The sequence below is a fragment of the Telopea speciosissima genome, chromosome 5 (assembly GCF_018873765.1).
Source record: "Telopea speciosissima isolate NSW1024214 ecotype Mountain lineage chromosome 5, Tspe_v1, whole genome shotgun sequence".
NCBI lineage: Eukaryota > Viridiplantae > Streptophyta > Magnoliopsida > Proteales > Proteaceae > Telopea > Telopea speciosissima.
The window spans coordinates 28040108-28112196 of NC_057920.1; the positions used below are offsets into that span (position 1 = coordinate 28040108).

The window sequence follows — 72089 nt, forward strand, 5'->3', positions numbered from 1 at the left end:
GTTTGTGAATGTTAGAAACTGCTTTAGGATCCTTGGGGTTTGACGGATTGTTACCGTGTAATTCGGGTCACCTACCTAATCCTCCTAGGGGTGGTTTGGGGTGTGACACCCGGAGTCCACAAACCATGTATTAGTAGGTTCCTCCAATAAATTAGACTCATAAAGGACTAAGGTTTCAGAAATACATTCTTCCGGCTTCTTTTTTTGAGCAGCCAGAAAAGCTCGACATTCCTTTTTTCAATGCCTGTCCTTCTTGCAATAGAAACAAGTTCCCTTTTTCTTGTTCTTCTGAGTTTCCTTTGACACAATCTTAGGGGCTTTCCCCTTGTCAGTCTTCTTCTTCTTCTTCTTACCCTTAGGCTTAGAAGAAGAATGCTTCTCCTCTGTGGTCAAGACCTCCACTTTCTGCATTTTGGATGCAGCCTCTACTTCTTGCAACATATTGCCCAGCTCAGGAAGTTTGACAGAGATTTTATTCATGTATAATTAACAATAAACAATCCATAGATATCCTGAGTCAAAAAGTAGAAGATAACATCCGTCTTATAATTCAGCTTAAAAGACGTCCCAAAGTTCATCAGATCTTGGAACAAGTTTTGCATTTTCATCACATGATCTATAACTGGAGTTCCTTGGGCCATCTTCGTGCCTTGGAGAAGTGTCACTAGTTGATGATAGACATGTTTTTCTTCTCTCCCATACATCTCCTTCAATTCCTCCATCATATCCTTTGTCAAGTACAAATCCTTAACAGAATCAGCGATGGTCTTTTCCACAGAGTTCAATACGTGGAGTTTGGCCTTAGAATTATTCTAACGAAATAACTCATAGGTTGCTTTAGTAACAGGGTCTTCGTTTTGCGGGAATTCAGGTTCATCTTTCTTAATGACTAACACAGACCTTCTGCAGTCAGGAGTAATTTGATGTTCCTCCTCCAGTCAATGTAGTTTGGGTCGGTCAAAATATAGTCTTTTATGAGGGTAGCATAGTTGATTTGGGTCGACATAGTATAAAATCTACACAATGTACAAAAATAACGATTAGCATGATTGACAACCACTGAAAAATGGGGTAAGAACAATCAATGGTAAATCACACCCTACGCTTCCCTCTAGCTTATAGGGTATGAATTGAAACTTATCAATCCTTATGTTCCTGACTTAGCCTATCAGAGTTCATCATTTGCATGTTGATTAAGTGGACTATTCTATCCGTTACTTAGACTTCCTATGTGATTTAGCCACCTGAGTGTCATGCCCATTCATATCGGCTGACATACACTCAAGCCAAGTGTCTACCCTTAGTTTTGGAGGGAATTATGGTGTTTATGGGTTAATGCCTACTATTGCAGTACACGTACCACTGACCACATTCTCTACATATCACATATGAGATGGGTGTAAACAATTTCATCAACATATCCAAGTATTATCCTATCAACATCTACAAGAGTAGATCGATGAAATTTCTACACTCACCAACTAAGGGAGGTCATGAATATCCCACCAATCAGGGTTTCTCATATCACACTTGTTTTAAAATTGAGGAATTACGGGAACACATAAAATCACAACCATACATTCAATGTAAAAGCACATAAACACATCCATCCAAGGAAAATTAAATACCAATGGTTATGGGATAACATCTTTAATCAACATGAGTTCACATCTAATGTAAACTCACTTTGATTATAAAATGGATGATAGTAATCACAGCCTGATATGTTACTCTCACACATAGCAATAATCATGTGATAATGCAGATACAACTAACTATTACAGAAAAATAAATCCAAAACTGTAAACAACTTGGACACTCCAAGTGAGCAAGTCCCTCCTCCAATCTTCTCACCAATGAACCGTCAAGATCCTTGATTCACGATCAAAATCATGATCCCAATGATATCATGATCATCAAGCAGTTACAACAAATAGTATAAACTAATTTAAAATTATTACTACCCTTTAAATGTAAATAAAACTTAGGAAACCAGTCCACCAATTTGAACTGTCTTAGGGGGAATTATATGCCTTTACATGAGAGATGGAGAAGAATGGAAAAAAAATTAAAAAGCAAAAGATAAAAAAAGCCCTAAAGGCACATGGGATTACAGACAAAATCAGGGTCAGGGTCAAGACAGGGTCAATCAGGGCCAACCCGACCCTCCCTGACCCTATTAGGGTCAACCAGGGCCGGGTCGGGTCAGGAAAAACCCTGGCAGGGTCAGGACTCGGTTGAGGGTTTCTTGGCCCTGGCAGGGTCGGGTCGGGTCAGGGTTTAGGTTAAGGCCTCTAGGGTTGGGTTAGGGTTTAGGGTAGGCCTGGCCCAACCCGACCCATTGACACCCCTAATGCTTGCTGTCCCATCAAGGACAGCCAATGGAAAAAAAAAAGGGGACCATCCTCTTCCAAAAAAACCTTGAAACCATTTTGTTTTTATTTTTTATTTTTTGTAATAAATTTAAATTAAGAGCATCACATGTAATAATGGATACAAAAAAATAAAGCACCATTTGATAACAAGGCTCTGATGCCAGTGAAGGCGATCAACATAGATTCACAGAAACGTGGTAGGATCGATTTTATTAAGTGGAGAATGTTATTAAATTATCTAGAACAATAGGGGAATCGATTGTTACCTAGAGTTCCACAGATGCAAAACCTCTAACCTATGATAGTCCTTTCTTAGTTGTTCCACGCACTATGCAAAGCTTGGCTTTCCTACACGATCAAGCCAACTCCTCTACACACAAGGGTTCTCAAAACCCAAGCTTTCTCCAAGATCAAACACCAAGAGAGGGAGAGGAAGAGAGAACGGTTCTAGGAAGGGGAGTGCTCCACCGATTTTCCAAGGATGAGAGAGTGCTACTTGAATTTTGGTAATGAATATATGTGATTTGCCCTCTCACTCCCAAATTGGTAGCACACATGGGCAATGAATATTGAGTTTTCTATTGGGATTCGATCACCAACCCATCCAATCTTTCCCACCAACGAAAGATCCCTATTGCTAGAGGAATCCAATATAGGGTCCAATATCCAATATTGACTCAACATCTTTTTTTTTTCTAATAGTTTTACCTCTAAATCTCCTTCAAACTTGAAACGGTTGAAAGTGTGCGACTCAAATCACTCATCAAAACTTGGATTTTGTTTTCCCCTTTTGAATCCCAACTCAAATCATTATTTTAGGTATTGAATGAGGTACACAGAGATAGTTAAATCTTCAGTGATCTCCACATCTAGTGCTTCAATGATCCCCATAGTCGGGTCTTTACAGATCCCCATAATACAGATTATTGAAATGGTTGAAGGTGTGCGGCTCAAATCACTCATCAAGGCTTGGATTTCATTTTTCCATTTTGAATCCCAGCTCAAATCATCATTTTAGGTACTGGATGAGGCACACTGAGACAACCAAATCAATCCCCATGGTCAGGTCTTCATAAATCCCCATAGCTTTATCCTCACTGATCCCCATAATACAGATTATTGTATCCTCAACCTTATAAAGCTCAATGATAGGTCACACAGATAACAGACAAATTAAGCCATATAAAGAGAATAATAGATAAACAATGTTTACATTGTACAGAGTGTTATGAATGCCGGTTAATGTATGATCAAATATAGTATTACAAATTGATAAATATGATAGTAGCATGTCATAATATGATTTGAACAACATATCAGGATCATTTACATTGATTAGCAAGTTATGAACTGCATTTCTTTCTCACTGAGTTAGTTAGCTCACCCCAAATTATGATTATTTTATAGTGCATGCACATGTCTAGTGTCAGTGCACTGACTATATCCGAAGAGCTAGAGGGAAGGGTGTAAGCCACTCTAAGTAGATGAGCAAAGACATCGCTAGAGATCAGAGATAACATTTTGATGTTTTAAGATACAATGGAATGTAAATGTGTAAAGATTATGTATTGATGTAAATATCAGTAGTAACGGAGTTGTAATGGATAGATGATTATAGTATGATGGTTGATGCAAGATGTTTCCAGAATTTTATATAGAAGGTTTATAGCTTTCTGTTGTAATATTCTAATGTCTCCGATGCATTTATTGTCAAACCCTGCCCCTGGCTGACTGGAATTTTGATTACAGGATAGGAACCCCTGATCAGGCAACCAGGATCACTGTGGAGCATCACCCCAGTGACTTGGATTGATGAAGAAACCCCGTGTGGATCATCCTACATGCCTGTCAGTAGGTGGACAGCAGACCCCTGCAGATGTACAGCCCATTGCCTGATATATGGTTTGAATCCCAGGTAATCTCTCTCCTCCTTATAATGGTGGGACCCACCTTTGTAAAAGTGTGTAAAATCTCCTATGCGGCATGTGGGGATAATACCCTGACCAAGGGTCAAACCCCTGTGCAAGCCCACTGAATTCTAGCTTGCTGGAATTCTCTGGACGATGGCACTGGGCGATGCAGCAAGGCCCAATGACATCGCCTAGTGAGTGAAACAGTACATTTTTAATAATTTTTAATTATGGGGACCACCCAATATGAACATGGGCACCTTTCATGGATAGAGGGAAGTCTGAGGGACCACCTCATACCCTTGGTTCACTGTGGACCCCACCAGTGTGCCCAGAATCAGTTTAAAAAATGATTTTCAAAAGAGGCCTTCCCAGGCAAACAAGCCTCAGTGAGGGCTGGGCCTATAAATAGGAAGGTCTTGGGCTCATTTTAGAGCCCTTGACAGTTCTGAAATCCATGGGAGAGAAGAGAGGGAAGAAAGGAGAAAAAGGAGAAGAAGGAGAAGGAAGAAGGAAGAAGAAGGAAGGGGGAGGTACTGCCACCCATCACAACTGGAACCGAGCCCTCTCTCAGCCATCTCAGGTATAAACATGTATGCTTGTACCTGTTGTCCTCATCTCTTCTCTATGTTGGATGTATTTCTGCTCCCTGGGTAGCCGTGAACAGTTAGGGTTTGCCCAGATCAGCTCCAGATCTGCCATGCAAGCTTTGTGCATGGAAGATCTGTGATCTAGGTATAATTTTAGTGGGCTGATATGCTGTTTATGGGAACCAAAACTGACTGTGCATAGCTGCACTGCCAGATTGCCCTGTTGCTCTATGATTTGGAACCCTGGGTGCAAGCTAGGGCTGCACAGACCTAACCCTAGGTAATCATAGCCATGAAACCTTATTTTGCATCCATTTCCAGCCTTGCATGTGGTTGGAATCGAATTCCAAGTTTGGAGAAAACCCTATGACACTATTCACTGGGCTGTCTGGGCAGCCATTGGTAGCCTGATGGTGGGCCCAGTGGGGGATCCATTAGGATCAAATTGAAGGTCATCCCAGGGGCTACCTAACCCCCCTAACATGCAGAGGATCAAGTCTGACCTCAGCCCTGTGGGGCCAACCTTGGGAACTTAGCCCAAATGTTGATTGCATCCTCTGGGCGATGCACTGGGCGAAGCAGACATCGCCCAGAGCCATCGCCCAGTGAATGGAAAATTGTTGGAATTGCTGATCTGGCTTTGGGAAACTCACCCTTTGGCTTTTGAAAACTGTGGGAGGTTGGGAAATGACCAAAAAGCCCTTCCCCACATCTGTTTATGATCAAGGAATACTTTGGAACCCTAGTGGGCCCCGCAAGTGAAGGAAACCCTGCTGTGCTTAGTCCTGCAACATAGGCAAGCTGTGGACAGCACTGTGGACCTTATCTGACCTAGGGTCAGGTACAACTATTGAAAATGACCATATTACCCTTGTGCCACAGAGACTGGATAATGCACCGGGATATGGGTCTAAGACCCAGTGCAAGGCCTAGTGATCCCAAATGAGTACCAATCAAGCACCGGATCAACCCAGTAAGCTTAGGTTAACCCTAGGAGTACCAGTGATAGGCTGAAAACTTAATATGACAACTTTTGATTTATATCTAGGAATTGATCCCGCGCTCGAGGTCAACAACCAGACTACTGTTGGAACTGAGTTTGCAACCGAGTATTTAGAACCAAACTCAAGTGAGTGATTAATACTATCATATGTGTTTGTGTAATTATGATGCTATGCCAGCTAATAAGAATTGAATTATATATGCTATGTTATTTACTTCTGTTCAAATTATTCAAATCACCGCATAATGACTGTCTGTTGATCAACACTGTGAATTCTTATATGATGATTGTGATTGTTAGACTAGATGCCATAGTCGGCTTGGAAATGAGGCCTATGGTAGCCCGTAGAATGGGATGCGGTTGACACCACCTGACTCATACAATGCCATATAGACATGGGGTTAGAGTTTCATCACCCGTGCTACACACCCTTGCCAATAGGGGTTTAGGTGTTGGATGCCTGTGAGGGTGACCATAAGTATATGAGAAAAGAAATGAAACGAAATGAAAGAACACCGAAATGGTGAATATGGGCTATAAACCAAAGAAAAGAAAAGAGGAAAGAAATGGATTACCCTACAGGTTAATCACAGAGGGTTGGTCGGGCTGACCTTGGTGACTGATGTGGGGACTGACTGGTCCTCTCCGACAACTCAATGGGTGTATCGCGGGCAGGGGTTAGAAGTCCGCACCAGGGATACATGTATTGGGGATTGTAGTTGCACTGACTTGACTTAGTTGTATTGTTAGGTGGCTAATAAATAATTTGGACTTGCATACCATGTAGGGACATATGAACCGTGAATTTTGATCGCATATGCATGCATGATTGATGTTATTTGCTCACGAGCTCAGTGGGGCTCACACTCTGTTATACATTGTTTTTCTTAGATGATTTTACAGATAGATGCCAGTGTGGCCTGGAGGGTTATCTTGAGGAGGAGAGTCCTAGTTGTTACGATGATGTTGGTGTGGACCCTGACGGAGGTCATACTGATCCTGTGTACTTTCTCGGTGGTCATTGATGAAGACCGTTGAGAAGTGCTTCTGATGCTTTTTGTTTTGGGGACTCCTTTTTATTTTTGCTAGGAGTTCATCCCCGTTCTGACTGTGGACCGATTGTAGGTTTTACTTTCTTTTCTTTTTGGGGTTGAGTATGCTCACCCTGTATATATAGGTGTATATAATAGTTTTAGCTTTGGTTCCGTCAGCTTTGTTTTCTACTTTGTAGGTGGATGGGAAATGTAACAAAATAATCTTATGTATATATTATCGTCATTTCCCCGTATCACTATGCTTCCTTTATTTATTGAAATTGTAGTTATTTGTAGTACTCTGATCTTACCCTTGGTAAAGTGAATGAATGTGGTTCTGCGAATGTAAGCACTGCTTCTAGATCAGTGGGATTTGGCGGATTGCCGTTATGCAATTCGGGTTACCTACCCAATCCTCCTAGGGGATGGTCTGGGGTGTAACAAAGCTTGGTATCAGAGCGTGAGGCTCTTCTTACATTTATGGAGTGCAGACTAGGACTAATAAGCTTGAAATAATAAAATATGTAATAATTAAAAGCTACAGGGAAGGTAGTTGCAATTAAATAAAAAATGCATAATTTCCATTCAATAAAAGATAACTGTGGCCAAGCCACTACATAGGTTTCACTGGTAAACTAAAAATTTAATGATTACATAGCTGGAAACAAAAAAAAGTACATAAGCATAATGGAAGGAAAATAGTCTAAAACACGTAGTATGGACTAGCAGGAGTTGATCAAGAACTACTTGGTGGGAGGTAATTCATCTGGAGGAGGCTGTCTGGCAAGATTTAACCCCGTAGAATCTGTCCCAAGAATCTAGTCGTTGCTCAACAGATCCCACTCTGCTTCCCAAGGAAGCAAAGCCCTGGTCCATCCGAGTCGCCATATCAGAGAGCTGGGTACCGAGGTTCTGGAAATGTGTCATCATCTGCGCCCAATCGGAAGGCCCTAGCACCTGAGAACTAGTAGCACCGATCGCCTCATAGGAAAGTAAGTTAGTAAACTGAGTGCTAAAGTCCTCGAAGTCACCCTGACCTATGCCCTGCTCCTCTGCATGTAAGCCTTGGGTGTCCCCCTCAATGTCCCCTAGCTCTACACCCTGAACATCCTCTCCCTGGTCATCTCCACCATACATCAGTCCTTGCTCATCTCCAGGCATCCCCATCTGTTCCTCACCCTCTGGTGGATCCTCTCCAAGCACTTTCATCTTCAGAATTAAAGTCTTGTCAATAGGCCTAGATCGGTCTTTCTCAGCGTACTCACCCTCCAATGGAACCCCAAAGTAACGGAAGACTAAAGTGAGGAACTTCCCATAAGGAAGGTTCCCATCAGCTGGGTTCCTAGCATGGTAAAGCATTACCTGAAGCAATAAATATGGGAGGTTTATAACTGGACCTCCTTTCCCAGCTCCCAAGAGACAGTATGTGATGTATGCCCTTAGCATGGATATGCTGCCCCTATTCCCACATTTGGGATAAATGTTGGAGGTTACACACCTACTAATGACCCGGGCACTGGGTTTGTAAGAAATTTCAGACCTAGGTGTGCTCTGTGACCCTGTCAATGCTTTGAAGATAGTCCTCCTGGTCTCCAAAGAAAACGTCTCTGAAATGTCCATCCGTGGTTGATAGTAAACCCTCTCTCCTGTGTCAGGCAAACCCAAAATCTTTGCCAATAGGGTAGTGGTCAGCTTAATATCTACTCCCTTCACCCTACTCTCCACTCCAAATTCCTGAGAACTAGAAGGCCTTAGGTTGCAGTAAAAGTACCAAACCAAGAAAGGATAGCATGGCTCGGTGGGTGCCAACATGGGGGTCCAACCCAAAATGTTGAACCTAGTATAGAGATTGTATTGGTGAAAGTCTTCTACCCGGACTACCCGACCATTCACAATCTTTAGAGATTCAAAAATTTTCCACTCCTTAGCATATTCGTACCTAGAGAAGAGGAAATGAACGAAGTAGGGTTCCTCCGGAGAACAATCATCACTAGGAGATGAAGGAGGTACTGTGGATGCCGAAGAATCCTCTGACTCAACCCGTAGCTGCTTCTGGGCTACCAATTTCCTAGCCGTACGGTGACTTGTAGACATTTTCTACAAAAGAGAAGAAAAGAATATAGTTAGGGCACGAGATTTGCTAAAACCCTAGCCAAAATACTAGGAAAGCAAAGGAAGAGCCAAAATAGGGAAAATAAGTAAAAAGTCTTACCTAGGCATGTGTTGATTCGCGAAGAACACAAGGAAGTGCGAGGATTTGGTGTGGAATGAGTCTCACTACCCTCCAAGTACTTTTTCTAGGTGTTTAGAGAGGTTTAGAAGAAGTTAGAAGTCAAATGGGGCCATCTCGGATATAAAAATTATGCCCCCGATTCTCTGGGTGATGGCACTGGGCGATGTGGCAACGCCCAGAGACATCGCCCAGTGTGTGCAATTTTGCTGTTTTGGGCTATTTACATACAAGGACTTGAGATTTGATCATATTACCCTTAATGAACATAAAAATATGAACTTTCTCAGATGGTTTAGGAAAATAAAATAAAATAATATATAAAAAATATATATATAATGATAATAAGTGATTTTACACTAATCAAGTACAATTTTCTTAAACCCAAAGGGGTGAAATTTCTCGATAAGGTTGAGTAAAACATATAGGGGCTTGAGAAGATTGTGTGGATGTATCTACAATAAATATTTAGAATATATATAGAGATAAACATATGTGTAGATGTACTTATGGGATATGGTGTGTATTACCTAATTACTACATGTTTGAATATTGTGATGTACAAACCGACTGGGGTATTGCCATGTAAATCAGACATAGTTACTTAGGTATGTTGTAATACATATGTACCATGGGTGGGAAGCATAGATCTTATCCAAATCGCAGACTAGGTCAACCAAGAATAGGCTGTCTAACCAATCGAAGTACTTAGATGATAGGGTACCTCAAGCCAACCCAAGAGTTAGTATTAGTGATCCCTAGTCATTTAAATTTCAGTAGATATGTACTTAATTCTTTTAATTAAGTATGACCTGATGCCTAGAACCATTTTCTGTGACAGGGCCTATTATCTTGACCGAGGCTGGAGACCCCAGCATCATGATCTATATTAGACATCTACGAGAGAGACTGAGACAGATACGATTAGTGGACCAAAAGAGCGAGAGTATTTTATGACCTTAGCTGAAGAGGTAAGAGCTGACATAGAATTTTAGCTCGCGATGGACTTTGTGATCGGGAAGAAGCTGGAGATGCTTACTTGTTAGACCAGGTAAATAATTAAAAGTCTTTTATTTAAAAAAAATTGAAATCTCTCATATAGTGCCATGCATAGTATATTGATACATAAAATGCATAAGAAAGTGAACATAATGCACTCAATAAGATACATCACATAATAAACCAAGACAATGTAATCTAACAATCCACCTTACTGGTGTGACTCATGGAACTCATTGGAACTATGGACTAGATTTGTACTTGCTCTAGTTAGGAAATAATTGTTGATCCATACGGATGATATTGGAATATTAAACATGCTCCTCTTTTCAGAGAAGCAACAATGGTTAACACCAGAAGAGGTTCTCGTGGTGGTCGTAAAGGAAAACAACCTCGAGTTGTACCGGAGGTTGAACTGCCTAAAGGAACTGAGGCTCAAAACTCTGAGGCATCGACTGCTTCATCAGAAGCACCAGCGGCTGTGCAAGCCACTACTGCTGCACCTCAGCCAAATGTAGCAGCTGGTAACGTGACTGCATTCTTGACCACTATGATGCGGACCATGCAACAACAACAAGAATTGCTTGGTCAGATGTCCACATAGTTTGCAACCATGGTGCACGAATGCGCTGCACCACCACCACCACCCAATCGACCTATACTATTAACACCACCCGTGCCTCAACATTTAGCAGAGAACTCTACCGCCAAGGTTATGGAAAGATTTAAGAAACTCCAACCGCCTGCATTTTCCAAAATAACTTTTGAAGCAATGCAGCTGGAACGATGGATCAGTGCCCTAGAGAAAGCATTTGAAGTACTTGAGTGCATGGACGCACAAAAGATTATATGTGCAGGATATCAGTTATAGAATGAAGCTGAAGCTTGGTGGAAAGCTACAAAGCCTAATTTGGAAGCCACTCACCCGAATCCCACGTGGGAGTAATTTAAAGAGGTTTTCTTCAAGAACTACTTTCCAGAGAGTTTTAGGGACAGGAAAGAAGCAGAATTCATCGCACTGGTACAAGGAACCAAATCAGTGTTAGATTATCAACAGCGATTGAGGACTTGTTCCATTTTGCTCCAGAGCACCTGAAAGGGAAAGTTAGTAAGGCGAAGAAATTTGAGAAAGGACTCAAGACTGAGATCAGATCAGTGTTGTCAATCATGGACAGTAGGGATTATGCTCAGATGGTCGATAAGGCGAAAACCATGGAAGATAGATTTAAGGAGAAAGAGAAAGAGAAAGCTGTGACGTCGTCTGTGGGCAAAAGGCCAAACAATTTCCAGACCTATGCCTGGCCAAATAAAGTTTACCGTAGAACCAATTCAGGCTTCATCTTAACTCCATATTGTAGGCCGAACGTGGGTTAGAACCCTTTCTGCCCCACATTCAACTGACCTGCTCAACCGGTGATGAGCCAAGCGACAACAGCAGCTTCGCCAGCCTGACCAGCAACAAGTCAAGTGAGCCAAGCCTCAACACCTGTTGCTCCACCCTTTAAGAGTTACCAGTGCAACAAGGAAGGGCATATGGCCAGAGATTGTAGAACGCGTGGGTACAGCAACAACTAGCTGAATTAGTCCTACGCTATGTCTTTCCAGCCACGGGATAATCGGACGTGAGGAAAGGTGTTTGTGATAACGAATGAAGAAGCTGAGGCGAATCCCAATGTATTAACAGGTAAATTACTAAATACCACTAACTTATAGGGACTAATTGGCTTACTATATGTAACCTAAAATTACCTTCAAACCCTAGGTACCCTGAATGTCTCGACCATACCCGCACGAGTACTATTTAACTCGGGCGCAACCCACTCTTTCGTCTCCTCGATCTTTGTTAGTAAGATGAAAGATCAACCAAGAGAGTCAGCATGCCAACAGGGAGTGTCGTGAACTTGAAGAAGGTCTACGACCCTTGTCAGATTGAAATTTATGGGAAGAAACTAACCGCATGATTGATAAAGATGGATATAAATGATTTTGACGTAATCCTAGGCATGGACTGGTTGTCAGCCTATGGTGCAAACGTCTTGTGTGCGGAGAAGAAGATAAGGTTCAACTTGAAGGATGGGTCAACTTTCACCTATCAAAGTGAACCCAAGAAGAAACCTAGGAGAATAACTTTGTCAACCCTCCAGGCATGAAAGTTGCTTGACGATGGATGCCAATGCTTTTTGGTTACAGTAATAGACATGGAGGCAAAGATAAAACCATTGGAGGAACTAGACGTCGTCAGAGAATTTTCGGATGTCTTTCTAGAAGATTTGAGGCAGCTACCGCCTAACCATGACATAGAATTCACAATCGATTCAATTCCTGGTACAACACCAGTATCCAAGGCACCATACCATATGGCACCAGTCGAACTGAAAGAGTTATAGGTTCAACTTCAAGACCTGTTGAAGAAAGGATTTATACGACCCAGTGTGTCACCTTGGGGAGCACTTGTGCTGTTTGTTAAGAAGAAAGATGGTAGTATGCGGCTGTGTATCGACTACCGCGAGTTGAATAAGCTGACTATCCAGAATCAATGTCCACTGCCACGTATCGATGACCTATTCAATCAGTTACAAGGAGCATGAGTTTTCTCCAAAATCGATCTTAGGTCGGGATACCATCAATTGAAGATCAAGAGTGGTGATATCCATAACACGGCGTTCCGAACTCGATACGGGCATTACGAATTTTTGGTTTTGTCGTGCGGGTTAACCAACGCCCTGGCAGCATTCATGGACATGACGAATAGAGTATTCCATGACGTGCTAGATAAATTCATCATAGTATTCATTGACGATATCCTGGTATACTCTAAGGATGAGGAAGAACATGCACAACACCTTACTTTCGTGTTGCAGCTATTGCGAGAACACCAGCTTCTTGCCAAATTCAGCAAATCTGAATTCGGCTTCACCAGATCGGATTCTTGGGACACATCGTCACCAAGGATGGCATTAAATTAAGACCCGGACAAGGTGAAAACAGTTCTTGAATGGGAAACTCTGAAGAGTGCCACTGATATACAAAGTTTCTTAGGACTGGCCAGATATTACCGATGATTTATTGAGAATTTCTCACGGATTTCGACACCTATAACAAAACTTACAAGGAAGGGAGCCAAATTTGAACGGAATGAAGCATGAGAGAAAAGTTTTCAAGAATTGAAGAATCGATTGATAACAGCTCCAGTCCTGACCATTCCGGATGGCACTGGAGGAATGGTGGTATACACCGACGCATCCAGAACAGGATTGGGTGGCGTCCTGATGCGAAGAGGTAAAGTGGTCTCCTACGCCTCCAGACAATTGAAGGAACACGAGAAGAACTACCACACTCATGACTTAGAATTGGCAGCGGTAGTCTTCGCATTGAAGATCTGCCAACATTATTTATACGATGAAAAGAGTGAAATCTTCAGCGACCACAACAGTCTGAAGTATTTCTTCACCTAGAATGAGCTGAACATGAGACAGAGACGGTGGTTGGAATTGGTGAAAGACTATGATTGTGAAATCCAGTACCACCCTGGTAAGGCCAACGTTGTTGCAGACGCATTAAGTAGAAAATCTCAGACTGCAACCCTCGCATCCTTAATTGTAAGTGAACAGTTAATAGAGGAAGCTCAGAAATTTGATTTGGAGCTCGTGATTGAAGGAACAGCTATGCAACTAGCAGCTCTGAACCTGCAGTCGTCGATACGAGAGGAAATAATTACGAAGCAACCATTGGATCCCGAACTGGCCAAAATAATTTGGGAAGTTCAACAAGGTGTCCATAGGGACCTAGATCTTTCCTTGGCCCATGATGGTGCATTGAAGTTTCGAGATAGACTGTGCATGGCTGATGACTTTGACGTCCAAGACCGAATTCTTAAAGAGGCGCACAACCCACCCTACACAATCCACCCCGGAAGTACAAAGATGTACAAAGATTTGAAGAAGTATTACTGGTGGATGGGAATGAAGGAGACCATAGCAATATACGTGTCCAAGTACCTCACCTGTCAACAGATAAAAGCAAAGAGACACTGACTGTATGGATTGTTGCAGCCACTTCCCATACCTGAGTGGAAGTGGGAAAGAATCACTATGAATTTCGTGACAAATCTGCCCAACACCAGGAAAGGCATGAATGCAATTTGGATGATTGTAGATGGACTAACAAAGGCGGCACACTTCATACCGATCAAGATAAGTTACCCAATGGAGAAGTTTGCCTGTATATGTATTGAAAACATAGTCCGGTTACACGGCGTGCCTATTAGTATTGTGTCTGACAGAGATCCTTGATTCACCTCAAGGTTTTGGAGAAGTTTGTAAAAGGCATTGGGATCTCAATTAAATCTTAGCACAGCTTTCCATCCGCAGGCGGACGGACAATCAGAAAGAACCATTCAGACTCTGGAGGACATGCTCCGAGCCTGTGTTCTGGAAATGAATGACAGTTGGGATGCTTACATACCTTTGGTGGAATTTGCATACAATAATAGCTATCACTCCACCATTGGCATGGCACCGTTCGAAGCATTGTATGGACGGAAATGTAGAACTCCGTTATATTGGGATGAAGTTGACGAATAGAAATATCTTGGACCTGAGATGGTACAAGCGACCTGTGATAAGGTGGATGTTATAAGAGAGAAAATCAAGGTAGCCCAGTCAAGACAGAAAAGTTATACGGATAACCGAAAGAAAGAGAGATTTTAGAGAGATGGGAAACCATAGTGGGATGAGAGAGAGATTTCAAGAGAGTTGAAGAAAGATGGGAACGTGGAGAGGTTTTAAGAAAGAGAAAAAGAGAATTTTAGAGGGCCATTGGGAGAGAGATAAGTCGAGGTAGTTAGAGGAGTGTTGGGAGAGACTTTAGGAAAAAGAGAGATAACTGTAGGAGATTTAAGGGAGGAGAGAGAAACGGGGGAGAGGAGATTGAAAGATAATGTGAGAGAGAGGTGGGGTTTTAGGAAGAGAGGTTTTCGGAGATTTGGGAAGATGGGGGAGAGAAAACGTGGATGAATGGGAGAGAGAAAAGAGAGATTTTAGGGAAAATAGGAGATGGAAAACGTGGGAGAGAGAAAAGAGAGATTTTAGGGAAAATAGGAGATGGAAAACGTGGGCAGCACATGGCTCCACCCCCTCTTCTCTTCTTTTTTAAACCAAATTCCCTTCTTCAAATCTCCGTTTTGCCCTTGCACATGAATTGGGCGGTCCATGGGAGTACATTATGGCACAGGCTTCTAGATTGAATCATTTCCGTTTATTTAACATCAAATACGTGCATATCCCTTGGAATCCTGCAATCATAGAAAACGACAAAGTGATATTAATTTAATCAAGAATATTAAATTAAAAACTTAAATTAAACAACACTTTTATGCATAAATGTGGCCCGATCATTTGAAGAAATGAACTCCTTCAGTTTTCACCTCCTTCTGAAAATACAATTTTGAAGGCATATAACCTACACCCAAGGCTGCAAAACACTATAAATCACTGAGATGAGGTGTCACATGCTGCCACATAAGCTTGGATGCTCCTATATCATCGCCAATATGTCACATCATTATCAAATTCTAAAATACCCTTGTGAGTTGTGTCAAAACTCTACTGACCTTTAAGACTGACAAAATCACCAAAATACCCCCTAGATGCTGACTGTCACCTATCTAGGCCATTTGTATACTGTAAAATTATAGAAACGCCCCTATAATGTTGTCCATGCCTGTAAATGATAGAATTGCACTTGGATGACTCCTAATCATTGTGGGACCTTTGTATACACTGCCAAACCCCAAAAATACAGTCACTGCCATTGTAAACACTATAGGAACTATTGGGAATGCTAATAACACTGTCCAGTCTCTACCTGCACTACCATAAGTCTGCCAATTCATCCAGAATGCTACATGTATTGTATTGATCATTGTAACTGCCTTGGACTGTCACTGTGCACTGTATCTAACATTGTGACGCACCAATATGCATTATGTTGACAACAACAACACATATGCATTATGTTAACAACAACAACACACATGTACTGTGTTGATAACAATGACAACCAACACATAGTCACTGCCATCTGCACTGTATATTCAACACATTATCATTATAGAAACAAAATTGTGATTCTTAGAGATGCTTTAGGTAATAGAGTCAATTCCCTTCGGATATAGCTCTATTGTTTGCTAATCATTTTAGAGGGGTCTATATTTTTCAACCCTCTAGACCCTCTCTTAGGACAATGACTCTCTCCACCCATATCCCAAAAAAATAAAATACAAATTCAAATTCTGTTGCCGTAGACCTATTGTTTTGTGTATTGTGTTTTACAAATTTATTGCAAAAATCTTAACAAATAAACTATAGGCCTCCCTTGACAAGTTTATTTCACTTTATCAAGCTGCTCTTATTAAGAGGAGACAAATCTCAGACAATATTATTAAGAGGAGACAAATCTCAGACAATATTATTATTCTTGTCAATGAGATCTTTCATTACATGAACCATAAGAAAGGGACGCAAGGCTATCTAGTTTTGAAACTTAAGGATAGTAGTTTTGATTATAATATTGATCCTGGCGGAGGACGTACCGAGGAATAAAATCTAAGAAGGGAGTAATGGCATTGGAGTGGGTTAGCAACTTCTCACCTAAGTGTCCCCCCAACATCTCAAGGGCCTATATTTATAGCCTAGGGTATTGCCAATGACGCTAGTAATATATCCCTCACATCTGAGAAGAGTTATGACGGTTGACTCATCAATGGCTAAAAAAATAGAGGTAGACTACTTTTGTTTTTTTTGGTAAAAGAGGTAGACTACTTCATTCTACCAATTCTTGGTTTGTAGGGGGCAAAAGGGGACTTGGATCTTGTATAGCTGTGGCGGAAGCTGCTCTGTGCAGCACCAAAAACCACCCTAAATACAGGGGGAGGGTGGTCATTTCACATGTGGGGCCCAGGTGGGACCCACCTGTGAAATGACTACCTTACCCCTGTTTTTTCTATCGTTTAGCGGTGCTGCACAGGTGCAGCTCCCGCCACAGCTGGATAAGATCCAATTCCGGCAAAAGGGGCCAAAACTTAATTAGTTGCTTTTACTATGTCTCTTGGAGGTCTTTGGTTTGGTCATTTACTAAGTTGGCAAAGGCCGGATAAGACCTATCCATGCATTGGAAGCCGCAGACTCAAGTGTCCTGGTTTTTCTCACAAAAAAAAAAGTGTCCTGGTTTCTACTACTACTATCCGGGGGATTAAAATCCTCTACAATTCCTTCATTTTGTGGTCCCTTGCAGTTCAGGCCTGAGAGCCGGACACATGGAGGATGCTTCACCAGTACCGTTGGATGTCATATCTTCTATGTGTCAAAACTCTCAGGCCTGAACTGCAAGGCACTGCAGAGGATTTTTTCCCTTACCTAGGTTAAAATGTGGAAAGATTCTCTTTGCATGTCGGTTTGAGCCAGTTCATTTCTGCTGACTTGGGCTGTCCTTAGGATGTAAGCTTGTCCCAAAATTATCCTGGGCCAACTCTAGGGCTGGTTCTGGAGTTGGAATGGGTTCAACCTACACATTTGAAGTCTATTTTTAGTGATTTATTTAAAATCTGATTTTAAGCATTTTAAACTGTGATGAAAATTTGAAAACAAATTTGGTCAAAACCATTAAATAATAGGGTTCCACTGGACCCAAAAAAACATATATATATTGGGAAATAATACTAAATTGAAACCTTTTCAAACCACTTTTAATACTTGAAATCATTCATCAAATCATGAAATAAACTTAAATTCAAGGTAGTTGACATGATCGAACCACTAAGATTATTTAATGTCATTTTAGATCATTTTCTTCTTACTTACAAGGATGCAATTGGGGTCAAGGGGGGATTTTTTTTTTTTTCTGGTGAAAAGTCAAGGGAGATCTTAAAGCAACAAAAACGGGTCTTACAACATCTTAGAACATCCGTTCACATCATCGCCTAACCCACTACCGGGATGACAAATGAAGTGTCTACAGTATGAAATAGGATGCGCAATTATTATTTTTAAGAATATTTTTGTATCAGCATTTATGGATTATGAGATTGCAGGATTCCCAGAAGAAGCTCAGGCAAGTGGGTTAAAACAAAGAACCTGTGGAGCGAAGTCGTTGGGTAGTAACGCTATAGAAGTATAGAGAGATTCTCAAAACCTGGTAGACTGGCTTCCTAGAAGATATATTTTGTTGGACAGTAATACTCTTTTGAACCCCTTTAACTGTGTTTGTGGTCATGACATTTCTGCATTACTGTGGCCCCAAATTGTGGGGAATTTGCTCATATTGACCTTAAGAGACACTACCAGGTGATGGGAAATTTCCTTTCAGTTTGAATGCCTTTATCGAATACAATAGACAAATAAGATATCCAAATGGTGTCACAATCATGAAACAAAGAAATCAAACGAACTTTTTTTCCCCTAAGAACAAATACAAAAATTAAATTCCAACAAGGAAGATTAAGAAATTGAGGAACAAGTAAGGAACTGCAAGTTGCTCAAATTCTACTAGATTTGTCTCATTCAGAAATTGAAACTGTTCTTGCAAACATTATCCGTTACATTCCGCTGTAAATGTTGATGTTAGTTTCTCCTTTCAATTCCAGAACCATTTCGAAATGAATGTGTAAGCTCTAACAGATCTATTGGTGAGGTTAAAACAAACTTCTTGATACCAGGTATAATGAGATAAGAGAATAAGCAGAGGAGAGAACAATCAAATGTGTCGAGATGCTTTGTATTTCTTCTTTTCCATTCCTTTCTTAGTTAGGATGAGTCCATGGTCAATGGTTCTGGAAGGGGAACAAGCTGTATAGGTGCAATATGGAGATTGTGGGGTACATGAGCCACAACTAAATTCTCCTTTGCCCTCACAATAGGCCCAAGTACCTTCCTCACTTCATTTGCCAACTCTATCACATAAGCATCTTCATGACCTGTTGATATATATTTACACAATATGTCAGATTGTTCTATCTTAGGATTAACTCACATACTAAGATAAGGGGAAAGTTTCATAGAGAAGACAATCTTACCTATATCATGCAAGGCTTTCTCCAAATTGAAAAGGTAGTCTCTGTTGTTCCCACATGGTCCAGTAGCTGTAGCAATTTGTCTGCAATATAAGGGGACGAAGATTAAGGATTCATATGGAAGAAACTGAAGGGAGAAAAGGAGAGGATAAAAGGAATGTTATTATTGTTACCTTGCCATGCTTTCTAATGGGGCTGGCCCTAAATAATACTTGTTTGTTTCTTTGTCTGGAGTGGATTTGAATCTGCATAATTAAAACCAATAAATGTTGAGCTTGTATTTGTACATACTTTAATCCTTTGCCAACTTTTACTTGATTTCCAAGGTGGAGAGAATCAGCAAGCAACTAGGCAACAAGGACATTTCTTCCAATTTTCATTGCAAGTGTTGAGTTGTACATCTTGCATTCATTTCAACACCAAAACCCATTTCACTGTCCTTGTTCCCTGGTTCAGCAATTTCTTCAAGCAAATAATCAAATACTTCAAATTGAAATATTTAGAATCTTTGGAATTGAGGACTTTAAGTAAAGTACTTACACCAACACCCCTATTAAGGTAGGGTTCACAGTCTCTTCCTCCTGAAATAAGAATGAAGACATCGAAAGCATAAGTAACGAAGAAACGTATAAGCAGTTTCAAGTATATCGCACCAAAATGATTCTATAACATGACCTCACCGTGTAAAAGTCTACATGAGCAAACTGATCATATTCACACTCTCTTCTCTCTAAGTACTACAAAGTAAAGCAAACAGAGTTAAATTTTTAATGGAAGTCAGTTTGTGGGAAAGATAAATTTAGATTTGGTAAACCCATAAAAGTACATACTTCCATTGCCACTTTTTCCCTCTCTGAACCTCCTCTAACACAGTATGCAGCACCCCACTGAGAGATAATAACAAACACAAGTGTGAGCTAAAAATATTCATGTCTCCATTTGAAGAAACAATAAATGGATAAAATCAATTATATAAGTATAATATAAGATACAAATTATGAAGTACAAACTACCATCTTTCAAATCCTAAATGCTTAAATGCTAAAATTTGATTTCGCATTGTTCAGTTATGCTCATGGCACAACAAACAGACCATGAATTCTTTTCATTGCAAAGAATGTTATTGCTTGTGGGTAAATCAGGATTGAATGGAGAAGTAATATGGATGAGACATCATAAACAAGTTCTACTTACGCAAATGGCTCCTTCTCTGTCTTCCAGAGTCAGAGTTCTTGCTGGGTTTGCAGGAGTACCTCTGTGATCAATGCATGCTGAAACAGGAGAAAAATAGAAGAACCCAAAGATCAAACTACTCGACCCATTAGCAGGAAAATGACTACCATAAAATTTAAATCAGGAATATATGAGCTTTGTCTACTGGTTTGAGAAAAAAACCTTACCAAGATCAAAGACCCGCTTATGGTCCTTGATGAAGCCTATCACTCTCTCATCAAAATCAAATCCTGGGTTCCATACCAACGAACCATAGCCAAAAACCCACAGAACCATGGTTGGATATATCCTGAGAAGTGGCAGAAGTTTCAATTGAGGCACCAAAAATGCCAAAGTGATGTTTTATGGGTTAATATTACGAAATCAAGAAAAAGTTGTAATTGAGAAAATCTTGGTTTAATTTTTCACTTCCATTGACATATTCAGCTCTGCCCATTTCCATGATGGATAATAGACTAAAACAGAAATATTGAGTATAATTAACTAAATCAAGGGCAAACTCTGAGATTCATTCAAATTGGGTAAATACAGAGGATGCAGAGCACATCATTTGATGGTAATGGTACAAACAGGTTGGGTTTTCAGTCTAAAACAAGCTAAAAATCGCTCGTTGTTTTGGGTGGTTTTTCTAGCCAAACGAGATATTCCTCCTTAGTTGGCCAAAAACAGATATAAAAATGCAACAAAAAGGGGAAAAACTATTGAAAGCTATTCCTTATCGAAAGTGACAATGTGCATTAAACAAGATCGAAATAAGTAGCTGCTCATGTTAATGTGTAATTCTATTCAGATAAGCGAACTGCAATTAAAGGGAAACATATCCATTGGAGAGGAAGATACTGAAACAGAACAAAGAAAACCCAGAAATTATTAAATGGTTATCAATTAAATGCAATAGGAAGAAGAGAATTAAGTGAATCAAAATCAGATACCGAGTATTTAGAAGAGATTCGATTTGATAACGAAGAGATCTCTCAAATGCAGAACAGTACAATGGGTCTACGAAACGAGAAAGTTTTCTAATGGAAACCCGTCAAATGGTTTAGAAACCTTGGGAAATCTCAATCTCAGAGATTGGCAAGACTCAGCAGCTTCGTCTGGAGAGAAACACCGATAATGGCTTGTACTTCAGAGTGGGAGAGAAAGCAACGAGCGGTTCTCTCTCTCTCTCTCTGTCTGTTTTGACTTTCCTTCCAACCCTCGTAGGGATGGCCAGGGCTGGGAGAATGAGAGCATTTAAAGGGGCGGAAAAGAAACTGAAATCAACCACCAAGGCACGTGTGGGCCCATCATGTATGCTATGATCCGATGCATGTACATATACCCAGGATGTTGTATGTCATGTAGATTTGACCTGACCAGACCAAACCAATAAAATTACCGGGTCATTCATATTTACTTATATTTAACCCGGTTGAAATCAATCCGATTAGTGGAAAGATTCTTGTTGAAATGCTACAAGCGTACAATATTGGGAGAATGGGGTTTGAGATCCTGCTCCTATTTTGTGGCAATGTTCTAGTAAGAACTCACAAAATGGTAACTATTTTTTTATCAGCTCTTTTTAGGTACGTTTTTCTTTTCATGAAGGGTTCATTATTTTCAATCAGATGAATAATTCGATGTGAATATTTTGGTTGTTTTATAAATAAAGAAATATTTCAAAATTTTACATGATCAAGTTTCAAAATTTAATTCAATCACATCATCTATCATTTGGTTAATTGTAGGGTTTTAAGAATCGGTACCAAATCGGTCGACCTGTATTGGTATTGAATGTATAAGCCAATTTGTACTAGTATCAATCGATATCAATAGTGATACCTAGTCGATATCGAATAGGTGTTACCATGGTTTTGGCGGAGAAAATAGTAAAAAAAAAAATTATTGAAATTTAAGGGGTAGAATCGTCTGATACTATATCAGTATTTGTATTGATATTAAAACCAGCTGACACTCAATCCAATACCAACACTAAATCTATGGATGATTATCTTTTGTGTATTTGGGCTTAGAGTATGGATTGAGGTATCGGTATTGGATCAGCCAAATTGGTCAGATCTTTTTGTTATTGGTCAAAGCCGATACTGGTACTTGGCTGATCTTGGATCGGATATCAATATTGGATCAAGAAATAAAATCGTCAAAAAAATGAAAAGTAAGAGTAAAATTGACTGATCTAGGTCGATATCAACTGTTCTAAATCTGTATCGGTTCGGTATCGATAAAAATCGATTCCAATATTGATAACAATATCTAAATCCTTGGCTTAGATGAGTAATTCTAACAAAGCCATCTATTTACTTTTGAACCAAAACATTAATCATATAATCCAAATCTTGATCAAGACATAAGATTGACTTATTTGATTGTACAATGTGATGTTATTCTTTTTTGGTTCACTTGGACACTATTTAGCCACAATGTTCTAGACCAATCGATGAGTAATTAGATCCGGCTCAACACAAAACCAATTCGTATTCGACTCCGGTCAGTTTCATATTCATGCGGTCAATTTCATCATTCAATGTATGCCATGCATGTGGTATACATGGCTAACTGATGTGCAAGCAAACCACCAAATCAGCTCATTGGACTTCGAGATGCTAAAGATACATTGAACCTAGACACTTTCATTGGGAATTGAGCCCTCAAACAGGAACTCACGAACAATCAAAAGCGTGTCAATTTAAAAGTGAAAAACTTGCCGAATCCCAACGTTCAATGTATCTGGTCATATTTACGAAGCCATGCTCCAGTACAACTGGTATTCCTTCTTTGGTATTTGAACACCACTTTTCCATGACTTGTCCACAACTAGGAATCACTTTGGTATTAAATATTTTTTGGGTCGGTGGTAGTAGCACGTACGAATTTCCACGTACTTCTTAGGGTTTTCGAATATAGTCGAAGATTTTGCAAAAAGGCAAAAGGTTAATCTATACCGTCGATTAAATTTTTATATATAGAAACTGGTTTTCGATCGTTACGATAACAACATGTTGTCGTAACGATTTGATTTTCAACAATAAGCAATGGTCACCACAGCAAGTTATTTTCATGGCTGAGAAAGCTCATCAAGAATTCTCTTTGATGGTTTACAAACCTCTCTCAGTCTCTGTTGAAGTTGAAGAGCGAAATTTTCCTTCCTCCCATTCTTGGACTTCCCCTAATGAGCTTTTTCTTAAAATCAACTGTGATGCAGAATGGGTTAAAAATTCTGGTAAAGGAGGTTTAGGGGTCATCATCAGGGATCATCGGGGATTCTTATACATGCATTTTCTTCAGGTACCTCCTGTGATTCTAGTCTTTATGCTGAAGCGCTTGCTATCAGAACAGGTCTTCTTCAAGCGGCTAAACTCCATTTATCTCATATTGTGGTGGAGTCGGATTGCTTAAGCCTGATTCAACAATTGAATTCAAGAAGCTTCGACTATGAAATTGATGCTGTGGGCTTTGATATTCTTCAGCTTCAAAGCTCTTTTGTTGACTGTCTTTTTTGCTTTATTCCAAGGTCGTCTAATGTGGTTGCAGATTCCTTGGTCCGGTCGGCCCTGTCGGTTGAGTCACCGATGGATTGGCCAGTTTCCACTCTGTGGCTTCTAAATCTCTGTGAAAAAGAGGCCACTGCTTATAATGACTCTGGTTTTCAATGAATCTTCTTTCAACCAAAAAAAAAAAAAAAAAAAAAAAAAAAAAAAAGATAACAACATGTTGTCTCACTTCTCAACTCACGCCACCCCCTGAAATTAGTGAGAGTATGAGTAGAATTGAGTGACGTTGCCTGAGAAGAAGGGGACGATGACTCTCCAAAGATGACACCCATCGAATATAACGTTTCCTGTTATAGAGATAGTTGAATGAAATGAGAAGCTTTCGCTCAACTTATTTTCAATAAATTACTTGCAAAACCAGTGTCGTGGTGGTCGCGAGGAGTGAAAAATGAAAAATTAGATGGGATTACGAAGAAGAGTGGAGAGGGAGAGAGAGAGACCCAAGTCAAGGCCTAGTAGGAGGGAGAAGATGAGCGAAAATTTTTCCTTCAGTCTTATTGGAATCTGCAAACTGTAGTGGTCTTGGCTGGAAATATGGGGATTCATGGTTGAAATTCGACAGGAGATCTCTTTGCAGGGGAATGTTATGAGACGGTGAGATTGATGGGTTCCTGTATTTAATTTAATGACGAGATAAGAAGAGATAGGAACAGAGAAACTAGAAGAGGAAGTATTGCAGCTGAGAATGGATTGTCGAGATGGCAAGACAGAAGAAGTAGTTTTAGAGATTCATCTGTTCTAAAAAATTTCCTCTAGGACTTGCAAGTTTACCTGTCAAGGCCACTCTCTCAAAATGGATATCGATCGAGCCTACATGTGTTTTCTGTGGCGCTCGTGATGAATCCCATTGCATCTCTTTTTATCTTGTGAATGGACTAAGCGTATCAGGGTCTGTGGTCCCCTCAGACTCAGAACCGAGCACCTAAGCAGTTCTAGCTTGGCACGGCTTTGTGCTTCCCTCTTTCTTTCAAATGCCATGGACAAACAAACAGCCTCTTGGTTTTTCTCTATTGTCATTATAACATGTTATTTTATTTGGATTGTAAGAAACAAAGTAATTCGTGGTCAAGCCACGACTGACTCCACCCCTGTCCTTTTAAATGTTTCTAGATGGATTATAGACCTTAATCTAGCACCACCGCACTTAAATAATCAAATGCTAGATTCTCTATCTTGCACGCACAGTATAATTGAGCAAAATTCTAACGCTAATCATGAAGTAAACTTACCTGTCTTATGTTGCGCAGGTCTTTCTGAACCATCCATAGGCCTAATAGGATGGGCTTATTGCTTTTTTCTTGTTGGCCAGAGTGTTTTAACATCTGCAGGATTTGCTGCTTCAACCGATGGAACAGAGGCTGAGCTACTTGGAATCTTGCAGGGGTGGAAACACGCTGTGACTGATAAAATCCAACTCAAAGAAGTATGGATCAATAACCAGAATCTACACAAACTTTTGGTATCCAAACAGGCTAATAGTATTCCTATTCATATCACCCCCCCTTTTGTTAAACTAGCTGAACTAACTTCCAATTTCTCTAATGTACAGTTTAAGTACAAAAACAATATGTGGTCTTGTATCCTACGGTCTTTAGCTACGTTTTCACTTACTAATAGAACGGTTATCTCACCTTTTCTTTATGATATACAAACTTTTTGCTCAGTATAAGTAAATAAAATTTGCTTTTCATAAAAAAAAATAAAAATTTGTAACTAATATAGGGACTTTATGTAAGGGTATTTATGTAATATCCCTTTATATGTTCTCATATAATCCTACTTGTATTAATGCCCAGGCTGTGAGGGCCAATCTAGTAATTAGCCCATCTGACCTAAACCCTAGTTTTTCTATATATATACTAGCTGGAGGCAGCAGTCTGGGTATTCCAAACTAGATACTCAGGGTGTAATGCTTTAAGCAACCTTGTGCTTAAAACCCTAACCCTAACAATCTTAAAGCATTATGATTTTTATTTCTCTGTGATCTAGATCGACTTTGGATTTCGGATCAACATTCGGCTTTGGTGATTGATCGTTTTTATTTTGAGAGATCAACGTTAGTACATCTCACTTTTGGTTTGTTGATCGATTTGCGTGATCGGCTTCGGCTTTGATTTATCATTCACAAGTGACAGATGATCGATTTGGTCTCAGATTCATTATTATGATCGTGCATTTGATCATGCGGGTTTGATCGATTTGTGTTTTCTTAGCTTGTGCTTTGAAAATCGGACCTGCAGAAGGTAATAAGAGTTTTGTATTCTCAAAACTTTTGATCGATTGATTTTATTTTAATAAAAAAAAAAAAAAAAAACCAAAAAGGTGGGAAAGCATTGATTGCTCTGGAAAGAGTTTTGTCATTATTCAAAGTTCATTAATTTCATTCACAGTCCACTTCTCTCCTTGATTTGATTAATTATTAAAAAAAAAAAAAAAAAAAGGAAAGGAGAAAGGGACAAGGAGACTTTGGATGAATGTTTCCGAATGCTTTTCACAAAGCACTGATTGTTACCAAAAAAAAAAAAGGAGCCAAGAAGGGAAAGTGCAATTCTTTGACTTCGGTTATCACAATCGTACAAAGGGAGAGTACAGTTTTTTGCTTCGGTTATTATAACCGTACGGCATCATCAGTGATCAACACTTGTATCGACCAACATTAGTGTGCACGTTGTGAGCGTCGACACCACTGCAACTCCGCGATCTTTTTCTCCGTCATCTAAATCCAGGGTTCTCCATCTCAGGTGTGACTGTTCCTTGAGCATTTATTTTTTTTTATTTATTTGAACTTTTGTTTGGGCATATAAACAAATCACTTAATATGGAGAAACACGCTGTTCCAATTGAGATGATCAAATTGGAAAGTTTTAGTGGCTCTGAGTTCAGTTCTTGGAAAAGGAAGACTCAGTTTGGACTGAAGTACCTTAATATTTTCTACACTGTAGTAAATACTTTTTCTGATTGTACGGACCTAACTGAAGCCCAATGGATAAGTGATGAGGACTTTTGCAAAGACTACTTATTGAACTGCCTGTCAGATAGGCTGGCAGAGACCTATAGTAAATATGAGTCTGCAAAAGAGATTTGGGAAAACCTAGAAGCCCAATTCAAAAAGGAGGAGGACCTATCAAAAACTCACTTGGTTGACAAGTTTATGGACTTCAAGTTTCAAGAAGATAAGGAGATACTTCCACAAGTAACAGACTTTGAGAACTTGAGAACAAAATTGAACCAAGAAAACATCCCCGTTGTTGATGCATTCTTAGTGGGTGCAATTATCTTTAAGTTACCCTCTACCTGGCATTCCTTTAAAACTGAGATGCACAGAAAGAAAACACAAGTGGGGCTGGATGATCTCAAACTGTTCATTAGAATCGAAGATGAGAACAGAGCCAGGAATAACTTGGAGATGGTGAAACAACAACAGGCATCTGCCAATTTGGTTTCACAACCCAAGAAATATCCTAGGCAGTCCAAGCCACCTAAGAAAGAACCCCAACAGTTGGAGGCCAAAAAGCCTAATTTTAAAAAGAGGGGCAAGTGCCGCAACTGTGGAAAGTGGGGTCACTATGCATCTGAGTGTAGGGGTCCTAAGAAAGGGAGCACTGACACACCACAGAAGGAAGTTCATATGCTGGTGGACAAGACTGAGCCTACTAACTTTGTTGCCATGATTGGCAAGGGTAAGGGGTTGGCCAGTACATCTTCAGATTGGTGGTTAGACTCTGGAGCGACTTGTCATGTTTGCAATAGCAAGGACCTGCTCACTGATGTTGTTCAAGTAGCAGAGACTGTCACTGTTGCAAATGAAGACGTCGTGGAAGTGGCTCAACAAGGGACAGCGAACCTGGTTCTCTCATCAGGTAAAATATTAACTTTGAAAAATGTTAAAATCTTTCCTGGTTTTGAAAAGAATTTAATTTCCATTGGAATTTTGCTTGATGCTGGCATGTCTATTACTTTTAGTAGTGGTAGAGTAACATTGTCTGTTAACTCCTTTTATTTTGGATGTGCTTATAATTTGAATGGTATGTTTAGGTTGAGTTTAGCTAATGAGACAATAAACCAGGTTAACCATAATTTACTTGATCCCAAAATACTACATTGTAGGTTAGGACATGTGAACTATAGGAAAATGCTCAAACTAGCTAAAACTCATAATTTACCATTAGACACTTCAATTAGATTTAACAGATGTGAAGTGTGTGCTCAAACTAAAATAACTAGAAAACCGTTCAGACCGGTTTCTAGGAGCACTCAACTTCTTGAACTTATACATTCTGACATTTGTGACTTTAAAAGCTACACAACTAGAGGAGGTCGGAAGTATTTGATAACATTTATAGACGATTTTTCTAGATATTGTCATTTATACCTGTTAAAATCTAAAGATGAAGCTTTTGAAAAATTTAAAATTTTCAAGAATAGGGTAGAAAATCAGTTGAACTTGAAAATTAAAAGATTTAGAAGTGATAGGGGAGGAGAATACAAATTGACAGAGTTCAAGGAATTCTGTGCCTCTGCAGGCATAATCCTTGAAACTACTGCTCCTTACTCACCTCAATCAAATGGCATAGCTGAAAGAAAGAACAGGACGTTAACAGAGATGTTAAACTCCATGTTATTGACAGCTGGTATGCCCTCTTGCTATTGGGGAGAAGCAGTGTTGACTGCAAATCACATTCTAAATAGACTACCACATTCAAAACTGACTTCTACACCTTATGAACTATGGCATAATCATCCCTGTAGATATGACACTCTTAAGGTTTGGGGCTGTGTAGCTTATGTTAGGATACAAGACCCTAGGAGACCTAAGGTGGGAACTAGAACAAACACTTGTGTATATCTAGGTTGTGCAGAAGACAGTGCTGCAGACCGATTTTTGGATCTATCAACCAATGTGGTGATAGAATCTAGGGATGCTATATTCTTTGAGGATAAATTCCTTAGAGATAAAGGCCTGACCTTGCCTGGTTTGACTGAAGTGGTTACAGAATCACCTTTGGAATCTGAACCAATTGTTTCTGACACTACTCCCACAATGCTCCTTGAATCAGAATCTAGAAGAGTATCTACTAGAGATCGAGTACCCAAGAATTTTGGTGAGGATTTTGTGACCTACCATTTAGAGGCTGATCCATCCACCTATAAGGAAGCGATGAGATCTAGGGACTCCCTGTTATGGAAAGAAGCCATTGATGAGAAAATGAGCTCTTTAATGCAGAATGAGACCTGGCACCTTGTTGATCTGCCTAGAGGGGCCAAGACAATAGGGTGTAAGTGGGTACTAAAGAAGAAACTTAATCCGGATGGGTCTATAGCCAGGTATAAAGCACGATTAGTAGCTAAGGGCTATAAACAGGTGAGAGGGATAGATTATTTTGACATCTACTCCCCGGTCTGCCATTTGGCAACAATAAGTGTTCTTCTTGCCATAGCATCTATTGAGCACTATGTTGTGCATCAAATAGATGTAAAAACGGCTTTCCTTAATGGAGACCTAACAGAAGAAATCTACATGAACCAACCTGAAGGGTTTGTCATGGAAGGTTCGGAAAAAAAGAGTTTGTAAATTAAACAAATCTCTCTATGGTCTTAAACAAGCACCTAAATTGTGGCATGAGAAGTTTGACAAGACAGTAAAGAGCTTTGGTTTTCAAACCAGCAACTCGGATAAGTGCCTTTATTTTTTGTCTGAGTCAAACAAGGTTGCGATTATTTGCTTGTATGTAGACGACATGTTGATTCTAGGTTCTGATCTCTCTGTAGTGAGTGACATTAAAGAAACCTTATCCAAAGAATTCAACATGAAAGATCTTGGTGTGGTAGACACCATTCTTGGGATGAGAGTAAGCTTCAGTGAGCAAGGGATCACCCTTAGTCAGACTCATTACATTGAGAAGCTACTTTCTAGTTGAGGATACAGTGATTGTAAACCGATTGAGACACCCTATGACTATAACAAACGGTTGAAACCTAACACAGGTGACATCGTGAATCAGTTAGATTATTCTAAACTGATTGGTAGTCTCATGTATGCAATGAGTTGTACTAGGCCAGACATAGCCTTTACGGTAGGCATGCTGAGTCGTTTCACTAGTAATCCTGGAAAAGAGCATTGGGATGCCCTATCGAGGCTGATGAGATACCTTAAGGGTACTCAAGGTTATGCTTTATGTTATAATGGACATCCTCCAACTTTGGAAGGATATTCTGATGCATCTTGGTGCTCAGATTTGGGAGACAGCAGATCCACCAGTGGTTATGTATTTACACTAGGAGGAGCAGCTGTAGCATGGAAATCCAAAAGACAGACTAGTATTGCTCTGTCATCTATGGAATCGGAACTTTATGCTCTAGCTTCTGGGAGATGAAGCGAGTGGATAAAGGATCTGATCATGGATATTCCATTGAGGAGTTTTAAGTTAAACTCTATATCTATATTCTGTGATAATCAAGCAACCAAGACGATTGTGAATAACTTACTCTTTAATGGTAAGAGGAGACACATCAGGCTGAAACATGCTATGCTGAATTATAGAACAGAACAAGGGATTATCACTTTGATTGATGTGAGATCGAAGGATAATACGGCAGATGCCCTTACAAAGGGATTGAACAAAGATCGAACATTCAAAACTACAGGGGAGATGGGGTTAAAGACCATTTAGTCAGGTCTTAACCTAACCCAATATTATTTTGAATTATTCGAATCTCATCTAGCCTTGGTAAGCATTCGGGACAGTTTACATGTTTCAGATAACTTAGTTAGGTTACTAAGTATGGGGGTTTGTGAAACCATTCCAAACTTGATGGTGTAGCAAATTTTCATGTGAAGTCTCCTTACTTTGTTATTCCACAAAGGAATATGAAAAAATGTCTGATATGTTTCAATGATATTGTGCTAGTCTTTATGTCATTCCAAATTTGATGACATGTCTTTCATAGTATGGTGTACCATTCCAAATTTGATGATACAACATAAATCTATGACTGATATGACGAATACAGTATTCCAAATGGAAACATGGTATGGTCCTCATGATAGAGACTATATAGGATCGAGTTCTTGTAAAGAAACTTGATGATGATGCTTATTGTTTTTTGATTTACCTTCAGCCATATATGAAATGTACTAAGTTCTTATTGTTGAACTAGATACTATTGTGCAAATGATTGAATTCATAATGTCTTATAAAATTCATATTTGACAAATTACAGAGAATGGCGAAGATGGAGGAGAACGGTTGAATCTGGATCTCGATGAGGATGACTTACTTGATGAGTAAAGTCACGTGGATTGCAAGGACTTTTCCTTTTGATTATTTCTTTTGGTTTAGCCACTTGCATGTGGAACTTCGGATTTATTGTTGGGTTTAGTTTTGATCTAAAACCCTAGTTTTATTTCTTGAAGTCTACTTATTTCTTATTTGATTTATTGGATTATTGATATTCAATTTATATTGATTCAATTACTGATTGAACAATGGTTCCTATACATGTGTAATGGATATATGTAGAACATAGGAGGAGATTGTAAGGGTATTTATGTAATATCCCTTTATATGTTCTCATATAATCCTACTTGTATTAATGCCCAGGCTGTGAGGGGCAATCTAATAATTAGCCCATCTGACCTAAACCCTAGTTTTTCTATATATATACTAGCTGGAGGCAGCAGTCTGGGTATTCCAAACTAGATACTCAGGGTGTAATGCTTTAAGCAACCTTGTGCTTAAAACCCTAACCCTAACACTTTAGTGGTAGATTTGTTCTATACTTACAATAAAATGGTTTCCAAAGGTAAATCCAATCTACATTACTTACTTCCCTGGTAGGATCGCTCAAAGCCAAATACAGAATTATCAACGAATATGTTGTGAGAATAGTTAAAATGATTGCTAACCGGAATCAACTTACTCGCCGGATAACTGAGGGCCGACCTTATTTGGATCGGAAATGGTTGGTACTTGAACTGATTTTGGAACTAATCACTTAATCCTACAGTGTACGCCTTTCTATTCATCTTTTGTCCTTGTCCCCTTCCACAATACAAGGAACAATCTTTTTTCTCCTCCTTCTATCAGGAATCACACAGTAAACCAAGTGCAACCAACTATAAGGAGAACAATTTAATGAGGAGATAGGAAGAAACGATAGTACAGAAGAAAGTAATAGACGAAGAAGAGGAGAAGAAGGGCGATCGAGGATTCTACTGCGCTTCGGATGCTTACTCCAAATCCTGCAATGTCGTCTTCTCTATCAAAACCATCAGGAAGGGGGCTGCGGGGGTGGCAGAAGGGAGAGGGTGGGATGGGGTAGGGATGGAGAGGCGGGAGGGGAGAGAGAGATTATGGTCGCAACCGGTCTCAGGTAAATAGCTCAACGACTAAGATTGGATTGAATTAAATCAACGATTATTAATAGAAAAACGTCCTGTCAAGCTTATTTATGTGTACGCACTGCTACCTTTTAGCCATATTTTTTTTTAACAAAAAAACAGGAGAGAAAGAGTGCCACCCGTTGCGCCAGACATGCCACTCGTGCCTTAACACAGGGGTAAGAAATGATTGCCGCATCCCTCATTATTTTTGGGATTCTAAGAGATACAATTGTCATTTCGCACGCCTCAGTATCAAATCGTAGGGGCAACGTTCGTAGTGCAACCGGGTGACGTTCTATTTCCCTCCAAATAAAATTCAAAATACCTCTTGAGTTTTATCTTTATTAAACTCAAGATTTTTCAGGATATTGCTTTATACAAATAGGGGAAAGGTTTCATACACAGCCGTGTAAGCATGCATGGTCCTGTCCCCTCTCACTTAGGGTTGGAAAAGTCATAAACCCCCACCCATTCACCATCTCACATACATGGCTTAGGCTTACACAGCCATGTATGAAAACTTTCCCCATACAAATATAAGAAACCTTTTCTTCGATATGTATCGACCTAATTTTTATGTATGATCATGTACATTTACAACATTGTGCCTTTCAATCATTGGATGGAGATGGGGAAGTGTAATAACATATCTCTTTCTATCTCATATCCAATTGTTGAAAGCAAGATCGTGTACATACATGGCTTGGCCGCATCTGGGATTGAGATTTCTATTTTAGATGACAGATAATACTTCTGTCGCTGCTTATATTTTACCGAATGTTCTTTACCGTCATGAATAATGCATATTAGACAACAGATTTGTTATTAACAGTCGATATAAATACTTAATTTAGACAATGGGCCATTAATTCCCATTATTTTTTTGGTTGAATAATTCCTTTAGATGACAATATTTTCCAACTGTTGCTATAAATGCTTAATTCAGATGATTGGTCATGAATAATCCATTTTAGACGATATATATTTTTTCTTTTTGTAATCATCACTATAAATGCACAATAAATATTAGTTAATTATATATTTTTTTATGACAGAAAAATTTATACTGTCATTGAAAATGTGTATTTTTTTTTTTAATTTGCTTGTGTTACAACAATATTTTACTTGTAATTAGTTGCATATATAATACTCATTTCATAAAAAAGCTCTTAACTATAAAATCCATGTAACATTACAATTCATTGCTTTTCTTTAAATTTAAAAAAATGTCACAATCATAAAATTTAAAGTGTCACAATCATAGCATTTATTGCTTTCATTATATTTTCAATCAATTCTCCACCACTATTGTTTACCCAAACACCCAAAAAAAAAAACCATCACTATTATTCCTCTCCACATTGTCAAAGGAACATCACAATTTGTTACAAGTCCATTTAATTTTATCATCTTTTCCAATATCATAGTCGAAACTCAAAATTTTCTATTTTCTAACTTTATTGCACCTGAAGGAAACATAGACGAGCAAATTTCTAGTGAAAATCCTCCTAGTTTAAGAACTATAATTATAAAAATGTTATAGGAATAACTCAACCAGTCAGAACCCTAATTTTCAAAAACATACCACCAGGTAAATATATCAATTAAAAAAAAGGAAAAGAAAAAAAAAATTCTAGGTAGAATGCTAATTACTTCTTAAGATCATCAAATGAGAGAAGTCAAATAAAAATATGTGGGGGAACCCCCCACTATGAACCTCTTCAAACATACAGTCAATAATATATTTTAGAAACTTAACATCAAACTCTGAACCCAAACATCTATGCTTCAAATCACACCTTGCAAATCGAATTCTGATACGTGCAAGATAATCTGAAGGAAAAAATAAAATAAAAGAGAAATTATAGAGAGAGAAATAGAGGGAGAGATATAAATTTGGGGCTTTACAGACGAAGCCACTGGACGTCCTGGCACAATTAGGAGGCTGCCAATCCTCTTCTCAAGATAACTCTTAAGAGGTAATTTAGGGGATAATAATCTACTAGCCTTTTCATTCATAATCACTATTAAATAGGGCTGAATAGCTGTTACATAACTTACAACTCATGACTCCTTCCATATCTGAATAACTAACCCACTAACACTAATAGTTATACTAACTAACTCACACTCAATATTAACTCATGCACAACACAAATGTAATAATTAATAAATATAAAATAATAGTTAATATATATAAATAATCATATAATTAGGTACGTAACAACTCCTTTCCCCTTGAAATTGTCTTTGTCCTCAATGAAGATAAGGGGAAAATAAAACTGAAATAATCCACCCGGATCTCAAATCTTGGTAGAGCAATTTTCGAAGACGACCCAACACAACTTGCGGTTTTGGACGGAGAGCCTCTTCTTCACCTTGCACGGTTGGAAGGTCACCTTGTTGTTGCCGTAGAACATATGAGGATATTCTCATATAAACCCGGGACGGTCGATTTCCTCCACTGAGCCTGGCTCTGATGCCATTTTTTTACGTGCATGTTAGAGAAGTGACGTAGTGTTTAGGTGTGTTTGTTGTTTGTTAAGCTATGGCCACTTGGCATAACTGTCTTTGGAAAGCACATGGGCGCATGTGGATATTGTTATGTGTAAACAGTTTCTAAAGTGATTATAAATAAAGGAAAACCCAAGACACAAGTCAAGGGAATCAATTCATTTTTCAATTCTAACTTGGTATCCAGAGCAAGTCGCTTCCTGGATCCTTTTTTTTTGCTTTTTGCTTTACTTTGTTTCTTGAAGGTTCTTCTCGCCATGGTGTCTCCATCTTCAACCTCTGACCTCTCTTCTTCTGTTTCGATTGAGAATTCTCTTTCTTTTTCAAATATTCACCATTTTCTTTCCATTAAGCTTTCTTCTTCCAATTATGTTGTCTGGCGTTCCTAGTTTCTTCCACTTCTATGTAGTTTGGGGCTGTTAGGGTTTGTTGATGGTTCTTCCCGATGTCCGTCAGAATTTGTGGTTTCTCTGACTTCCGATTCTCCGGTTGTGAATCCTACTTTTCTCACCTGGCAGAAGCAAGATCAGCTTCTCCTCAGCTGGATTTTATCATCGCTAACTGAGAGTGTGCATTCTTAGGTTGTTGGTCTTGAGAAGTCTTGTGAAGTTTGGTCTACTCTTGCCTCGGCCTATGCTTCTCATTCCCAAGCTCGCGTGATGCAGTTGAAGATGAATTTGCATAGCATAAAGAAAGGTTCAGATTCGATGACTGACTACCTTCTGTGTATCAAACGCATTGCCGATGAACTTATGCTTGTTTCCAAACCGGTCTCTGATGAAGATCTGGTTCTGTTCACCCTTGGAGGACTTGGATCTGAATACTCCTCGTTTGTCACCTCTATGACAACTCATGAATCATCGGTCAAAATGAAAGATCTTCATGGCTTACTACTCAGTGAGGAGATTTGCAATGTTTCTGTTCTCCAAGATCTCACAAATTCCTCTGCTCATGTCGCCAGTGCTACTCCAGGGGTTGATTCCTCTAATCCATCTCCTGCTGCACCCAAGGATCGTTGCCCGGTGTCACGGCAGAATGATTCCACCTCAAATCGGTATAATCGTGGTTATCGTGGTTCGTGTGATCGTGATCATGGTCGTGGTTATTGCAGCTTGATAGGTTACCGTGGTGGTTTTGATAAAGGTTCTCAGAGCGAGAACAACTCATCTGGCCGATATCCTTCCACTTGCCAGATCTGCAATCGCCTGGGTCATTCTGCACAGTTCTGTTATCAACACTTCACCACCGATCCACCTCAGGCTAATTTCACTGGTTTCCAGGGCAATCATCAGGCGTGGCATCCTAACATCAGAGCGACACATCACATTACTCTAGACATGAGCACTGTTCAGTCCGCTAGCGACTACACAGGAACAGACTCTGTTCGCATTGGCAATGGCACAGGTCTGTCCATCCAACATCTTGGTTTCTCTAATTTCTCTACTGGTTCTAAAGTTTTTCGTCTCAACAATATTCTTCATGTTCCCCGAATGACACACAATCTGGTCTCTGTTCGTCAATTTACTCAAGATAATTCTTGTTATTTTGAATTTCACCCTACTTTCTTTTGCGTCAAGGATCGCTGCTCGGGGAGTACCCTACTAACTGGCCCAATCAATGATGGACTATACTAGCTACGCCTTCCATTGCCTGTTGTTTCCTCTTCTTCTGAGTTAGTTTCGTCTCCGGCCAGTTACTCTGTAGTTTGGTCTTCTGAGGCGCTATGGCACAGGCGTCTTGGTCATGCTTCGCACACGGTGGTGCACAAGGTTCTTTCTACTCATAGTCTACCCTTCATTCGTTTGACACAAGATTCAATATGTAGCCACTGTCAATTGGGCAAAGCACATAAACTGCCTTTTAAGGCTTCTTCTACTACTACAACTGGTCCACTCCAGTTAGTATACTCTGATCTTTGGGGTCCAACGCCTTTATTGTTTGTGGATGGTTATCGCTATTATGTGGTGTTTGTTGATGACTTCACTAGATTTTCTTGGCTATATCTTCTTTCCAACAAGTCTGATACTCTCACTGCTTTTCAAACATTTAAGGCATTAGTTGAAAATCAATTTGGGTGTTCAATTCAAAATTTTCAGTCAGACTGGGGAGGTGAGTATCATGGTTTTTCCCTGTTTCTATCCAAATGTGGGATTGCACATCGCTTGTCCTGCCCACATACCTCTGAGCAAAATGGTACTGTTGAGAGGAAACATAGGCACATTGTTGAGATGGGGTTATATCTTCTTGCTCACTGGGGTTTGCCTTTGCATTTTTGGAGTCATGCCTTTGGTACTGCAATGTATATAATTAATCGTCTTCCAATTGTGGTGGTTAGGTTCAATTCACCCTTCTTCAAACTCTATGGCCGTCATCCGGATTATACTTTTTTCAAGGCTTTCGGGTGTGCCTATTATCCCTTTCTATGGCCCTTTAATCGCCACAAGATGGATTTCAGATCTGTCAGGTGCTTGTTTCTTGGGTACAGTCCAAGTCATAAGGGGTACAAATGTTTTAATCCTACCACAAAGAAAATTATTGTATCCAGGAATGTGGTGTTTGATGAACATACGTTCCCTGGTTATACACCTAAAACACCTGTTGGTTGTTCTACCACTTCAGATTTTGCCTTGTGGCCATCCTTTCCACCTCATTTTGGGCATCAGATTGAGCCACGGCCCTCTCCCCTGCATTCACCGGCGTTACAGCCTGTTCCATCTGACCCTGTATCGTCTCCAATTTTGCCACCATCACTTGTGGCCCATGGGGAGTCTTTTTCGGGTTCTACCCAGCCAGCATCTCGTGGCTCTTTGAGCCCAGCCCATGAACACCGTTTGTCTTCTTCTGATAATGGGTCCTTGGAGCCAACGGGGCCCATTGTTCCCATTGGCCCACCTTTACCCACCTCTGTGCATACTCATCCTATGGTTACCAGAAGTCAAGATGGTACTCGCATTACCAAAGTACCTCAGATTTTTCAGGCTACAAAACATCCCATCTCACTGGCTCTATTAGCTTCTATTTCCCCGATTGTGGAACCCATGTGCTATACACAAGCTTCCAAGTCCGTTGAATGGAGGAAGGCCATGGATGTTGAATATAATGCCCTAATTTCAATGGGACGTGGTCACTTGTCCCACCACCTTCACATCGCCATATAATTGGCTGCAAATGGATTTTCAGGGTCAAATACAAATCTGATGGAACTCTTGACCGTTATAAGGCCCGTTTAGTGGCAAAGGGGTACACCCAAGAACATGGTTTGGATTACTCCGAAACGTTCAGTCCGGTAGTAAAGCCTACCACCATTCGTATTGTTTTGGCTCTTACGGTGTCACAAGGCTGGCCCCTACGACAACTCGATGTTACAAATGCCTTTCTTCATGGCTATCTCATCGAGGACATCTACATGGCCCAACCGCCTGGATATAAGGATAATCGTTTTCCCAACTATGTTTGCAAACTCCAGCGTTCCTTATATGGCTTGAAACAGGCCCCACGGGCCTGGTTTCAAAGGCTGAGCAATCACTTATTACATTTGGGCTTTGTTGGATCCAAGACTGATACATCACTATTCATCAAGCACTCTTCTGCGGGCCCTATCTACATTCTAATATATGTGGATGATATTATTGTCACCGGCCCATCATCTACAACCATACAACAACTACTGGACACTTTGGCAATTGAATTTGCCCTTAAAGATCTTGGCACTGCTCGTTATATTTTGGGTATTGAGTTGATTCCAAATTCAGATGGGCTTTGACTCTCTCAACAGAAGTATATCTATGGACTTCTCCAACGAGCAAATATGCTGGGTGCAAAGCCCATAGCCACTCCAATGGCACCTTCATTATCTCTTTCACGCCAATCAGGCAAGCTGTTATCGGATCCAACAAAATTTTGAAGTCTGGTCGGTGCACTGCATTATGCCACATTAACTCGTCTAGACATCTCCCTGTCAATAAGCTCTGTCAGTTTCTTGCTGCACCAACGGATGAACATTGCTTGGCTGTCAAGAGAGTCCTTAGGTATTTGAAGGGTACAATCCTACACGGCCTACAACTATTTCACTCACCTTCATTATCTTTAACGGGCTATACGGACGCTGACTAGGCCAGCTGCCCAGATGATAGGAAATCCACTGGTGGTTACTTAATATTCCTTGGCTCCAACCTCATATCATGGCAATCTCGCAATCAACCAATCGTGGCCCGCTCGAGTACAGAGAGTGAATATCGGGCCTTAGCCCTAGCTACCACTGAAGTTACTTGGATTCAGTCTCTTCTTGGGGAGTTGCATGTTCCTCTATTGTCTCCATCGACTCTATGGTGTGACAATATTAGTGCTACGTTTCTCACGGCAAACCCCGTCTTTCATGCCTGCACAAAGCACATTGAAATCCATTATCACTATGTCCGTGATTTGGTTGCAAAAAATGTTGTGCGGGTTCATTTTGTGTCAACGGTTGATCAACTGGCTGATATATTAACAAAGAGTCTCTCATCAGCCCGGTTTGCTCACTTCCGGTCCAAACTCAATCTTCACTTAGGGATCTTGAGTTTGCAGGGGGTGTTCGAGAAGTGACGTAGTGCTTAGCTGTGTTTGTTGTTTGTTAAGCTATAGCCACTTGGCATAACTGTCTTTGGAAAGCACATGGGTGCACATGGATATTGTTATGTGTAAACAGTTTCTAAAGTGATTATAAATAAAGGAAAACCCAAGACACAAGTCAAGGGAATCAATTCATTTTTCAATTCTAACTGTGCAAGATAATCTGAAAGAAAAAATAAAATAAAAGAGAAATTATAGGGAGAGAAATAGAGGAAGAGAGATAAATTTGGGGCTTTACAGACGAAGCCACTGGACGTCCTGACACAATTAGGAGGCTGCCAGTCCTCTTCTCAAGATAACTCTTAAGAGGTAATTTAGGGGATAATAATCTACTAGCCTTTTCATTCATAATCACTATTAAATAGGTCTGAATAACCGTTACATAACTTACAATTCATGACTCCTCCCACATCTGAATAACTAATCCACTAACACTGATAGTTATCCTAACTAACTCATGCACAACACAAATATAATAATTAATAAATATAAAATAATAGTTAATATATATAAATAACCATATAATTAGATATGTAACAAATTCAAAGAATATTGATGATGCCCAATTCACCACCATCTATGTTGACAATATTAATTCAATGCTAAGAATAGAATCAATTGACTTTTAACAGTTGGACTGCCTTGTAAATACTTTGATATGAAAATTTTTTCCCAGGGTAAAATAGAAAGCCAAGAAAAAAGATAAAAAAAAAATATAAATTTCCAGTATCTCCTATTGCAAACAAACTAGCCCCTCCTTCCCTTACGGAAATGACCCCTCCAATGTAAACTACCAAGGCAAACAACCCTCTATGTCTCAATCATAAAAACACCACACTTTGTACCAACATTCTCTCATCTCAATTCATAATCTTTTAGAACATATCAACCGTGAAAGCTTTGCTACAAAAATCCCAGCAAGCAGTCAATTACAAACAAAACCCACATTCTTGGCCAGATCTTAATATAAAATGAATTCACCAATTTTTTCTTTCTATTACCTTGCATTCTGTCATCGCTTCTCCGTATGCATATAGATAAAATAATGGGAGCATAATAAGCCTTTGGACCTATAATTTCCAGCTGTACTAATTGAGTGTTGGAATATGTGTCCATCAAACTCAAATTTGTTTTGAATAAATAATTAATTTTATTTTTGTATGAATTTATTTAATGGGTTTATAAGTTTGTTCTATTGGTTTTCATCCAAAATCGTTCTCAATTAGGGAGATGATCGAACATCCTATTTATATGGTCGTTAGATTGTATGTCATTAGAAATGACGATTTCAAGACATAAATGTAATTACACATCGAGTATGTGTAGGCATAACAACGGCCCAGGGATCAAACCATGGTTCCCTAGGGAAACCAATATATAGAAAAATTAGGGTTTTGCATGCCCTGGGTTATCCCATGGTGTCCCATGGGTGCGCCATTAAATTTTAGGGTTTCCCATTGTTGCCCATGGGAACCCTGGTGCATCCCTATTAGGATTTCTCCTTCCCTATTGCGTCCCATAAAATTAATTATCACAATAGGGATGGAGAAATTCATCTCTAGTCCATCACATGGTAAGAGGGATCCATCCCATACTTGAATGCGCAGCGGAAATTAATCGATTCGAGTTTCTTTCGCATCCCATAAATATTAATAATCAATGAACGGAAGGAATTAATAAAGAACTGCTAACCTGGTGAGCCTCAACTGTTGCTCCTCCAATAGACAGTGGTTCTTCCTCCAGTGAGCGCTCCAAGCAAACAGATCTGAACCTCCAATGGTGCTATCAAGGTTCTACACGCCAATCCCAAATGCCTTCAAACTCCTCAGCACAGGTCTAGGGTTTCACAAACCTTAACTCTCAAACACAGGTGAGAGAAGCAAGAAGAAGAAGAGAGATCACAAGAGGGAGAGAGAGAAACCAAAAACGTAGGAGAGAGAGTGTCTGCTCCAAAAAAGGTGGAGAGCTTCTCTCCCTTCTGCGTGTTGGTCCTCTATTTATAATAATAGGGTTTAATTAAATCCTAGATAGATTTAATAGAGCCCCAGTGAGAGTCTGACTCTCTCTGTCTCAGTTCGGCAGTTATGTTTAAACTCAAAGTGCTACATAGATGAAGAAGCAGAATCTAATAGGGAAAGTATTAATTAGATTATTTATTTAATTATTAATGGATAATTACAATTAGTACCTAATCCATTAATTAAATAAAGAGATAATTAAATTAGCAAATTCCAAATAACTCCCTATATGATAACAATTTATCATATACAACCCCCCACTAATCAACACCATCATTATGGAATCTAGGGCATGTACACATGTACTGCCAAACCCCAATCCATAGTACATGTCCATATAGGAGCGTCTGTGCATCTGATCGGGTCCCGCAATACTCGATTAAACATTTTATTTAAAATAACTATAAATAATGTATCATTTTATGTAAAATAAATTTTGCAAAACCATTTCCAAAATGGTACTGGATCCAGATTCTGATCCGACCATGCACAGACAGTCTCTATTTTGGTGTTCCCCAATCGGGCAGTGGTGACCGTGTTGGATAACTCCTTCACTCACAAAGTGTTCACGCATTCCCAGAACACCGACTTTGACTCGCTTGAGTCTCAGTCATTGATGAACCAAAGAATGCGATCACACTTTGCAGTGACAGGGTTCCCTCAAATACAGGGTGTCGGTGACATATTTCTATCCCTTCCTACATCTGACAGTAATACATGAGGGAATCGACAAAGTAGATTCTTCGCCAATGCACACATCAAACATGTGAGCACTCGCATTTGTACCCTGACATCACATGTCTAGGCATACCCAATGCGACGATCATATGATAAGGGTGCCCAGCCCAAACCCTAGTCGTGGCTACCATTTTAAGTATAACTTACGGACACATAATGCTCAAAAAGTTTATATCGCATGTGACAATATTAAACTAAAATGTATAAATGTTCAATACAAAGGTGAACCGGGTTGAACCGGACCGAACCGGGTTTGATGGACACACATTTGTCCAACAATCTCCCACTTGTACATCAAAGCCAATTCCCCATACATTTTAAACCCATGCGCTCCATGTGTTTCTCAAACACACCTGGTGACAAACCCTTGTCATGGCATTAGACATATTTTCAGTTGGGTCCACTTTAGAGATATTCACGTCACCCTGCTGGATAATCTCTCTGATGAGGTGATACTTCCGCTGCATGTGCTTGTTCCTCTGATGAGCCTTAGGCTCCTTGGCTTGTGCAATGGCTCCTTTGTTGTCACATAACAGGGGAATAGGGCCCTTGACAAGATCAGGGACTACCTCCAAATCTGATAGGAATTTCCTCAGCCAAACACCTTCTTTTGCTGCATCACAAGCTGCAAGGTATTCTGCTTCGGTAGTAGAATCGACTATAGCCTTTTATTTCGCGCTCCTTCACACAATGACACCTCCACCCATTAGATATACCATCCCGGACGTGGATTTTCTATCATCCTTGTCAGTTTGGAAATCCGAATCTATGTATCCAATTACTGACAACTAATCAGATCCAAAAATCAAGAAATATTCCTTAGTCCTTCTCAGGTACTTGAGGATATTCTTGACAGCACTCCAATGCTCGCGTCCAGGGTTAGATTGATAACGACTTACCATACCTACTTCATAGTAAATGTCCGGCCTTGTACACAATATAGCGTACATAAGCCTCCCTACTGCTGAGGCATAGGAAATCCTCTTCAATGTCTGTCTAAGACTGAGGACATTAAGATCTGGAAAGACTGACTCCATGTCTGAAGGGAACACTTCCCTTCTTGGAGTTCTCCATACTAAATCTGGCCAGGACTTTGTCTATATAGGTAGCCTGTGACAAGCCTAGCATTCTTTTCTGGCGATCTCTTATGAGTTTGATCCCAAGGATATAGCTAGCTTCACCAAGGTCTTTCATTGAAAACGTTGTGGATAACCACTATTTTACTGACGAAAGAAAACCTACATCGTTACCAATCAATAATATGTCATCTACGTATAAAACAAGAAAACATGCTGCCCTCCCACTGATCTTCTTGTAAACGCATGGTTCATCCATGTTTTGATCAAAACCAAATGATTTGATTGATTGATCAAACCTGATGTTCCAGCTCCTGGAAGCCTGCTTCAGCCCATAAATGGACCTCTACAATTTGCACACCTTTCTTTCTTCCTCCAAGGAAGAAAACCCTTCTAGCTGTTCCATGTAGATTTCCTCTTGAAGGAACCCATTTAGAAATGCAGTCTGCACATCCATCTGTCAGATCTCATAATCAAAGTGTGCGGCGATAGCCAATAAAATCCTGATGGATTTCATCATTGCTACTGGTGAAAAGGTTTCCTCATAGTCTATACCCTCTTTCTGGGTATAACCCTTTGCCACCAGTCTCGCTTTGAATCTCTCGACCTTTCCATCTGCCCCCTTCTTCCTCTTGAAGATCCATTTACATCCAATCGGCTTGACGCCAAGTGGTGGATCGACTAGAGTCCAGACCTTGTTAGAATGCATCGAATCAATTTCAGAGTGCATTGCTTTCAGCCACCTAGTGGCATCAACATCCTTTAAAGCCTCAGAGTATGTCATCGGATCATCATCCGATTCAACCGATGCCATGTGAAACTCTTCCACTGTTTCCTCTTCGGTTAGAAGAGTAAGCCTGGTGGGTGGTCTAATAGTCCTCCCACTGCGTCGAGGTTCTTCAGGTGTTGGTATTTCAGTAGGTATGTCAATTGGTCTCACTTTAGAAAGTGATGTTTTTGAGCCATCTGATAGCTCCTTAATGACTACTGGTTCGGACCTCTGGGTCATCATTTCTTCCTTCAGAAATGTGACATGTTTGCTTACAATGACCTTTTGGTCAACCAGGTCATAGAAATAATAGCCTATCATGCCTTTGGGATAGCCTAAGAAATAGCATTTAGAAGTCCTGAATTCCAACTTGTCTGTCTGTTGCTTTCGCACATGTGCTATGCAACCCCATACCCTAAGATGTTGAATACTAGGCTTTCGCCCTTTTCACAACTCAAAGGGTGTCTTGGCTACAGACTTAGATGGAATCCTATTCAAGATATATATCACCGTCTCTAAAGCGTACCCCCAGAAAGAAAGAGGCAGCTCACTATAAGTGAGCATCGTCCGGACCATATCCAATAGGGTCCGATTGCGTCGTTCGGATACACCATTTTGTTGTGGTGTGCCTGGATTAGTTAGCTGGCTAACTATCCCTTGGGATATGAGATGATCTTTAAACTCATCTGATAGATACTCCCCTCCACAATCTGATCATAAGGACTTGATGCATTTATCGAGCTATCTTTCGACCTCGGCTTGGAAGTCTTTGAATTTATCAAAGGCTTTCGATTTCCTATGCTTCAAGTATATGTAACCATATCTTGAGTAATCATCGGTGAATGTGATAAAATACTCATACCCATATCTTGATTGTATGTTTATGGGTCCACACACGTTAGTATGTATCAACTCTAACAGATCTGTAGCTCTAGCACCTTTATTGTTAAAGGGTTTCTTGGTCATTTTGCACTGAAGGCATGACTCATATGTGGGGAATGGTTCCACCCTCCGACTCTCTAAGGGTCCTTCCCTCACTAATCTAATGATTTGGTCCAAATTAATGTGACCTAATCTTAGATGCCACAGGTATGTTGAATTCACTGGAGCTGCTTTTCATTTCAAATCAACATTTGAAACTACATTCGTTCTAACAGGGCAATCTAGGAAATACAAACCACTTTGCATATATTCGGATGCCACAAAGGAATTATTAAAACGAATAATTAACTTAGAATTAAAGGAAAAACTATATCTGTCCAAAACAAGTTTTGAAACTGAAATTATCTTCCTCTTGAAAGAGGGTACATAATAGCAATCCTTTAAAACTAAACTAGTAGAATTAAATTTCAAAATAAAAGTTCCCACAGTCATCGCCATGGTCTTAGCTCCAGTGCCCATCCAAAGACGCATCTCATTTCTTTCTAGGTTTCTTGTCTCCTTGAACCCCTGCAAATCATTGCAAATGTGAACAATGGATCCACTATCCACCAACCAAGAATTGGTCGGTTCAAAAGACAAATTAGACTCATAAAGAATGTGAACGTCACATGTACCTTCTTTAGCAGCTTTTGTTTCATTCGGCTTCTTGTCTTTCAAAGTTGCCAGGTAAGCACGACAGTTTCTTTTCCAGTGACCCTTCTTCTTGCAATAGAAGCACTTGCCTTTGCCTTTATTGCCAGACTTCCCACCTTTGGCTTTCAGGGTCTTACCCTTACTTCCCTTTTTCTTCTTCTTCCCATTTGAAGAAGGTTTTGCCTTAGTTGCATTGACCTCAGCCTTGTCCTTTTTCAAGGACGCTTCAGTCTCTACCAATGCATTAGCAAGCTCGGTGAGCTCCATCTCCTTCTCAGACATCTTGTAGGACATCCTAAAAGGTGCGTAGGCAGAAGTGAGTGACGCTAAGATCACATTAGTCTTGTATCGCAGGCTGAAATTAGTCCCTATAGATTCCAGTTTTTCAAACAGATTGATCATTTTCATTACATGATCCATCACTGCAGTCCCCTGGGACATCTTGGAGTTATGAATTTGACTCACCGCATCAGAATGTGCGAGTGTTAACTGCCTGTTGAACAATTCAGCAAGCTTATCTATTTTACCTTTAGCAGTGCGTATATCCTTGACTGAGTCTACAACTGACTTTTCCAACGATACTAGGATATAGAGTGATGCCTTGGAATCCCTCATGAGGAACTCTTGCATCTCTTTATTTGCCTCAAAATTCATCTAGAACTGTATACAGTCCTTCAGCAGTCAGGAGCAACTTAATGCTCCGGTACCAATCGACATAGTTTGTACCATTAAGTTAGCATTCGCTAATGAGTGTTAACAAGTTGAAATTAATGACAGCCATCGTATATTAATCTACACATGCACAAGTAAATAACCACATGCCAATTAATGACCATTGAAAATAATAAATTGAGCATACACATCATGGAGTGTTGACACAAATCATAGGGGTATTTTGGACATTTGATAGTGATGTGACAAGTTGACAATGATGTTGGAGCATTCGGACTTATGTGAGAACATAAGACACCTCACCTCAATGTTTTAGTGTTTTACAATGTTCCGAAGCCTTCAATGTTGGCTAGATGCTTTTGAAATTGTGATTTTATAGATTCACGCGAAGGCAACATGTTTGAAGTCAATGTCAGAACGACAGATTGCATTTATTGAAGGATGTAAAAACTGAAGAAATGTAGATCGTCGAGTTAATGTGCCATTTCTTTTGGTTTCTTGTCGTTTTGAAATCAGATGGATCAGATGGAGGAGTTTTAGGTTTTTTTGTTTTTTTGGATGAATGGAGGAGTTATAGTTGTTTTTGTGCAATCGCGTAGTTTAGAAGCCTCTCTAAGGAGAGAGAATTTGGGTGTGCCCACAAGTGACACATGGCAACCTAGTGGTCCCACATGATGCTGGCATGGCATCTGAGCAAGTTATGTGGCTGGCTGATGTGGCACCCATTTGTGTGGGGTTGTAGTGACATGGCAGCATGAGTACAACATGGCCTAGGCAAGGCAAGGCAAGGCAAGGTACATTTAAGTCTTGATTTTTTGCACACTTTGAAGTCCATAAAAAATAAGGATTTCATGTTCATCAAAAAATCAAAAAAACAAAAAAAGGAATTCATACTTAGCCGTTTTTTAGAGGTTTTTCTCGAGTTGAGCTACTGTGAGTGTTTGTGCAACAATGTCCTTTGTATATATGTAATTTTTTAAGAGTTCGATCTACACTTCTACAGGGGGCATAACCACTTGGAGAGAGTCTACAAAAAAACAAAAAAACAAAAAAACCACTTGGAGAGAGGGGCTTGGTTGCAATTATCAAAGATGTGAAGATCCACGGACAGAATTTAATGGGATGTTTTGTTTTTGGTAAGATTCCATATAGAGTGATTTCATTGGCTTCCCAGAGCATCACATCATGCACGGCGCCACATGATTTATCGAGCCCTGAGAAGCACAGAGTTATTGTGTTGCAAATGTGCTTCGAAACGCCTTCAAGATTCGAAAATCCCTCATCTCATTCGCCACAATAAAGTGCTTCATTTCAAGATCTCAATCCTGAGGTGGATGATTTTTCCCGCCTTAACCGACAAGATTGCTGGTCAGAACAATTCATGCGGTACGGTCCAATGAGCGACCAAAATGCCGCTTCCCACTCTGTCCGGTGACGAGCTACTCGTCACTAGTTGTCTGCTCGCGTACAATTTCAGCCCACAGATTTCTCTACATGATTCTAGAATCCACGCTTTCATTGGTCCAGCTCTCTGGGCTTTGTGTCGGCCAGTCAGGCTTGTTAGAATCCAATCTAATGGCATTAAATGGGCCACTCCATCTTATTTCGTATCTTGCAGCCAGATTTCTCTGAACCTCGTACACTCCATAGTCCCCATGCAACCATGTATAGCGTGTACATCAACGCCATTCTGAGATTCCTATCCCAGCCATCTGATTTGATCCATGCTTCGGATTTCGTGTCGACGGGTCTGGTGAGTCAGATGCAAATCTGTCTGTTCCCTACTAATTAAGGCTCCTGTCAAGATTCCTATCCATCGGTCATTGGCATGTGTATCAGTGCTCTTGCACATCACGGGATCAAGGTCGCTAAAATGCTACGCGAGTACACCATAGGCCCTCCTAAGATTCTATTTCGAGCCCTTTCATTAGCCAAACTTCAAACTTGAATATCTCCCTCATTTGGAGTCCGTTTAGGGCGATCTAAGTTGTACCTCTTTCCTCTTACTTTTATTTCCCATCTCTTACTTCTCTTCTCTCAATTCTTCATTTTTATTCTTCAGTCCTCTAACTCTCTCTTTCCTTTGTGTGGACCTTAGTTGTCCCTACTTTGTGTTGCAATGATCCATGTAGCTGATCCCATTTAGTTGGGATAAGGCTGGAGTTATTGAGTTAGAGCGATCCAAGTTTGAGATTACTCAGGACTCCAAGCTCTACACAGAGGAGGAGGAGTGGAATTTGTAAGAACTCCCATCCTCCCCCTTCTTTTATGCTTTAATCCATTGTTTATTATGTTGCATCCATTTTTGGGCTCCATTGAAGCCTTCTTCAGCAAGGTAGGAGTGACTCTATCGCTGATTTTATGAGGTTTATTGCATAAAAGAGAAAAAAAAAGAAAGGGGAAGAGAAGAAGGAAAGGGAAAAGAGCACGAAGGAAAGGAAAAAAAAAAGAAGGAAGAAGAAAGAGAAGAAGGAAACGGAAAAGAGCAAGAAAGAAAGAAAAAGAAAAGAAGAAGGAAGAAGAAAGAGCAACAAGGACGAAGAAGGGAAGGTGAGAGTGTGTTAGGGATTGTCCACTGTCTGGACAACCCTATGAAGGTCCACCATTTCCAGGGAACCTTCTCCAAAGCCTGATTGTCATCATTGAGATTCTCATGATACCAGACATCACTGACTCAACATATTGTGAGCTTTTCGTTACCATTAGCTTTGTCACTATTTCTGTTGTATCCATTGTATGCTAGGGTGTTGAATGTTGTAAACCCAGACTAGATGAGCTTCATTGTAGAGCATTTGTATAAGCCCAAACTTCACTATATTGAATCATCCAATTGTGCCGTAATATAGTGGGGGTAACACCTTTGTCTCTGTCTATTAGGGGTTGAAGTAGGCAAGGTGTCTTGTGTCATTGTTGTGACTAAAACACCATTGGCGTTGATTGCCCTTGCTCCTGAATATCAGAAATGGAAACAGTAGTGTAGGGCCTAGACTCTGGTTGTAGTTAAAATTTAAGTATTAAGTAAATGCTAACATCAGTGTGACCATTACTCCGTGCACATAGGCAACTTGTCGAAGCACATATATCTTTGTGTTGTGGATGCCTATTATTGTTGTATGTATATTGGATATTGGAGGGCTCTAGTGTAGGATGGATGTACACACCTGGTATAACATTTTAATGGTCAGGCTAGGGTGTGTACATGACTGTGTATGATTTAATGTACCAATAGTGAGGGTCTCTTGCAGTATTTAAGGTTGTGTGACTGATAGAAAGGTGTAAAATGTGAGGATCAGCTCTTAGCAGCATATGTTCATCAGCTCTAGGCAGTAGAGTCTATGATTGTGATTGAATGTGCTTTGATCAGGGTTTTCACTTAGTGTGTGTTTGAGTGCCTGTGTATATGAGAGGACTACATCTGTGTTAGTATTGATTACAGAGGATTTCAACAGATGAACTGGGAGTGAAACTGTTGTGGGAAAGAATTTTTAGAGTCCATTGATTCACCTTCTTCTTAGTGTCAACCTGAGAATAACATGTTGTTTAATACAACAAGAAAAGGCAAGCTGAGAACCTTGAACAACAAGGAAAGACGATGGAGAGAGAGGATTTCCATGGCTCCTAAATATGAAAAGTGACATGTTGAGCTTGCTAATGATGAGAAGAGGGTTCGATATCTTGGGTTCATTAAAGGAAATTCATATAAAAGGATATCTCCATCTTTAAACACTAAAGAATATTATGCATATTGTTGCGTGTGGAAATCTCCGACGCTTGGTTCGCCCACGGATGAGCCTGCAAGGACCAAGTGATGAGCACAAGAGGGCCGGTGTGGTTCCGACCTAGGACTCTCCGATGCTCAAGTTAGATCACCAGTGCAACAGCGTAACAGCTAGTAAAAAGCGAGATGAAGAATGGTGCTCCATACCTGGGTATTTATAGAGTGAGGATGAGATGAGACGGTTGGGAGAGTCCTAGTATGGTAGGAGTCTTTATTTCGGAAGGCTCTCTCGCGTAGAGCGGAGTAGAGAGCTATTTTTGGGGTCGGGCTCTTATTAAGGTAAGAGTCCATGTAGAGTGTGATTTCGTATTGCGCTGGGATGGTGGCTCGATCCTCATCCCGTGATTCTCGGGATGTGCTGACGTGGCCCCGCGATCCCCGGTGGGGTGCTATGATAGCTTCTGTGGAGGAGGGCTCGGCCTCGGAGGTCGGCCTGGGAGGTCAGTCTTGGCAGTCAGCTCGGCCTGTTAGGTTGGTCTCGGCTAGGAGTTTATGGCTGACTTGTGTAGGCTCGGCTCAAAGATCGGCCTCAACCCTGACCGACTTGTGTGAGCTCGGCTCAATCAGGTGACCTATCGGAGACCGGGTTGGCCCGATTTCTTGCTCAGCTCAATTCGGTTCTTAGATTGATCTTAGGTCTGCCACGTGGCAGCCTCTGATTGGTGGGGTGTTTTATGCCTCATCACATATTCTCTAAAGATTATAGTTGATTACTTGCCTTCAAGGATTAGGAGGCCTAAAGTTATTTGGTTAAAGCCGGTTTCTTCCCTAGCTAACTTCTAGCAATTACAAAATCTCCATCATTCTTGCACTACGGGTTGGATAGGGGAAGAAGTGAAAGTGACTCTCTATGAGATTTACCCACAATGCACTAGAATGTAAATTACGATGTAATACATGTAATTATGTGTTGCGCAGCAATTAGGTATGGTCGACATAGATTCTTTTTGGTAAGCTCAAGTTTCGCCAGTCTTTTAAGTGGTTGATCATTTGATTGCGAACGATCTGACGGATCAGATCTCACCCACGTTTTTACGCAGGTCTAATGACTCTTATTTGACCCGATAATGCATTCGATTGCAAGCTACCTCAAAATTCAAATAGTGACGTGGGAAATGTCACGAAAACCCATTAAAGCCCAGATTGCCCCTAATTCATATTTTGGCGATAACTTGGCCATATTAGCTCCAAATTAAGTGATTCAAGGTGTTGTGTTGTATACTCACTAGGACGAGGAGAATATTGTGGAATAGAGAGCTGGAGAGTGCCTTGAAATTATAGATTTGAGCTCTTGTTTTGTTCTATGCACTGGGGAGATTGGGACTTCATCTAATTGTTTGGATTGCATCAATTGGACCTCCAAGAGCTTGAGGAAGATGGTGGTGATGGTGGACTGTGGAGTTCTTCATGTTGTTGATCCACTTTGATAAACTCTAAACAAATACCTATTGTAATTAACTAAGTTTGTTGAATATATTGTGGAATTTGTATTTTTAATTTGTTTTTATTATTGTATTAGGCTATTAATTAGGTAGTGCCTAATTGGTGTTTGTTTAATTGTTTAGTTGTAGCTAGACACTTATAGAGAATTTGGGGTCAATACAAAGTGAGAGTTTCTTGATAGGTGAGAAGGAATTGGATAGGAAGAGGATCATCTCTAAAGCTTCTTCATTCGTCCACAGTTGATGGTGAGGTGAATTTAGCTGTCTTCAATATATGTCACTTGTCTAAATTTTTTCCCGTTCTAAAATTTGTCTTGTTTTGATTTAGGGAAAGTTCTCATACACAGCTGTGTAAGCCGTGTATGTGAGAGGGTCTCTCACAAAGAATTGGAAAAGTCATAAATCCTCACCCATTAATTAATGTCTTGAAACTCCCACCCTCTCACATACATAGTTTACATGACCGTGTATGAAAACTTTTCCCTTTTGATTTTAATAAAGTTCATATTTTGTTTTTTTTCTATCTTTGGAAATAAAAATATTTAATGTTTTCTTTGGTTGTCAAATTTGTATTACAACAAAATCGGATCAAACTTTACTAATAAGATTCTAAGGTTCCCTAAGTTTTCATTCCATTCTTGTATGACATCTCACATTCTTAATTTCTTTCACTTAAATTATCCCAAGTTTGGAAGTCAATGTTAATCAACTCTGTCCTCAATTTATTACCAACATATTGAATGTCTTATTTTTTTCTTTCTAAATCTATACACTCTAAGTTAGATTCGATTAATGTAAACTTTTAGAAAGGATAAGGGAAGGATCAACATAGATGGAGCCTCATATCATGGAAGTATTATGTAAGAGCTAAAGTCTACGAGTCTTGGTTTTAGGTTACGTTCAATTCATAATAAGGCTTTACTTCCTAATCTTGCTTGGCGCCTTCTCAGTAACCCCCGATCAGGTGGGGGCCAAAATTCTCAAAGATAAATATTTTCCTAATTTCAACCAAAAAAAAAATATATATATTTTCCTAGTAATAGTCTATTGCATCCTTGTACATTTTTAAAGAAAGTTTTTTGTATGGGAGATTGTTTTCTGTGCTGGGGGTGCAAGCTGTGCCCAGACATATGGGGGTGGGCGAAATGAACATCCTACCCCCTTAAATGGCAGACCCATGTGTCTGGGTACAGATTGTGCTACGACACAGGCAACATCAGCCCTTTTTGTATTTTGAAAGGTTTTAGCTATAAGTTGTCATTTTACAACACTTTGTTTGTTGGAAAGTATTGATTGGTGTTTTAAGTACGAGAGGTAAATTAGCTTTCCTTTTGGTTACTCCATATTGTAGCTTATTTAATAAAAAATCAAAACTGATTGGCATTTATTATTATTTTGTGACTTTGTGAAAAGGATTCCTGATGGCTGGACCCACAAGGCTTAAGGACTAAACATGTAATGCCCCTCATTTCCATTTTAATATTATTATATTACTTTATAATTTTTGTGATTATTTTATTGCTAATAGGAGTATTTAAACATGATTTCCTTGAATGTCAATATGATATTAGTATATGAGTGGAATTTTGAAAATTATATTCTTATTTAATACAAGATGCCATAATTGTGATTAATGTATTTGTTGTTTGACTTGATTTATAATATTTATTGTTCCTTGGAGTATTTTAATTGGAATTTATAGTTTGTAAATTTATTTTTTTATAATTTATACATACGACATTCTTTTAATATTAGTTAATGTGATGTGGATTATTTTATCATTATTTAAGATAATGTAAATCTAATGATAATATAAGCGTATGATATTGTGTTGATTTTAAAGGGATTTAATTGATTTAATACAATAAATGAATATTTTTTTTGGTAAAAGAGAATTCATTCAAGAGGAGATTGTGAACAACTTAAGGCCTCATGAACAAGAAGTTCATGAAGTCAAGGAACAGAATGCGACCATTTTGTCTTACACAAAATCGACAAGGTCTTCTTGGCCAAGCTATCAGCAATTCCATTGATTGCAAGTCCTGGAAATACAAGAGAATGAAACTGAATGAAATTTAGCTGTTACACAAATTATATCATAGATAATTCGTGCAATGGTGAGACGAATTGTGGCTTTTCCTGGATTGGTAATTGAGGATATAACCTCTAAACTATCCGATTCATTTAGGATATGATCCCAACCCATAGATTTGACATGGAGTAGATCGGCACAGATTGATAGAGCTTCACCCACTACCGTCGAGTTAAACACAACATGCTCTGAGACCGCTGCAACTTGGGCACCAAAACTATCTCAAAAATATACCCAAGACCTCATGAGAACCTCCTTTTGGAAGGGTTGCATCACACTTTAACTTTAGAAGACCCGTTGGAGGGGGTTTCCAACGAGCTTCACTGGATGAGGATGAAGATGTAGAAGTATTCACATGTGACATTTGCTCTTTTTTAGCTTCACTATATTCCTGAAATGATCGCTCAACATGCATAATGACCTCCTCTGGGGACCACTGTTTCTTGTTGAAAATCAAGTCATTCCGGACTATCCACAAGTTCCAACATACAAAGGATGCAAGAGAAAATAATTCACGGGCTATGGTTTTATTCATAGAGAAAATGCTATCATAATCTTGAATCCACATAAAGGTCTTTGGATTTGATAGAGAATGGACTAAATAGGATAGTGAACTACCAAACCAAACCGCCCCTACAAAAGGGCACCCGAATAAAATATGATCCGTAGACTCCACTTGGGCATTACATCAAGGACAACAAATATCCAAAGGGACATGCCTGCGGTGTAGAGCTTCATTCTAAGCCACTCCTTAAGCACATACACGGCAAAGGAAGATTTTGATTTTTGGTAAAGTTTGGGCGGACCAAATACTCTTCCAAACTCCATCAAGGACCATGCTAACAGAAGAACATGATGAAGAAGGTCTCATGGAAAGCTGCTCATGATGGATATTTGATAGAAGATGATATGCTGATTTTACTGTGAATTGCCCCGAATGAGACGCTCCCCATACTTGATGGTCCTCTAATTGCCATAGACTAAGATTGATATTAAGAATAGCCGACCTATATGATAAATGAACAGAGAGTTAACTAAATCCATGTGCCAATTCCTATTCCCTTGATCAATAAGCTTAGAAACCCATTCAATATTTACATTGATAGGGTTTTGGGTGTTGGATCATAGAGTTTTTATTTGAAGGGATCCATCTATCCTCCCATAGCTTGATTTTTGACCCATCACCCACTTGCCAAATAAGATCTTTTAACAATATATTTCGTCCCCCTAGAATACTCCGCCAACCTAAGAAGGAAGATTACCCAACTTTGCTCTAGGTGTAGAATGCCGGTCCAGACTGCCCACAAGGGGCAGAGTGGCCAAACCCATGCAAGGGAGAGGGAGGCTGTCATTTAAGTGACCAACTCCTTTCCCCCCTCTCGGTTAGAATCCCAGTGGGGATCTATGAGGGGCAACCTAGGGTTTTTGACTTTATATATCATAGATAGCCTACAACCCTAGGGCAATAGAGAAAAAACATACTCTCTCCCTCTCTTCAAGTTTTGTGTTTTTCTTTTGGGTTTTTCCTTCCCTGCTGCCCAGGGATTTGTGATGTGGATTTCTCTAAGGAGAAACCTATAGAGATCGTGGAGCTTTGTGCGCGTGCTCGTAACCATAAGCTTGGCTACACATTCAGGTATGATCCAAACCCTGGTTTATATGTGTATGGAGTATGTGATCTAACAATAGGAAATCTATGTTGGGGAAATATATGAATTTCAGAAATTTTGCCCAAAAAGAATCCGGGGAAGATCATAAAAACCACACAACCTTTGCAAGAAGAGCTTGATTTTGGAGGTGAGGGTCACGAAAACCCAAACCACCCTTTTCTTTGGATCGGCACAGACGAGACCAAGAAATCCAATGAATATTTGATTTTCTCACTGAATTTTCCCCAGAAAAAATTTGTTGCTACCTTCCTTACATGATCATGATAGGAAGTAGGAAGTTTGAAATGTGAACATCCATAATTTGACATAGAGAAGGCCACAAACTTGAGCAACACTTCCTTGCTTGCGTGGAAAAGCAATTGTTTCTTCCATCCCTGTAATTTTTTAAAAGTGCTATCCTTGAGATCATGGAAAAGATTAGTCTTTGAAACACCAAACTCTGTTGGAAGCCCAAGATATTTGAAGGTCTGTCGCCATAGGGAACTTTAAGCACTCAAGAAAATCAGCGCTTAAACCTTGCTTCTGTATTGGGACTAAAAGTGAAGTTGGACTTACTAAGATTTATAGATTATCTTGTAGCCCGACAATAGTGATCCAAGCAATTCTTCAAAGAAGTAATCTCCTGAAGATCAATAGTAAGCAATCATCTGCAAATAAAAGATGGGAGATTGGAGTAGATCTATTCTTGATTTTAATCCCATGTATGGCATTGGATTCTTGGGCATGATTAATAATTGAAGATAGGGCCTGATAACATAAAATAAATATTATCGGCGAGAGAGAGTCCCCTTGTCGAATACCCTGGTATGGAGTGATTGACCCTCTTTCTGAACCATTAGCAAGAAGGGTATAACTGACTGAAGTGATGCATTCCATGAAGAATAGAGTCAATGTATTTCCTTGATTTGATCTCTCTCAATGGAGAGTATATATACACAATACAAAGATGAGATCCTAGCTGTCCTAAACTAGGAATGGATTAAAATACAATTACAATCAAATATTGTGTTACCCTATGCAAAGGGATTGTGTTCCATAAGGTAAGATTCTATGATCACATGTGTATAACCAAGAAAGGAAAGGATATCAGTCGATATCTCTCAATACACCCCCTCAAGGTGGAGAATCGGTGGGCTGAATCTTCAGCTTGTCCCTTAAGAAAGTGAAGCGCATCGAAGCAAGTGGCTTTGTCAGTGTATCTGCTAGCTGATCATGTGTGGAGATGAACTGGACTTGCAGTTGCTTCTTTGAGACACGATCACGCACAAAGTGAAAATCGATTTCCACGTGCTTGGTACACGCGCGTGAAATACAGGATTGGCCGACAAATAGGTGGCACCGATATTATCACACCACAAGATCAGGGGCCAGCCAATGGATAACCAAGTTCACGCATTAGAGACTCCAACCACACAAGCTCAGCCGACGCATCTGTAAGGGCCTTGTACTCGGCCTCGGTGCTCGAACGTGCCATAGTTCTTTGTTTTCTGGATGTCCATGAAATCAGGTTGGGCCCAAGGAAAATAGAAAATCCTCCTGTGGACTTGTGATCTGCACTGTCGCTGGCCCAGTCTGCATTGGAGAAGGCCTGAAGAGAGTGGTTTGGGGAACGCTCAATGAAGAGGCCATGAGACTGTGTGCTACGTAAGTAACGAAGGATCCTTTTAACAAGTTGCCAGTGATCCTCCATTGGAGCGTGCATATACTGACAAGCCCTGTTTACTAAAAAACTGACATCAGGCCGAGTAAGTGTTACATATTGCAGGGCTCCAACAACTGACCGATATTTAGTTGGGTCAGACATAAGAGTACCCCCTGAATTTGATGGTTTAGCTGTAGTGGCCATAGGAGTCTTGACCGATTTGCACTCAACCATTCCTGTTCGTTTCAGTAAATCAGAAATATACCGAGATTGGGTCAGGAGGATTCCACGAGAATGCTTAACCACCTCAATACCTAAGAAAAATTTTAAGGGACCAAGATCCTTGAGTGAAAATTCTCCAGAAAGCTGATGTATGATTGAAGTAATCATAGCGGTGTCACTACCTGTGATGATAATGTCATCGACATAAATGAGAATATAGCAGGTGTGACCACCTGTATGGCGAATAAACAGGGAGGTATCAGTCTGGGACCCATGAAAACCAAGAATGCAAAGAAAGGCAGACAAGCGGGCAAACCAAGCCCGGGGCGCCTATTTCGATCCATACAGCGCCTTATGCAATTTGCAGACCAAATTGGGTTGAGATGTATCAACAAACCCCGGAGGCTGAGTCATGTAGACTTCCTCTGATAAAACACCATGCAAAAACGCATTACTGACATCAAGTTGTCTGATGGACCAGCCCTGGGACACGGCTATGGAGAGGACCAAATGGATCGTAGTGGGCTTGATGACTGGGCTGAAGGTCTCACCATAATCAAGCCCATGCTGCTGATGAAACCCTTTGGCAGCTAATCGCTCTTTGTAGCACTCAAGTGACCCATCGACTTTCCTTTTGATTCGATACACCCACTTGCAACCAATAATGTTCATACTGGGTGTCTTGGGAACAAGAGACCACGTCCCATTCTGAATAAGAGCATTAAATTCCTCTGTCATTGCAACCCGCCATTCCGGTATTTTATTTGCCTGTGAAAAACACGTTGATTCAGAAGCAATAGTTACTGCATTTAAAGTATGGGGCCTAGGCCGTAGGTGCATGGGATGACGCACAAGTTGTTGGGACGGTTGGGTGGTAGTCGACCAGGGTACGGTGTTGGGTGGGTAGAGCTCATGGAGAGGACGGGTTTTAAGAGGTGGTGAGTCTTGGGAAGGACCGTTTGGTGGTGGCAATATAGGTTGTGGGCTGGGTTCGGCTGGTGAAGGTTCAGCCAAAGGTGAACCGATGTTAGGGGTGGTACCCCCTACTGGTGACGGTGGTGCCTGATATTGCACCATTGGTAATGGTGTGCTTATTGGAATTGAAGAAACCCGAAGAGGGGCAGAAGCCCATGGAGAAGATGCAATGGGCGGGGAAGGTGGTGGTCCTATAATAGAGGCAGAGAAAGGAAAAGATTCCTCATCAAATCAAACATGTCTTGCAATGACAATGCGACTTGTGGAAAGATTGAGACAACGATACCCGAAATGAGAGGGACTGTAGCCTAGGAACACACATGAAGAAGAGCGATAATCCATCTTATGTTGATTAAATGGTCGCAAATACAGAAAACAAAGGCGGCCAAAAACCTTAAGAAATGAGTAATCAGGACTGCGATGAAAAACTAGTTGGTAAGGAGAAATCCGAAGAGAGACGGATGTAGGCATTCGATTAATCAAGTAAACAGCCGTGTCAAAAGCAAAATGCCAATATGTCTTAGGAACCAACCCATGAGCCAAGAGGGAGAGTTCTGTTTCAACGATGTGTCTATGACGTCGTTCAACAGAACCTTGCTGCTCATGAGTATGTGGGGCAGAGAGACGATGAGAAATTCCAATTTTTGAAAAATAAGCCGGTAAAGTCCGATATTCTCCACCCCAATCAGTTTGTATTGATTTAATTTTGCGATCAAATAATCGTTCAACAAGGGCCTGAAATTTAAGAAAGACATCAAAAACCTCCGATTTACTAACTAAGGGATAAAACCAAATGCACTTAGTGTTGTCGTCCACAAATATCACATAAAACCTATGTCCATCAATAGAAGCTGTGGGGGAGGGACCCCGAACGTCACCAAAAATAAGGTCTAATGGAAATAAACTTTTATGATGCATAGGAGGCAAAGATAAGCGGCTGGCCTTGCCTAATTGACAGGCCTTACAAATATTAAAATGAGATGATGGAGATGATAAATTATTCGTTTTTAACATAAGACGGAGAAGCTGTTCATGTGGGTGTCCTAGGCGACAATGCCAAATATTAAGGGAGTTGCGAACGGCATGGTGAGCAGTTGGAGGACCGAAAGAAGGGCAAAGCTCGTAGAGACCACCTTTACTCGGATCGGAAAGAAGGGTTGCCTGATCCTTCACAAGAAAGTGAGAAGGGTGAAATTCAAAAAACACATTATTGTCACGACTAAACTTTTGAACAGAAAGAAGAGATTTAGATATGGATGGAACATGCAAAACATTTTGTAAAGTAAATAAACGAGAAGAAGCAGAAGTTAGTGAAGAAGAACCAATGTGAGTGATTGTTAAACCATTACCATTACCAACATGCAATTGATCCTGACCATTATATTCATCATATTGTGATAGAGAATGTAGATCAGGCGTGACATTATGGCTAGCACCAGTGCCAGGGTACCAAGGGAGAGGGGAGGGCGGTGATGGGTTAGGCAACAGTGATGGGTTGGGATGGTGGTAAGACGATGGGTGGGCTGCATAGGCCATGCGTGTGGGATAAGTGTAGTTGGCTGTAGGTATGGGTGAGTAAGAAAGTTGATTTGGAGGTGCAAATGCAGGCTGTTGATGATAATAACACCGATCTATTGAGTGATTTGTTCGCCGGCAAATAGAACACCAAAAATGACCAGATTAAGCATTCTGGAAACCTCGACTGCGACCACCTCGGCCCCTGCCTCCCCTACCACCACGACCACCATGTTGAGGGGATGGTGAACCGTGAGGACCAGGAGAGGAGAAGCGTTGCAAAATGTTTGCCGATGGAGAGGATCCGCTACATGTAGAATCGGTCACTGGAACTTTGTTGAGAGAGGTGCCATGCAGAAACTCATGGCTTAACAACATTGCATGAAGGTCATCATCTGATATTGGATAAGTCCTTGTTAACAGAGATGAGACCATAGCCTGGAATTCAGGCTTAAGTCCCTTGTAAATGTGTAGATTAAAGGTACTGGGTCAAAGTGTGTGACCAGCGGCATTCAACTCAGCCACAATAGATTTGGTCCGTTGTAAAAATTGAGACTCGGGTTCATCAGATTTCTATTGAATCTCGTGTAACGCCATAGTAAGAGACATAATGTGGCTTTCAGATGGACAAGAAAAGGCTGTAGAGAGAGTCTGCCATATTTCTTGGCTAGTACGCTTGCCAAGGATGAGAGGAAAGACCTCCTCAGAGAGGGAGGCTATGAGAAAACTTTGGATCATGAAGTCCTGGTGACGCCGGGTTACTACTGTAGAAGCTTCAATTGAGCATGGAATAGTGCCATCTAGGTAACCAAACAAGTCCTGCTCATTGAGAAAGGGCTCAATCTGAGTTTGCCAAAAGAGAAAATTTTTGGATGTAAGTTTTAGGGAAATGTAGTAATGAGCATTATGAAAAGAGGGAGCATAACCGGTGGTGAGAGGGGGGGGGGGGGGGAGGTTTCAGCCGTGGAGAGAGGGCTGGAAGAACCATCCCCCATGAAGAAAAAGGTATAGAAGAGAAGGAGAGGGGAGGGTAGAACTCGTTGAAGTTTTTAGGCTCTTGATACCATAATAGAGTCAATGTATTTCCTTGATTTGGTCTCTCTCAATGGAGAGTATATATACACAATACAAAGATGAGATCCTAGCTGACCTAAACTAGGAATGGATTACAATAAAAATTACAATCAAATATTGTGTTACCCTATGCAAAGGGATTGCGTGTCAATCAAATATTGTGTTACCCTATGCAAAGGGATTGTGTTCCATAAGGTAAGATTCTATGATCACATGTATATAACCAAGTCGATAACTCTCAATAATGAATAAAGCTACCCATCTAGGATTGAATCCAAGATTTAGAAGCATACCTTTAATGAAAGACCATTCAAGCCTATCATAGACTTTCCTCATATCAAGTTTCAGATCCAAGAATTTTGATTTTCCCTTCTTCCTTATTGTGATGTAATGGAAAGCTTCCTGAGTGATGGGAATATTGTCAGAGATAAGACGATTCAGAATAAATGTCGATTAAACAGGTGATATGATATCATCAAGGACTTCTTTTAAACGATCAACAATAATGTTTGTTACAACTTTGAAGTAGACAACACAAAGACTTATAGGCCGGAATTGATTGGCCGATACTAGATATGTGTCCGATTCATATCCTTGCTTAGAGAACCTGTGACAAAGAATTTTGAAATAAAACTAAGGAGTTCCTGGTGTGTAACATCCCAGAAGCTTTGAAATAAAACTCATATTTGTTAGGCTTTTTAGTCTTAATGTGGTCTTATAGATGGAAGCACCCTAATGAACCACGTGTTCAACATGGTCTAGACACCATGTGCATGGTCAAGGATGTGCTGGCAAGTGCAAGGTTAGCCACTTGGTATGGTAATTAAGAGGTAGCATGGAGGTGCCAGACACATAGTACTAGATGAGTTGTCTTAAGACGGGTTTGACTAAGGTAATTAAACTAAATTATTAGTTCTAAACTTAGTTTATGTGATTAATTAGTTGTTTTGCTAAGTTAGCCAAGGCTTAATCGGTAGGACATTGCTGGTTTGCTGAGTTATAGACTTAGAGGAAAGAAAGAAGAATGAAGCAGAGGTAGGAATTGCTGATTTCCATAGGATTTTTTTTTGTTTTTCCTAGTGAATTAGATGGGATTATGTAATTGATTACAATGCTCATGTTGTACAATAGGGAAATAAAGAGTAATGTTGATAAAAATCTTGAACTGAGAATTGAATTGGAAGAAAAGCAGATTGAAAGAAGAAATTGGATTTGGAATTGAAGTTCTAAGGTAAGCTTGATTTTGGGTTTCTACTTGTGTGAATGCGTAATTAAATTAATGTTATAATTAAATTTCTTAATAGAGTTTAGGATCTATAAAACTGAAGTTGGTAGTAGCAATTTATGTTGCTAGAACACTAAGGTGAAGAGGGAATTACAGGAAGATTGAGAAAGGAAAGAGGAGTTTGAGTACAAAGTAAGTTCTTTCGAGATATGATTTGATTTGTTAATTTTATTTGAGGGCTACAGTGAGCTATGGTTTTGGTATTTTGAATTTGTTTAGATGGGTGAAAACCCCATTAGAAGAGTTAGATGCTCAAGGGTCAAAACACCATTAAAATTTGTCAAAATAGGGGAGAAACCCCATTTTTGGACTTGGAACCCTTCCAGGTGCTGGTTGACCGGATGGTGTTGGTTGCACTGTTTGTAACACCCTACATGCATGTTATACCTGTGACCCAATTTGTACTTATGATACTTGTGTGTGTGTGTGTGTTGTAGTGTAGCTTGGACAGCCCTTTGGAGTCTCGAAGGAAGACCTTGACTAGATAAGCTTTAGACTTAAACTTTGTACCTTGTTGTTTGCCTATCTTGCATGATTGGTTCTTGACCATTGTCTTAGTTTCGCTGCGCCTTAACTATACTTTTTCATGCCCTCCTTTCATGTACTAACAACCCCTATTAAAACCCCTCTCAACCCCTACTTAAATATCCTTGAAGTAGGCGAGATCATCAGAGTCCATTCAATTCTGGTTTGCTATTAATGCACTATAGCCATCTTTGAACCCAATTTCAAGGGCCTAACTTTCTGATTTAGTCAAAGATTTCATCATAAAAAATTGTATCCCTTTAAGTCTAGTTTACAACGCATTTTGAATCACATCAATTCGTTATGTATTGACCAAGTAATGGCCAGAATAGTGGGCGGAGGTTTGCTGTATTTTACCCCAGCGGATGATACACCCTAGAAGCTGGCGGACAATGCATGATCCACCACTGCATCATCTACCCAGTGTAAAAAGGGTGTTATTTCGGCCTGGTTCTATCTTGCCTTAGCCCAGAGCTTAACCCTTGGTTATTTTAGACCAACTGTGACCCATGTGACTTAACTAAACCCTAAGAACACTAACCTAAGACTTATTTGGATTCTATTATGTTTTAAAATCCGTTTCAAGCCCCAAACTAAGCCCCAATCAAATGCACCTTAGAATCCTTACCAAAATAGGTTGAAACCCTAGCCTCCCTCTCATTTCTCCCGTCTCCAGCACCTGAGAAAGAAGAGAGAACATGAGAAGCAAGAAGGAAAAGAAGAAGAAAAGAAGGAGAAGACCATTGTTGTCCTACCTTCAACCTTGAGGCCTCCTTGTGTTCTCCCACCTTTGCAGCTCCTTGCAAGCTCACCCAACCAAAGGAGAACGTGGGGAGAAGAAGAAAGTAAGATCTAGGAGTTGTTCTAAGCTCAGAGAACCCTCCCCTTGCTGAACCATCCATTTCCCCATTGTAAGAAACCTTTCCCCTCTCTATTTCCATTGTTTTCACTTAGGTTTTGGCTTGTTGAGTATAAATCTGAGTTTAGACCTTAGGACTTTTCACTCCTAACGATAGAGTACTTAATATATTGCTGGAGATAGCTATTGTAACCTCCAATTGGTTGATTCCCAACCCCATGGCTTAGTTTCCATGAAACCCTCTTGAAGAACCTCTAAATTGAGGATTCTTGATGATGGAACCTCTAAATTGGTACTCTGCAATGTTCCATTCCTAGCCTTATGGCTTAGATGACATGAAAGCCCATTTTGAACCCCCATTTAGGTGATTCTTGGTGTTAGGAACCAAATCCCTCATTGGGAATGCTAATTGGATCAAACCCTATGAACTAGTAGCTTCCCTGGAGGGTAATGATACCCTACTTTGATTCCCCTGCTGACCCCTTGATCATTGGCTAAGGTTTAGAGACAACCCAAGCCATTTCCTGCATTTGTGGGCTCTGGCGAATGATACAGCAGGCGGATGATGGCATCGTCTGCTAGGTTAAAACTGCACAATCCGCCTGTACTGTTTAGAGGGGGGCATTGCCTAGACAGTCCGCCACCTGGCTAACAATCACATCATCCGCCAGGTACATGATCCGTCTGGACCAGACTTGAACTAAATTGGGGTTTTTGACTCCGAACCTTGGACACTGACACTCTCTCACCTATTGCACCCTTGTATGATGACATGCTAGGCTAGCGTACGTAAATATGGGGAGCGTATACTACATGGAAACTAAGTTTACCTTCAATATGACAATTGTGAGTGGATTAGATACTTGGATTTAATTTATGGAATGCTTTTGTGATGACCTGCGTTGAATGTCATTCATGCATATATCTGATAAATGATATGATGATCTATACTAATTTCAATACATATTACTAATGATGGATTATGGTAAGAATGGTTTAAAATGATCATGTTGAATACTAGATGCTTAGGGTTTTACAATTATGCTTGAACTGTTTTCATAAATGTGGAAATTGGATTTGCGTTGAGACATGAATATAAGATATGGTTTTGTGATGATTAGGTGATGAGATGTGCAAGTGAATAATGGTTATGTGTTGGATATGTGATGTCTATATGATGAGTGTAAGTGATGGGACCCAAGTGTCGTAAGTGTGCGCTAGACTTGGGATCGCCATGAGTCGTACGGGTATGTGACCGGACCGATCGTTATTCGGTATCACATCTGCCGTACTCTCGCATGTGCATGTGTAAGCTAGAGGGGGTAAGAGGATAGTTGGGCTGACCGTGATTTCGGTACTATGGACTCGACCTCTAGCTTATACGTGAGCGTGCACTCTTCTTTTTAGATGCATGGTTAGGATTACATTTTCCCCAGTGCTACTCCCCTTACCAACAAGGGAAAAGTTGTTGGGTAACCAATGGTGACTTCCAACGGCCTGGGGTGCCATTCTCAATAGACCATCGGTATTTGGGTGAGAGCTAGGGTTATCTTGGGGGCTTGCGGACAACCTGGTGAGGGGGTCCAGTCTCGTAGGTTTCCAACCGGAACTTGGGTTGTTATTGCTGGATTGTCACTGTGTTTGACTCATGGGGGATACAACCTAAGGGATGTTGTTGTAGCACTTTATCTCATGGACTTAGGCATTTTGATTGTTAGGTGGATGCATACTAAAACTGGAATTCATTCATGTGCATGACTGTAAACTGAATCTGATGTACGAATTATCTTGGTGGTATGGGACGCTATGGGATTTGTGTATCAGGTTGGGGTTACGTCCTGGTGGATTGTGCATTCATGAATATTTACGTATGCTTGTGTGATCTAATTGCTCATTGGACTTAGTTAGAAACTCATCCATCGAGGGTCTCCTCTTTTTAGATTTGGCTGCAGGTATGATGGGACCGGCCGAAGTTGATCCAGTGCATCAGTACTCTAATGGTTAAGGTATTTGGTGGAGATGAGCATGGCCCGAGGTGTACTTGTGGGACCAATATTCGTGGTGTGGCTTAGTGCGGGCTTGAGACCTATATGAGTTTTGAAATGTTTAATGAAGATTAATGTATTTAAATACGATGTAACTTTTGGGAATGTTATTTTCTTGTATTTACATAATATTGGTTAATGTTTTACAAACTTTAAGGTGAGGGAATAAGATGCCACTTATTATATATGATATCCCATGTTTAGCTTCTACACTCTGATAATGCATAAATGTTATATAACTTCCGCACACACTTTGTTTCGATTTGTTTTGTGAAATCAGTGACCATGACACTGCAAAGCGTAGATCCTTGGGGTTATAGTGGAATACCGGGAGTATTCCAGTCACACGTCCCTAGGTGTAGGGAGCAGGGTGTGATAATGCAGGTCATATTTATTATATTATTATAGGGTAGAAGTTTTCTGTACGGGAGTGTGGCCTACGCCAGCATTCCCATGAGTCTATCTCTCTCCTCCTGACAAGGTGGCAGAGGTGTCTTTTCACATGGGGAGGAGAGAGATAGACTCATGGGAGTGCTGGCATAGGCCACATTCCCGGACAAAGATCTATTTTCCATTATTATATTAGGCATCATTGAATATTTTATTATTTTAATGCATTAAAATTATTTGCATCATCATTTAATGAATAATGGCATCACTATAGTTGTTACCATGATTCATGGCATGTAATGTTTGACATTATTTAATAATGTTTTTTTGATGAAAGTGTAATCACACAAACCACACACCAATCCCAGAAGGTTAATCGACTTTTGGACTGTGGAATGGCGGATATACACAACACACACCACACTCACACACCCGATGTGGGACTAAACCCACACACCTTTTTTTTTTTGTTTTGATGAAAGTGTAATCACATAAACCACACACCAATCCCAAAAGGCTAACCGACTTTTGGAACCGTGGAATGACGGATATACACAACACACACCACACTCACACACCCGATGTGGACATTATTTAATAATGTTATTGGATTAATTTTATAATAATTAAAATCTGACGTGTATTATTTTATAATGTCATAATGTAAATTATATTATTTTATTATTTTCCATATGAGATTATTTATTATATGAGCTTATTGAAAGATAATATAATAAGGTCAAGTGTATATATTATGATAAGTCTAAGTGTTGTTAATTAAGTTAGTGAAGATTATGTTGTGGCAGCACCCTATTGGACCACATGTTTTTTTATGGGGCTGCCATCAATTGCAAGCTAAGTTGGTGGTGGCATTGTAGTTCTAGCCACATGTCCATGCAAGGATGAGGTGTCATGGTGGATTTAGTGCTATTTAAGCATGATTTGACCAATGTTAATGATAGTAATAAAATTAGTATTAGAACTTAAAATGGTTAGTAATTAAATATAGTGTAATATGATATAATAGAATAAAGTATGTTTAATTAGTGAAGTGAAGATTAGAGGTGGCTGGCAACATCATAAGAAGCCATATGGCATATGGCTTGCCTAGTTTGTAGCCAACTATTGAGTGATAAGATGAAGGTGGCAATAGGATTTCAGCCACATGCGGCTTAAGGTGTCTCAACCTTCATAATGAAGGTTTTAATGTTAGTTTGACTAAAGTAATCTAGTCTCATGGATTAAAAAGATTTAAGTTGATATTAAAAGAGATTAAGGTTTAGGTGGGGTTTACGACTTAGTACACGATTAGAGTGTTATATAAGGTTAAATTTATTTTTTTTGGTTTTTGGTAAAGGTTATATAAGGTTAATTAATGTTTAAGGTGTAGGTTCTTCAACATTTCTAATTAGATAGGAGAGGATGAGTTTTAGACTCTTAATCAAGCTGAATCCTATGAAATATGGGGGTGTATTAACTGTAGTGCACATTGGCTGACTTAAGTGAATGTAGGAGGTGTGACCGCCCACCGATAAGAGTTTGTAAAAAGCGAATTCTTTTAACATTCATGAGACCAAGATAGGGGACAAGGTCATATAATGTCTAATTTTATATTTAAGGAGAGGTCTTCAACGTTGACTAATAGGATATGGATGGTGAGCTAGCCAGCTACACAAATGAGGAAAAGTCCGAGAAATCTGATTTCAAGTATACTTTGTAACTTAGTTCATCAGACCTAGTATAGGTTCGAGTCCAAAAGACACCTCCAACGATGTATTATACTATGTCTAAATTTACTCACTAGTTCAGTTTTTTGTTTTATCAATATTTTGAATATGTGGGGGATTGTTGGAATTTTAAATGATTTTAAAATTGAGGAAAATTTATGTTTACCACCTCTGTGGTTTCAAACAATTACGTCTACCACCCCTGGAATTTCATCAATTTATAAACCTCCCTTATATTTTGAAAGATTCTTACAAACATATCCCTACCATTAGATGATAACAGTTAAGTGATGATGCCATCGCCTAAATATTAACTAAATGCTCATAATAACCTTAAGGGAAATTTACAATTATCACCCCTGTGTTTTCAAACAATTACATCTACCACCCTTGGAATTTTGAAAATTATATTCGTACCCCTAAGTGCTAACTCTATTAGTTTTATTTTGAAAATATAATTTTGCCCTTTCCTATTTGTTATCAATAAACTAACCCCACCCCACCTCACCCTTGTTACTGTTGCATACCTAGGTCCGTCCTTAGATGGCTAGCGACAGCAACGACAGCGGCGCGACACCTTCCTCCGCAACCTGACCATCACAATCATCTCGATGATCGTCAACATGGGTGCTATCTCCTTAATCATCTGGCTCATCATCCGCCCTCGCGTCATCGAGTTTCAACTCGATTCGACCTCTAAACCAATGCTACTCCACCCAAGGAGTCCTACGTTGCTGAGATCTAATTCCCTGTTCCTTGAGGGCCACCACTAGCCCTAGATTTTGTGGGCTCTAAAATGGTTATCATATGTGTTTTCTACTTCTGTGAAATGGTGATAGCATGGGGTGGAGCAGTGGATTAGGACGAAGCGGGTTTTGCAGAAGATGGGTGGGCGACGGCTTTCCCATTTGAGACGATGGTGTTTCAAACAAATCGGGGTAAATATGTAAAAGCACCTTCATTAAGGGTACTATGGACATTTAGTTAATATTTGGGCGATGACATCATCACTTAACTGTTCTCATCTAGGGGTGTTTGTAAGAATCTTTCAAAATACAGGGGAGGTTTATGAAATAGATGAAATTCCAGGGGTGGTAGATGTAATTGTTTGAAACCATAGGGGTGGTAATCAAAATTTTCCCTAATAACAAATAAGAAAGAGCAAAATTATCTTTTCAAAATAAAACTAACAGAGTTAGCACTTAGGGGTACAGATGTAAATTTTAAAATTAAAATTCCATGTCTGAGAGGCACATTACCTCTCTTCGAATCCTGCATGTTGAACCTCTCAAGCACTTTGTCAATGTAGGTGGATTGTGACAATCCCAACATCCTCTTCTTGCGATCTCTCACAAGCTTGATTCTTAGGATGTAGCTGGCGTCACCCAGATCTTTCATTGAGAATGTTTTGGATAACCACATCTTTACAGATGAAAGTAACTCCACATCATTCCTAATGAGTAGTATATCATCCACATATAGGATAAGGAAACAGACGGCACCCCCACAGATTTTCTTATACACATATGGTTCATCAATGTTTTGTTCAAACTCAAATTCCTTGATAGTTTAATCAAAACAGATGTTCCATGATCTGGAAGCTTGTTTTAGTCTATAAATGGACCTCAACAACTTGCATACCTTGTTTTCCTCCCCTAGGAAAACAAAATCCTCTGTCTGATTCATGTATATGACCTCATTAAGATAACCATTAAGGAAAGCGGTCTGTACATCCATCTGCCAGATCTCATAGTCGTGGTATGCAACAATCGACAATAGAATCCGAATGGATTTAATCATCGCTACCGGTGAGAAAGTTTTATTATAGTCAATACCCTCTTTCTGAGTGTATCCCTACGCCACCAGTCTTGCCTTGAAACGTTCCACCTTTCCATCGACACCTCTCTTCCTCTTGTAGATCCATTTACAGCCAATGGATTTTATTCCTTGTGGCAGATCTTCAAGAGTCCAGACATGGTTAGAATCCAAGGAATCTATTTCACTTCGCATAGCTTCTTGCCATTTCACCGAGTCAACATCCTTAAGAGCCTCAGTGTAAGTATAAGGATCTGTGTCTGAACAATCAGACACCATGTGGAATTCTTCCACCTTTTGATCCTCCTCAATGAGAAGGTTCAAACAAGTTGGTGGTCTGATAGACCTCCCACTCCTCTTAGGCTCTTGAGGTTGTTGCTCAACTATGGGTACCTCAACTAAAATTTCTGTCGGCGTAGAGGGCACTTGGTCATTAGTTATTTCTTTAATGACCACTGGATATCATCTTGGTGAGATCATGTTATCCTCAAGAAATGTCGCATGCTTACTAACTCTGACTTTCTGATTAGCAGGGTCATAGAAGTAGTAGCCTATTATAGTCTTAGGGTATCCCAAGAAATAACATCTATCTGTTTGGGATTCCAACTTATTTGTCTATTGTTTCCTTATATGTACTATGCAACCCCACACCTTAAGATGCTGGAGACTAGGCTTATGCTGATACCACAACTCAAAAGGTGTTTTGGTCACAAACTTTGTTGGTACCCTGTTCAGTATATAGATGGCAGTTTCTAGTCCAAAACCCCAAAAACTCAATGGCAGTTTTGAATAACTCAACATGGACCGAACCATGTCCAACAAGGTTCGGTTCCTCCTTTTTGAAACTCCGTTCTATTGAGGTGTTCCTAAGGCAGTCAACTGAGATATAATCCCAGCTTCTTTCAGATAGTCCTTGAACTCATCTGATAAATACTCTCCTCCTCGATTGGATCGGAGGCACTTGATGCTATTACCCAACTGTTTTTCAACCTCCACTCGAAATTCCTTAAATTTGTCAAAGGTTTCCGACTTGCGGTGCATCAAGTATATATAACCATAACGAGAGTAGTCATCAGTGAAGGTTACGAAGTATTCATAACCATACCTCATCTGAACGTTAATGGATCCACACACATCATAGTGTATCAATTCTAACATAGCCTCGACTCTTCTTCCCTTGTTAGAGAAGGGTTTCTTGGTTATCTTTCCTTGTAGACATGACTCACAGGTTGGATAAGGTTATACCTTCAATGAATCCAAAGGTCCATCCTTCACCAACCTATTTATCCTTTCTACTCCAATATGACCTAACCTCAAGGGCCAAAGAAATTTTGAATTATCTTGGGCTGATTTTCTTTTTATAGAATTATTGGAGATCTCATTTATCTCTAGTACTGGTTTAAAGAGATATAATCCATTATCCAGTAGGCCAGAAGCAACAAAAGAATTTTTGAACCAAATAGTTAACTTATTATCAAAAAAGAAAGTGTAACCATCCTTCACAAGCCTACTAACAGAAACAATATTCCTCCTAAAATGGGGATCATAAAAACAATCTCTCAAAATTAAAGTGCTACTACTAAAAAATAAAGTGAAATCTCCAATGGCCTCAGCACCCGTAACCGTTCTCAAACGAACTTCATCCTTACTCAATCTTCTTGTCAGCTTGAACCCCTGCAACAAGTTGCAAATATGGGCGGTAGACCCCGAGTCCACCAACCATGTGTTAGTAGGTTCCTCTGACAAATTAGACTCATAAAGGACCAAGGTTTCAGAAATACCTTCTTCCTATTTCTCCTACTTCGTTTTCTAAGCAGCCAGGAAAGCATGACATTCCTTCTTCCAATATCCATCATTCTTACAATAGAAACAAGTCCCCTTGCCCTTGTTCTTCTGAATTCCCTTGTTACCAACCTTAGGGTTTTTGCTCTTGTCAGCCTTCTTCTTCTTTTTCTTGCCCTTGGGCTTGGAGGAAGAAGACTTATCCTCTGTAGTCAAGACCTCCACTTTCTGTTTCTTGGATACAGCTTCCACCTCTTGCAACATGTTGCCCAGCTCAGGGAGTTCCACAAAGAGTTTATTCATGTTATAATTAACAATAAACGATCCGTAAGTCTCCCGAGATAAAGAGTAGAAGATGACATCCGTCTTATAATTCAGCTTGAAGGATGTCCCACGGTTCTCCAATTCTTGGAACAAGTTCCGCATTTTCATCACATGATCTATAATCGGAGTTCCTTGAGCCATCTCAGTGCTATGGAGGAGTGTCACTAGGTGATGATGGGCATGTCTTTCTTCTCTCCCATACATCTCCTTCAACTCCTCCATCATGTCCTTGGTCAAGTACAGATCCTTGACCGAATCAGCGATGGTCTTTTCTAGAGAACTCAACACGAGGAGTTTGGCCTTAGAGTTTTTCTATCGAAACAACTCATAGACTGGCTTAGATTCAGGATTTTTCTCATTGGGGAATTCAGGCTCTTCTTCATCCAGGACAGACATTAGACCTTCTGCAGACAGGAGTAACTTGATGTTTCTCCTCCAGTTAACATAGTTTGGGCCGGTCAAAATATGGTCTTTAGGGTGGCATAGTTGATTTAGGTTGACATTTGATGTACAAAAATTAACAATTAACATGATCTACAACCATTGAAATAACTGGGGTAAGAACAATCAATGGTC

General features: G+C 39.9%; 1 protein-coding gene across 2 annotated transcripts; it reads right to left on the minus strand.

The window, feature by feature from the left end:
* Nucleotides 1–18923: 18923 nt before the first annotated feature.
* On the minus strand, nt 18924–30614 carry LOC122661978 (gamma-glutamylcyclotransferase 2-1-like). 2 transcript variants are annotated; one of them, XM_043857509.1, is made up of 8 exons: nt 30603–30614; nt 20609–20730; nt 20403–20479; nt 20039–20095; nt 19749–19945; nt 19382–19453; nt 19212–19291; nt 18924–19112 (listed from the first exon to the last, which is right to left on the minus strand). In XM_043857509.1, exons 5-8 carry the CDS (start codon nt 19817–19819, stop codon nt 18943–18945), a joined length of 393 nt encoding a protein of 130 aa, XP_043713444.1. In that variant the 5' UTR covers nt 19820–19945; nt 20039–20095; nt 20403–20479; nt 20609–20730; nt 30603–30614; the 3' UTR covers nt 18924–18942. The 2 variants fall into 2 exon arrangements, with proteins under 2 accessions (XP_043713444.1, XP_043713445.1); XM_043857510.1 differs by having other exon boundaries at nt 30603–30608.
* Nucleotides 30615–72089: the final 41475 nt, after the last annotated feature.

Coding starts and splice junctions, on each gene's coding strand:
- LOC122661978 (XM_043857509.1), bottom strand. CDS start 19,819: ATGCTTTCGATGTCTTCATTCTTATTTCAGGAGGAAGAGACTGTGAAC. Junction 19,454..19,748: donor ACCTTAATAGGGGTGTTGGT/GTAAGTACTTTA, acceptor TTAATTATGCAG/ATTCAAATCCACTCCAGACA. Junction 19,113..19,211: donor GAAAGCCTTGCATGATATAG/GTAAGATTGTCT, acceptor ATATATCAACAG/GTCATGAAGATGCTTATGTG.